The sequence below is a fragment of the Anoplophora glabripennis genome, unplaced genomic scaffold (assembly GCF_000390285.2).
Source record: "Anoplophora glabripennis isolate ALB-LARVAE unplaced genomic scaffold, Agla_2.0 scaffold813, whole genome shotgun sequence".
NCBI lineage: Eukaryota > Metazoa > Arthropoda > Insecta > Coleoptera > Cerambycidae > Anoplophora > Anoplophora glabripennis.
Window position 1 is genome coordinate 70270 of NW_019416927.1, and position 72089 is coordinate 142358.

The following is a 72089-nucleotide window of genomic DNA, read 5'->3' on the forward strand; positions in this document are numbered from 1 at the left end:
ATGGGAAGGGCATCCATCTAATTGAAAAAACGAGTCTATTCGCTGTTGAAGAGGAACATCGTCTAGCATGTTACCATGCTGGGCAGTTAAAAATTTAAGAAATAATTGACCGGTTAATCTGTTGGGCAGGATATAAGGTCCCAACAAAAAATCGCCAAACACTCCCATCCAAACGTTTACACTAAATTCTGGTTGGATCCTCATAGGTCGAATCAGACGTGGACTTTCATTATCCCAAACGTGATGATTATGGGAATTTACTACACCACGTCTTGTGAAACAGGACTCATCCGTCCAAATAATTTTATTAAGAAATTCTGGATTTTCTCTTACCTGATTAAGTACCCAATTACAAAAATGTACGCGACGTTGTGCATCTTCAGGTTGTAATGCTTGTACAGGCTGTAAATGGTACGGATATATACCATTTTGTCTTAAAGTTTTCCATAATTGTCGGTTTCTTGCAAACATATTTAAAATTCGTTGCTCTTGTCTCCCACGCCTTTACCGAATTTGTTCACCTACTACTGCCCGGAACGGTTTTAAACCTTGGCTTCTAAACTGTTGGTGTATTTTTACAAAAACGCTTGAATGGGGTTGTCTTCTGTTGGAAAACCTTATTCCGTATTCGCGAGCAGCACCAACAGAGTTTCCATCGCAAAATCCATACAAATAATGCATGTCTGCATACTCTTCATTACTAAACTGACATTTTTATGAGAAACAGAAATGTATATTATTAAAACCGAAAACCGTCAATCGAAAAAACTTAATTAAAGAACGTCCACAAACGTCAAACCATTGCTACAATACCTTGACAATTCAAAAACAGACATATTCACGGCACACTTTGTAACAAGTAAATAAATAAATTAAGCAAATCTCGAACCTATTCATGAAAATGTTTTATTTCTTACTAAACAAAGCGAGATAGAAAAAAAAGTAAATAACAAAAAAGTTGTATTTTTGATAGCTGAATCTGAGAAAAATTTACCAAAAAGCAGTAGCGTACCATATTTTTTTCTATTTTTATCAAGCTGGTATCTTGTTGTGACGCCACTGGAGAAAATAGGACAAATTAAATTATGTGAGAAAATGAGTATTATTATTACAAACAAAGTTGACAAGTTTCAACAAAGTCTAAAAAGGGGTAAACGCGGACACCCTGAAAAAAAAAACAGGGTTAAAAGGAACTATGACGTTCAAGCAATTTTATTATATGAATCATTCAAAGGGTCATTTTAGATGAAAAAACCGCGGAGTACTATTAAATTAGAGGTTGGAAATCGGAGATAGGGGTGAAAATGCACCCCTTTCAGTTTTTTAATTGTAGCTCGAAAACAAAGAAAAATTGCGCTATAGTTCATATGAAAAAATATTTAGAGAACTGAATTTCCCATCGAAATGACTTATTTATAAAATTTAAAAGGACAATTTTATGCAAAAAATCATTAATAAACAATTTGAAAAAAGCAAAAAATACGTTTTTTTTTGTTTTTTTTTTTTTTTTCGTCTCTAGTTTTTTTGAGTAAAGATAGGTATAGGAATTGCTTCATAGAAAAAAAAAATAGATAAAATTTCCTTTAAAATAAGAGTTTAAAGTATTTTTGTATGAAAATTGACTGACATATGGCCGCTCAAACTTACAATTAGCCAATTTTTCGATTTTCGTCGCGTTTTAATTATCATTTTTTGCAAAAAGGAAGGAAATAAGACGTTAAAGGATTTTCATCACATGACTTGTTCGAAGGGTCATTAAAAATTAAAAAACTGCGGGGTGCTATTAAATTAGAGGGCTGAAATTGAAGATACAGGTGAAAATGCACTTTTGCAGTTTTTTAAATATAGCACAAAAACGAAGTAAAATTTCGGTATAGTTCATAAAAAAAATTTTGTAGAGAATTGAATTTCCTATCGAAATGGCTTATTTAAAAAAAAATGTATGCAAAAAATCGTAAATGAACAATTGTAATTTTTTTTACTTTTTTGACTATTTTTTTAGTAGAAGTAGGCAAAGAAAATTACTGTACAAAAAAACTAGATGAGATTTCCTTCAAAATTATGCGTTTTCAAATGTTTTGGACTAATATTGACTGAGTTATAACCGGTCAAACTTAAATATTTTTTAGAATTTCGTCATTGTTAACATAATAATGATTATAATTTTTATTATTTTTACAACAAATTGGTTCTTTACTTAATAAGAAAAAATTTGAAAAGTTTTATTTGTTAATAATAAATAAAGATCTTCACACCAAAATAAAAAAATCTTATATTTTGCTTTTTTAAAAATTGTTTATTAACGATAAAATTTTTCTTTTAAATTTTTTAAATAAGCCATTTCCATGGGAAATTCAATTCTCTACAAAATTTTTCCTATGAACTATACCGAAATTTTGCTTCGTTTTTGTGCTATATTTAAAAAACTGCAAAAGCGCATTTTCACACCTATCTTCAATTTCAACCCTCTAATTTAATAGCACCCCGCGGTTTTTTCATTTTTAATGACCCTTCGAACAAGTCATGTGATGAAAATCCTTGAACGTCGTATTTTCTTCCTTTTTTGCAAAAAAAATAAGAATTACAACATATAAGGGGAAACGCGATGAAAATCGAGAAATTGGCTAATTGTAAGTTTGAGCGGCCATATATCAGTCAATTTTCATCCAAAAATACTTTAAACGTCTTATTTTGAAGGAAATTTTATCTACTTTTTTTTTCTATGAAGCAATGCCTACACCTATCTTTACTCAAAAAAAATGTGGGGCCAAAAAAGTAAAAAAATCGAATTTTTTGCTTTTATTCAAATTGTTTATTAACGATTTTTTGCATAAAATTTCGATGGGAAATTCAATTATGTAAATAATTTTTCCTATGAACTATAGCGAAATTTTGCTTCGGTTTCCAGCTACAATAAAAAAAATGAGAGGGGTGCATTTTCATTCACCCCTATCTCCAATTTCCACCCTCTAATTTAATAGCACTCCGTGATTTTTTCATCTAAAATGGCTATTTGAACGATTCATGTAATAAAATATCTTGAACGTCATACTTCCTTTTAAAATCCTATAATCAATAGTCTATATTCACTAATTTCAATAACGCCTTGACAGTAGATAGATCTTTATTAAATAATAATGCAAGTTTAACCAATGATTCAGTTATAGATTTTGGTGCATAACTATTTAAATAGTAATAATCCAAACTGGATTTATTCAATTAAGACATTGCCTGATGTACATCAGCTTCCAGAACAGATTGCATAAAAAATGAAGATGCAGGTTTAGGTGTATTGTTAAAAAAGGAAAAGCTATCAACATTAGCATTATCACCTAACTGGAGAACTATATCACAAATGGAGACGAAATATGAACTATATTCATCCGGTTTAAGTGTACTAAATCCATTTAACATGTTTACTTTCCTTTCCTTGTTCACAATTTGCCAAATAGTTTTACTTTTATTTACCAAAGAATTTATTTCATTTATATAGAAATTAAATTTTTCATATCTTAAAACTTTTCTATATTTTTTTTCTGAGATATTAAAAGAAATAACAAAACCGTTAAAATCATAGAAGATAACCAACATTTTTTAATATAACTGAAAGTCACTAAAATTGGCCAGTAATTTAAAACTGTTTCCATTTAATGGAATGTCAGTTTATTGAAGTTAGGGAAAATATTTTTTATATTTCCCATACCAATATAAAATTGTCAAGTTTTTTATTAATTTATAAGCTGCAAAATTAGTAAATGCTACATTTAAAATCTACAATACTACTATAGAAAATTCTCAATTAAAGTATGAAAATATGGGTTCTGTTTTTCTTTGCTAAAATAATATTGAAAAACTGATTAAAAAGTTTATTACCGAAATTTCTATATTTTTTCTTGCTAATTCATGTATGCTTATAGTATCTTAAAAGTACATATAAGCAAAAATATGCTGTGGAAACATTTCGGATGGGTCACATAAGAATAATTTAAAAGACAGCATTCTCTTTCATTTAATAATTTTTAATTTCCAAAGATTATTTATTACAAATAATTAAAGCACCATTTGACAGAACCATTTTTTAAAATAAAAATGTAAATTTATTTGATAAATATTATCGGTGGAGCCAACACTATTAAAATATTTAATTTTACTTTTTATATAGAAAGTGGACGACTGTGTTTTTTTATTGTAATACTTATTCTTTAAGACAAAAATGTTAATACTTTCTTACAAGTAAAAGTATAGAAAATTTTCATATTAACATTAGCAATATTATCTTTAGAAGTTCATATTTTGAATAACTGAAGAACTTTAATAAGCATATAAGTATCTTAGGTATATAACATCTCGAAAAAATATATAAAATGGTTAACAAACATCTTTCTTAGTCTTAGCTACTAATTTAACTCCACAAAAGTTACTTTTCAGACACCAATGCCGTAGTCTTATATAATAATGTTTTATTATAATAAAATGATCACTACTAATCGAACATTTCTTCTTATACAAATAACATTTGACAGGAAAAAATCCTCCCTTGGATAATACAAGTATCTAGGTTTATAATTCAACCTATTTTATTTAAATTTTCACTAATAACTAATCTCAAGTTATAATATGACACTATTAGAATATTTGTTCTGTACTATTCAACGGGATACCATACAAATTCAAAACTTTTCAGTCCAAATTGTTTTTCACTTTCTTCTTTAGGCGTATCAGAAGAATCTAGTCCGAGATTTATAAATTTGAATTTTGGTCTGTATCCATTTTCATCCGCAACATACGTAACTACTCTGCTAATTCCATCTCGGCCATTAACAAAGTATCCTCCTATCTTTGCTCCGTTCTTTAAACCTTTCTCATAATGACCATGGAATCCAACAGTGTAGTGGAATTTGTATAAAATGTCCTTGATATCTTTTTCTTCGATTCCATTTGGTAAGCCATCAATCATACCAGGATATTTGTCTTTAATTGGGATATCTACTGGTTTGTTTCCGCCTACGTGAATGGTGTTGTCCGATATGGATATTGGAGGTAATTTAGAAGTTTGACGAGAAGGCTGCAATAAGGGGTTAGGTCCAAGTCCAGAGCCAGTGTTTGATGCAATATTTCCATCTAAATAAATCAGAGAAGTTATCGAAAGGCTTCTAAAATATTGTCGTTTTATAATTTGAAAGTATGTCAAACAGTTCCAAAATAAATTAGTATTCTGTACTACTTTCCATTAATTTTAAAAGTATTATTTTTGTATTACAAACTACTATTTTTAATTCGGTGCTGACAACTTACATTATTTAAAAAATAATTACGGTTTCATTAATGAATATGTATCTTAGACAACTGAAGATGTGATTTTTTAGAAAATATTTGCAAAATTTTTATCGAACTATTGTGTTATCTCAAATACTGCCCATTCCTGAAACATCAGCTTTTCATCAGCATTTTCATCATCAGCATTTGCGGTTTTTATCAAAAATAACACAGCCCCACAAAAAAAGTGGAATATCCGTAAAACAAGACCCTGGTGTCTATGTTTTTGGGGTCGCTGAATCCGAATCCGGTGTCCGTTTGACTCGACTAGCTCTGGTTGAAGGTCACTTGAAGGTCAAATGTAGAGAATCAATTGCCAACAAAGTAATCATACATACCCGTTTGATCCGATCAAGTCTGCGTTAAGGTCAGTTCAAGGTTAAATTTAGAGAATCGATTGCCACAAAGTAAACTAACATATATATACATTTTTGCGGTCGATGAATCCAAATCCGGTGTCCGTTTGATCCGATCAAGTCTGCGTTAAGGTCAATTCAAGGTCAAATGTAGAGAATCAATTGCTAACAAAGTAAACCAATGTATCTATACGTTTTTGGGGTAGCTTAATCCGAATCCAGGGTCTGTTTGAGCTGATTAGATTTGCTAAGTTCTAAACTCAAAACACTCAAGTATTAATTTATGCGTATTAAAATTTGAGTAACAAATAATATTAAAGAAATAAAGCTTTAACTCTGAGCCCGTGATTTTCGGGTTTATTATTTTCACATGACAAAATTCTAGTATCAGTAAGCCTAATTAAGTAAGCTTTAAACAATATGTCCGTTAATGCTTCAATACTTCATGCACATTAATTTACACAGTGAGTCCTTGTTCGTTGAGATTCTTGAGAAAAGTTTTTCAAGATATGATATAGAGACTACTGCTCACTTTTATGGCATATGTGAAAAAATCTGAGAAGTGTACTCAAAGAAGTACTCAAATTTTAATACGTAAAAATGCTTGAGCGTTTTGAATTTACACGTGAAGGTATTTAGCACACATGATCAGGTCAAACGGTCCACGGATTCGGCTTCGGCGACCCCAAAATGTATAGACATATTAGTTTACATTATCGGCAATTGATTTTGACCTTGAACTGACCATACACCAGATCTGATTTTGTCAAACGAACACCGGATTCGGAGTCAGCAACTCCAAAAATATACAGATATATGGGTTTACTTTGTTGGCAATTGACCTTTTACTGACCTTCAACTACAGCTAATCGGGTCAAACGGACCCCGAATTCGGATTTTATTAAATAATTCAAGTGTTTATACCATTTCATATTGCAGTCTTTTACAGTAATTCTTAAATACTTTACAGATCTCTGAATTTTATTTTAAATCATTTTTTCATAAATAAATAAACCCAATTATACTAATTTGAACTATTTACATAGCGAACTGTACAGTGGCCTAACCTAAGCGAGATCTGTGCATTCGATTATTTTTATCATATTTCTCAACTTTTAAATTAACAATGATATTCATTTTAACAAGAAAAACAGTTAGGGACTTTATTTTCACAGTTCAGTATTAATAGTACCACAACCTGCTACAGTGCTTTTATAATCTTACGGACCCTAATAAGAACATATTTATTCACATAATTTCCTTTAAAATGGTTGAATAACTTGTGTGAGTGACACATTTAAATTGTATTATTTCTAGATTAATAAATAATAAGATACTGTAAGATGCATCCTACCTTTATGTCAGGGAATTTGTATTAAAGTTAGTTAGTGCACCGCACTGTGGAAGTAGGCCGGCGAAAAAATGGAATATTGTTGCAAAAAAAAAAGAAAGGAAGTCAAACGCTGGGGGTAACCAGTGCGGGTTTACAGAAGAAGGGAAGCTTGGAGGTCGGCATTTTAGTCATTAGAAAGCACGTACTTTCGACGTGCATTTCAGGTTTCTAGGCAGAAAAGTGTCAGACGAGATTTAACATATCAAACTCGTCCATAAGTTTATTTTGAGAAACAAGGGTGTGAATGTTTCCAGTGTGGTGTATTAAAGGGAAGGCCTGATTCAAGACAATTGTCTCCTAAGAAGCACGTGGTTCTGGAGAGTATCCCCATTTCTGAGCAGCAGAACGAAAAATCGAACTACCACAACTCATATTATTGCCACTTAATAAAGTAGGTTTAACGATATGATTTAGAGCTATTTACTTTATCCAACTACACAATAATCCTTCCCAAATATCTGAGATTTCACAATTAATTTAAATTCATTATCACGTTAACACAAGTTAAAGGATTTTTTAAAGAGCGAAACATAATTGTTAGCTTTGCTTAATAATTTTTAACAATAATTGTAATAAGATTTCTTCGATTTCGTAAAGAATGAGAAATAACATTGTAATTGCAGAATTAAAAAAGTGTGTTATCAGATTTCATGGTTAATTCAAAAGTTGAGAAGCACGTGATTTTTGTTACTACTTTATGCACTTTCAATATGCCGATTAAAATAGCAAATAGGAAACATATACAGGGTGTCGCGCTTAAATGTGGTACAAGCCTGTAACTTCCTTATATTTTGGCCGATTTCAAACATTTTTTTTAGAATGTAGGGCAAAAAAATTCTATCTAACTAGGCTATTGACTATGTACTTTAGGTACAACGTAACAGAAATTTTATTGTTTGATATGTTCAATTGACCCTAAAAAATTATAAAACCGCGGAGTGCCACCTTTTAAAGGGGAGCGTTTTTGAGAACGAAGCAAAAAGGTGGTATTTTCAGTTTTTTGAGTTTTACTCGAAAACTATGCATTTTTTCACTATACCTACTTGTCAGCAGAAAAGATGTAGCAAATTGAATTTCCCATGGAAATGAGACCTTCTGAAGTTAAAAAAAAAATTTATTTTTAACAAAAATATGCCCAAAAAACGAGTAAAAAACCGAAAAAATGCGTTTTTTCTTCTTTTTTGGTTTTTGGCCAACAACTTTTTTCTGAGAGCAGTTAGGTATAGGCATTGCTTCACAGAAAAAAAGGTAATGTTTTTTCCTTTAAAATAAGCGTTCATAAAAGTACCTACGACTAATAGAAACCGAGATACATTGGATCAAAGTTGGTTACTTTTTGGATTTTTGACCAATTTTTGCCCTTTTTTGATGATTTTCGTCTTATAACTTTTGTCTGAGTTAATTTAGGTAATGCCATATTCAAATGAAAGCTGGTTTCAAGACCTTTAAAATGGTGCCTGGTAGAAGTTTGTACAATTAAAATCAACCGAGATATGTCAATTTAACCTCTTTTTATAAAATTTTTATTACTTTCGGTATTATTTTGTCTAGTAAATTTATGTTTGTAAATATGAAAGTTAAAATAAGTTTCTAGGTGATTGGATATTATTATTTATTTATTTAATTATTTAACTCTTTCAGTCTCAGTGGTGCATAAAATGTACCGCCGTTTTTTATTCCTCCAGGTCTTGGTGGTACACATTTTGTACCAGTTATTCAAAAACATTCCCCAACCGTCACAGCCGACTTAGAATTGTACCCCCTTTTTAAATGTGTTATATTGGTTGCCTACTAAATATTGTTCTGAATATATTTGATTTTGTGACCGTTGGCTTTGTAGAGAAGCAGTTTTAAGATTAGATTTTATAATCTCTTCATGTGTTTCAATATTCCCCTGATTTTAAAGTAATATAAGGTGTTTTAGTTTAAAATTTTTATATTAAGCTTGAAATTGAAGTGTATTAGTGCAGATCAGAACACTGGTAAGTACAAAGTAATATTCGCTAACATAATTTTTGATAAAATTGGGGCGGTACAAATTATGTACCACCATGAATATTGACCAAAATTATTACTTTCGTTTTATTGTGTTTTTATATATTGTAATGGACAATATAAATTTGAAAGGCTGGACTAGAGCCAAATTTTTGAAAGAAAACCTTCCTTCAGATGAAGATTCAATAGTTAATGGCGAACTAGATAATCAATAGGATGAGGAAGAATTTAATTGTACTGCGGAAGTAGAAGATAATATGCAACAAGAAGATGATATTGTTTATGCTTCTGTAGAAGATTCAGAATCTGATGATTCTGAATGGAATGTACCTCTGAATAAAATTAGGGATATACAGAAACAGTTGCAGTATGATGCGGATCCTATTTGGGGCCAGACCAAAAATATAATGGAACCACCTGGTTTTGATCAATATTCAGGAGTAACGCGAGTTGTTCAGGAAATTCAGATTCCATCTCCATATAAGTTATTCAGGCTACTATTTGATGCTGATATAATTAACAATATAGTGTTCCAAACAAATCTTTATCAAGATTATCATATTAGAGTAAGAATTTTTTAAGTACTTACATTTAAAAATTATTTAACAATCATTTCCCTTCAGCCATAGTGGTACAGACCCTGTACCACCCCCTCAGGAGTCTGTGAGCTAACACACGGTCACAAAATCACCTGTAATGTATTTAGTTTTAAGTATTCTTTACAATAAAATCATTATAATTCACAAAAGCTATAGTTTAATTTTTTGTGACGCTTGGGTAAAAAAATTAATATAATTTCTGTGCCTGAAAGAGTTCAACAGATAATCATATACATATATCTTATACATTTTCAGTTTCATTTAGTATATTTTCAATATTAATATCAATTTCGTCGTCGTTCTCACAATTTATTCCCATACATTCTTTGCAGAACATTGAACATTTTATTCCCAACTTTCGGCAGCCACAGTTTCCTTGGCATCATTAAATCCATTTACAGGCTATTTTTTCAAGTAAATTTTCAGGTGCAGGATATTTATTATTAAAAATGGGAACTAGCACATTTATGGAATTTTTCTAACCCCAATCAAGGGGATTTAAAGTACAACCATTTCACTGTTGTATCTGAAAATATACTCTTAACCCATGATGTTCGAGACCATCAGTTGTTGGAGGCAATCGAGATAAGGTAAATTTTGCACTTGTTGAATATTTTTGAAATAATTTATATCGACAAGTTTTTAGGCTGTCAATTTTTGAATTATACATTATAGTTACAATGCATTCAGATGCAGCAGTGATATCCTCAACACTAGCATTTTCAAGTAAAAATACATCGAGATAATTTGTTAATTTTGAAACATTCTTATTTACAAAATTGAAAATTTTTTTTTTCCAAAACCAAAAAATGATCACGTTGTGTCGCATCCACTAAACGCGTGAATAAAGCCTAAGTATTTGTAAAGATGTTTGAAAAGAAAGCTATTATAGTTGTACAATTTAGCAGTTACATTTCCAATACTCGGTTTCAAAAATATACAAGGTCCCGAGGTAATGGGCCAAAATTCATGGGTAGATTCCCCAAGCAAAAATATTGCGATTTAGTGGAACTTACCTTAGTCCAAAAGTTGATAGTTAAAGAGATACAGGGTGTTAAATGTAAAATATTATTTCAATTATTAGCCAAAGCCAAATATCTCGGAAACGGTGCAAGACAGCTACTTTCATAAAGTATACTTTTTTGTGTAAAAAAAGTTGGAAAATAAGAATTTGATACCAAATATGAGATACCGTAAAGTGCAAAAAAGTTATGTCGTTTTCAACTCATTCAATCTACGGCAGCTGGCACCCTCTATGAACCAAAATGTGAACAAATTTCAATTCCTCTACCCAAAGAACCCCAAACTCCAAGATTTGTGTAGATATTTGCATTTATTAAGAAATAAATCGAAATAAATTAAAATAAAATTTTACATTTAAGACCCTTTATCTCTTTAACTATCAACTTTTGGACTAAGGTAAGTTCGGCTAAATCGCAATAATTTTGCTTCGGGAATCTACCCATGAACTTTGGCCCATTACCTCGGGACCATCCTGTATATTATTGTATTCTTGTGGTAATATTGATAAAATAATAATTACAACATTATTTCGGAGGCCATATGTTTTGCTGCATTTACCACAAGAACATCTGCGTCTTCTTCAGCTTGCTCAGATTCTATATCCACACTTCAGATTCACAAAAATAAATTTATTAGACAAAACAATATCGAAAGTAATAAAAATTTTATAAAAATAAGAAAAAGTATCGTTGGTTAAATTGACATATCTCGGTTGATTTTAATTGTACAAACTTCTAACAGGCACCTTCTTAAAGGTCTTAAGACCAGCTTTCATTTAAATATAGCATTACATATACCTAAATTAACTCAAAAAAAAGTTATAAGACGAAAATCGTCAAAAAGGGTCAAAAATCCAAAAAGTAGCCAACTTTGATCCAATGTATCTCGGTTTCTATTAGTCGTAGGTACTTTTATAAACGCTTATTTTAAAGGAAAAAAAAATAACTTTTTTTTCTGTGAAGCATTGTCTATACCTAACTCCTCTCAGAACAAAGTTGTGGGCCAAAAACCAAAAAAGAAAAAAAAACTCATTTTTTCGTTTTTTTTGGGCATATTTTTGTTAAAAATAATTTTTTTAACTTCAGAAGGTCTCATTTCCATGGGAAATTCAATTTGCTACATCTTTTCTGCTGACAAGTAGGTATAGTGAAAAAATGCATAGTTTTCGAGTAAAACTCAAAAAACTGAAAATACCACCTTTTTACTTCGTTCTCAAAAACGCACCCCTTTAAAAGGTAGCACTCCGCGGTTTTATCATTTTTTAAGGTCAATTGAACATATCAAACAATAAAACTTCTGTTACGTTGTAGTTCCTTTGTACCCTTTTTTTTGACATAGTAAATAGCCTAAACTGTGATACTGCTGTTTTATTAATGCAATACTCGGCCAACTAGGACGCATTTTTTTTTTTCGTCAAAACAGCTAATTGGTATTAATTTCATAGTTTCATCATATTCGATACATCTTCAGACGAGCACTAGTTGGCCGTGTATTGCATTAATAAAAAACCAGCAGTATCATTGTTAGGTAGAGTTTTTTTACCCTACATTCCTTAAAAAAATTCTTGAAATCGGCCAAAAAAATAAAGAAGTTAGAGGCTTGAATCACATTTCGCGACATCATGGAGTGCTCGCCTGAAGATGTATCGAATTTGATGAAACTTGGTAATAAGACGTTTTAAGGGATGCTGAGTGAGAATACGTAATCTGTTTTTTGGAAAAAAAATTGCTAATACCAATCAACTGTTTTGATGGCAAGAAATCGCGTCCTAGTTGGCCTTGAATTGCATTAGGAAAATCGGCATTATCACAGTTAGATAGAGTTTTTTTACCCTACATTCCAAAAATATTAATTTTTGAAATCAGCCAAAAAATAAGGAAGTTACAAGCTTGTACCACATTTAAGCGCGACACCCTGTACAATGTGAATTTTTCGGTGAACCTACAACAAATCTGAATTTTTTCCAATTTGGTCCTGTAGTTTTCGAATTGTGTTTTTCATTCTCTATTGGTCTTCAGTGGTACCTATATAGTGCATAGGGTAAATCAAATAATTCTCACAAATGATTCCAAAACTGCAGCTAAATTAATTATTGGTGGAAATTAAAGAGTTGCCCTGTATATCCACAAATTTTGATCCAGAACTTTTTAAGTGGTTATTCCATACAGCCGGATTAGAAATTTAATATTAATTCTTTTTCACCAGTAAGAAAATAGTAAAATCATCATAACATTACCTTAATCAAAATGATCAAAATAAATTTATTAGAAGAATTAGAAATTTTAAGAGACATGAAAAGAAATCCTATTAATTGATTTAATATTCAGAATAATTTAAATTGTAAATTTAAGACTTCGTTTCCTTGCAAAAAAAAAATTAAAAGGATATTCGAAAACTTTCAACAAACAAGACTGAATAGACAGAAAAAGTTGGTGTAAGATAACGAAGATGCGCAACTTAATATATTACTTTCTGTGCAAGAAAACCCAATTTAATGATGATCCTAATTGTTTAAGAAACATCCAGTAGACGTACGAGTCTACTTTTGCTATGAATAGCATGACAAATAAAAAAAAAACAGGTATTGGGCTACAGAAAACCCATTCTGTTACAGAGAATTTAGATTTCAAAGGCGCCAGGCCGTTAAATTTTGATGCGGACTAATGGATAACAAAATTATTGGACCCTATTTTTTTGATCAAAACTTGAATGGGGACACATATTTAAACTTTCTCGAAAATGACAGAAGATTTTCTAGATACATTATGGACATTTTATATTCCAGCAGGAGAGAGACCCACCCCATAGCAACTTAAGAGTTAAGAAACCAGTTTAATTATCCCAACAGTATTAAACCCAATTACAGGAATACCCAATTACAGGAATAAATGTAATGTAGTGTTTAAACTAAAAAATGCATAAAATTGTAACTTCCGTTAAATATAGCCTTATTTTCAAAATTAATTTATGAGCCATTATTATTTAGTCCAAGAGATATGTCAAAATATTATTATTATTATTATTTCTTTACTATTTGCAGGAATTTATGAGAAAAGTTAATTTATCAAATTGGGAAAACACATAATAAAATTTGTCTCTGAAATACCTTTGTCAACGTACATTTAAATCAATATGAAAAATACCTGTTAAATAATAACCAGTATCTAATTGATTGATATCAGTCGGTATATTCTGAGAGTGTCGCTCATTGGTAGGATTAAACTGTGGTTGACCGGAAAATCCAACTTGATTCCGATCTCTTGCTCCTGGAGGAAGTAATTCAACGCCAGGAAGACGTGTGCTTTCTGGTTTGTCTTTGAAATATTGCCCAGAATTTGGCAAATTTCGATCATTTTCATATTGTTGAAGGCTAGGTGATGGCAAATTCGTTACTCCACGTTGCTGGTCTTGAACTCCTCCAGCTTGCTTCTCGTTTCTAACAGTATTACTTGTAAATTTAGATATTTCTTGATTAACACTGCTTGCTACAGTTGTTGGGTTGAAACCATAATCCTGACCGTTACTTGCAGTAAGAGGTGCCGCTTCCTTAAAAGCTGGATTTTGAAATTGAAACGATTGCTCTGTCAAAGGTTTTTGAGTTGTGATATAACCGCAACCACCACAAGCCGGTTTTATAGTAGATTGTGTAGTGAAAACATATGATCCAGATTTTTGTGTTACGACTTGAACTGTTTGGGAACTTTGTCGAGTTGGATAAATAGGGTGTAATGGTGCCTGTGTTGTCACTATGGTTTTAGGAGGTTCTAATTGTTTCTGTTTGTTTAAATACTTCCCTGCATCTGGAGAAATTGGTCCAATCGCAGGGGACCCATCAAGTGCTGAAAGTACATTGTTATTAAATTTCTTTAACTTTATTTAATTGCTGAAATTTATAAAACGCACTTTTTCATGTTATTTAAATGTACAGAATTTATCTCTTGATTGTGTGACAGTGTAAAATGGGTAACAGTATGAGAATATTAAAAAAAGGAGCAAAAGGAATGCAAAAAAAAATTAAAAAGAGGAGGAACTCAAAAGGAATTCTTCTACATAAAGAAGACCTGAAGATGAAAGTTCGTTTGAGAAACAAGGATGTGGAACTTTCCAGTGTGGTGTTCCAAAGGGAAGGTTCGTATCAAGACAACAGCCTACTAAGAAGCACGTCTGGAGCGTATCCCCATTTTTGAGTAATAGAATGAAAGCGAATTCACAAATCATATTACTGCCACCCAATAAAGTAGTATCTACCGGGTGACCACGAGATTACTACCCAGGCTCTAGCTTGGGCACGAAAAAAGATATCGATTTCAAATTTTGGGCATGCGTATCATTAAATTTGATGCAAAATTTAATCATAAAAACAACTGAAGGTCACTTCCTGTTTGACCGGAAATGCCATAAACTTTGTTAATTCATATGGAACACCCTGTATATTATTTTTATTTTCAATTCTGTTAAAGAAGCTAACACTAAAATTTATATTATGTCCTATACCTATCTTTGACAATTTCCGAGAAAATCGCGGTTTAAAATGTCATATGTGTCATTTATATAATCCTTTTGAAAGAAAACAAACGAAGTATGGGACAAAGTCATATGATATCTTTAAGTTATTTTAGAAGTACTAAAGTCTGATATCATAAAAATGTCGCACTTCCGGCACATCCGGAAAATACCGGAAGACATCTTTAATACCAAGTAACTGCAATAATTTTAATGGAATGCCCTACAACTAATTGAGAATTCGTATTCTACAAACAATTTCGAATCATTTTTATGTACACTTCCCTATACCTAAAGTTCGGAGTTTTTGAGATATTAAATGTTTAATGTAAAAATGTCATCTGAACGATGCATAAATGGAAAACGATATAATCAGTTAATGCATAGATCAGAGGTGCCTAGGAATCTTAATTTTAATATGGTTGCTATGACAGGCTTTTGTTTTTAGACGCCATATCTTCATAATTACTTAAGATTCCTAGGCACTTCTGATCTATGCATTGACTGATTATATCGTTTTCCATTTATGCATCGTTCAGATGACATTTTGACATTAAACATTTAATATCTCAAAAACTCCGAACTTTGGGTATAGGGAAGTGTACATAAAAATGATTCGAAATTGCTTGTAGAATATGAATTCTCAATTAGTTGTAGGGCATCCCATTAAAATTATTGCAGTTACTTGCTATTAAAGATGACTTCCGGTATTTTCCGGATGTGCCGGAAGTGCGACACTTTTATGATATCAGACTTTAGTACTTCTAAAATAAGTTAAAGATATCATATGACTTTGTCCCTTTCTTCGTTTGTTTTCTTTCAAAAGGATTTTATAAATGACATATTTGACATTTTAAAGCGCGATTTTCTCGGAAACTGTCAAAGATAGGTATAGGACATAATACATATTTTAGTGTTAGTTTCTTCAGCAGAATTGAAAACAAAAATAATATACAGGGTGTTCCATATGAAATAACAAAGTTTAGGGCATTTCCGGTCAAACAGGAAGTGACGGTCAGTTGTTTTTATGATTAAATTTTGCATCAAATTCAATGATACGCATGCCCAAAATTTGAAATCGATATCTTTTTTCGTGCCTAAGGTAGAGCCTGGGTAGTAATCTCGTGGTCACCCGGTATACGATTTACAGTTACTGTTATTTATTTTATCCAACTAGATAATGACCTTCCTAAATGCCGGATTCAAATTCACGTGTGAATACTGATTCTAAAATAATCAGTGGCGTTGAAATGCTACGGTTTTCAGTGACAGTAGTAGGTATCGTTAATTTATTGGTTCACGCTTCGACAACTTGTATTAACTGAAGATACAAGTATTTAAGTAGATGTAATATATTTGTGAATGAATTTTGACTTAAAACGAGCTAAGGAACAACTCTCCGAAATTATAAGACGAACTGGGGAATATCCCGTGTAAGATTTTATTCTAAAGCTATAAATTAAAAGCAATAAAATGCAAAAAGATACTTACGATCACTAATCCTAATATTCCTCATACTCAAAATTTTAAAATTCCCATTTTCGTCGGTTGCGTAAACAGTAACGTGGTAGACACCGTCAGCCGTGATAAAGCCAAATTCGCCTTGCACTATTCCAACTTGATCTGAAAAATTATAGGTAATAATAATTATTATCTAATAACTTAAAAAAGATAATGTTGTTTCATATAAGAACTTACACAGTGTTATAAAAGCTCTATAACAAATTTTGATAGATGGTTGCTGGGTTAATTTCAAACATTTTTTCTTATATGAACATAGGTCCGATTCGTTTTTGTTTAGAAGTTACAAGCATTTTAAAAATATAATTTCATATTTCAATAAAAAATTATGGTTGCTATAATAATAATTATTATTCGTGTTTAAAGTTGAAACGTTAGTTACCATTTATTAACCAAATTAACAAATCTTAAGAGTATAAAAATTGTTCAAAATGTCCACCCTCGGCTCGAATGCATTTTGGTGAACTGTACAGGGTGTATCTTAAATGATGACTTTAATTTCAAGGGGTGATTCCTTGTCATATTTTAAGCAAAAAAGTGTATATGAACATCAGTCCGCAAGTGCTTCGTTACCGAGATACAGGGTGTCAAAGTTGGGAAAATAAATCGCATTTTCTTAAATATCTTTCGACTGATTCGAAATAATTTAATGAAATTTCATACACGGGGGTTTTTTGGAATGACAAATTCAAAGCTGTGGTCAATTTAGGTGTATTTTTTTGAGGGCGCCACCGGCAACGATTTCGGCCTCTTTAATCCATCGCAACTTTTTTCTGCTACCCTGTATGCCATTTTGGACTAGAATAATCGATTCTCCTACCTTATCTGCTTAAAAAAGATTTTAAAGAAATGTTTTTTTGTTGAATACAAAAATTCCTGTGATAACAAAATTCCGATGATATTTGGCATTAAAAGTGACAAGATACTGTCAGTTGACTATCTTTTAGTGTGCAGTTAACTATGAATAACGTTGAACAAGCTCAAATACATTTCATTTATGGGCTAGCAGATGGAAATGCTGCACAAGCCCGTCGAATTTACCAGGAACGATTTCCCAATAGACCACTTCCATCAGAAAGAACTTTCATAAGGCTCCATGCTAGACTGTGCGAAACTGGATCTTTAAATGCTCACGCTGAACGTATTGGTAGACCGAGAACAATAATGACACCACAACTAGAAGAAGCAATCCTACAAGAAGTGGAAGCTAATCCGTCAAGTAGTACGCGAAGATTATCTGAACAGTTTAACATAAGTCATCAAAGTGTTTGGAGGGTTTTGCACACAAATTTACTTTATCCGTACCACATTCAACGCGTGCAACCACTGTTGCCAAGAGATTTTCCTGCACGGTTAGATTATTGTCGATGGTTTCTCCAAAAAACTGCGCAGAATCCCAACTTTACGTCTAAAATTCTGTTCACAGATGAGGCAACTTTTTCACGGGATGCCATCATAAACTTCCACAATAATCATTTTTGGAACTATGAAAATCCCCATGTTATTGGAGAACGTGGATTTCAGCAGCAGTTTTCGGTGAATGTGTGGGCCGGAGTTATTGGTGATCATGTCATCGGACCGCATTTTCTTCCTCCTCGACTGAATGGTGAGACTTACAGACAGTTTCTAGCTGAAACATTGCCTGGTCTGTTAGAAGATGTACTACTAGCAACCAGAAATGACATGTGGTTTATGCACGACGGGGCACCTGCTCATTTCAGTCTTGCTGCTCGCCAACATCTTAATGACACTTTTGCTCAGCGATGGATAGGTCGGGGAGGACCTCAGCCGTGGCCAGCACGATCTCCAGACCTAAATCCTCTGGACTATTTCTTTTGGGGACATCTGAAGTCGCTTGTTTATGCAACGCCAGTTGTAGATGAAAATGATTTAAGAAACAGAATTGTAAATTCTTGTAATGTCATACGCAACACTCCAGGAATTTTGGAACGTGTGCGACAGTCGATGAGCAGAAGATTACATGCTTGTATTGACAGTGGCGGTTCTCATTTTGAGCATTTGATTTAATTCAATTTTTATGATATTTCCAGCTCAAGTAAGTTTAAATGCGTTTTTCATGGAAACGGTTGCTCCTAGCTACTTCATTATTGGCGCCCTCAAAAAAATACACCTAAATTGACCACAGCTTTGAATTTGTCATTCCAAAAAACCCCCGTGTATGAAATTTCATTAAATTATTTCGAATCAGTCGAAAGATATTTAAGAAAATGCGATTTATTTTCCCAACTTTGACACCCTGTAACGAAGCACTTGCGGACCGATGTTCATATGCACTTTTTTGCTTAAAATATGACAAGGAATCACCCCTTGAAATTAAAGTCATCACTTAAGATACACCCTGTAGATTCCGTCTCAAGTGATTTCAACATCGTAGGCAAGCTACTTCAAAGGTCCCCATAAATAAAAGTCTAAAGGATTTAGATATAGGGAACGCGGTGGCCATGCTATTTGACCTTGTTAACTTCATTCATTCGGGATATGATCATTTAACCAAGCAGTTATTTGTCTCTCTTTATGTGGTGGTACACCATGGTGCTGATATCCGATTTTTGAACAATATTATGCCCTACGTCATCAATGAAATAAAAAAGATTGTTTGAAGTTCTATACAGATCTGCATTTAAACGATCATTTAAAACAAGTACAGGCAGTAAATTATTGTTCAAAATGCTGCCACTGAAACGTTACTGAAATTTAATTGTTGATCTAATTGTATGCGGATTTTGTAACGCCCAGATATGTTCATTATGATTATTATTTATGCCGTCCCAAGTAAAACACGCTTCATCAGACCACATGACAAGCGAAAAGAATCTTATCATTCTGTGCATGTTGTTGAAATAACCAGCCAGCGACAAAATTCTAATCGCTGTGGAGCATCTCCTTCATGTAACGCTTGTACATTTTGGCGATGAAAAGGATGCAACATTCCTCTGTTCAATACATGCCATACAAAATTCGATGATAAAAAAAGATTATTTGTTATACACCGAACACTAATTGAAGAGTTGTCATTCACTTCTGTAGAACGAATGGCCTTTTCTGGAGCGGGGTTACCTGCTTATTGAAGTCTACTAGCTGTTTTACATTGACAATTTATTGATGAATAAATTGACGAAGTTCTTGTGGTTTTACACTGCTACAGACTTTGTCAAGTTTTTTGTTACCTTTTCACTCATAATTGTAGTGATACAACAGCGGTACCGTTTTGACACATATTATATAAATATTAGTGTTTGTAAGTAACAAATCAGTAAAAACAACACAAAACTAGTACGACGCCACACAATTATTTACATATCCCAATAACATAACCTCATTACTGATCTGAGGCTGGAAATCTGTTGGGTTGGTACTTCCGAACTTCACGAAGAAATTGACGAAAATTAGAACATGCTCTAATTCGTCAAGAACTTGAATGCATTCATGAAGTTATTTGACAGCAGATTTGGTGCATTACACTTGTCCAATTTCTTGATGAAGCGACTTCATGAATTAATTGATCAATAAATTGTCAATGTAAAACAGCCATACGAAATGATGCACTAAAGACTGTGTGGGCAAGTTGATGTCTATTTGGGTATCTTCGTCGGTATTTTCGGGCGTTCCCATTGGGATACCCATATACAGGGTCGGAAAGTCCCCATGGTTCATCGGCCGTTACGTGAGAGCGATAAAGTAAGTCATAGAAATCCGTGCGATAGAGAAAGATAGCTATAATGAAGGCGTCTAATAGTCAACGTCCATTGCGCCCTTCCACTAATAAGAAGTGGATTTTATTTGTGGAAGGGTGAACTTATTATTATTAAAATAGGCTAGGACAGAGGACTTACGTCCTATTATGAACAAAATTAACAAAATATGTACAGCATAATAGGTATAATAAACATAACATATTAAAGAATTAACTTAATACTAATATTTATTACAAAAGGTGAGCATGTAGTCTACTTTTAAATGAATTAAGCGTTGGTGCACCAATTATTGAAGATGGTAAATTGTTCCAAATTGTAAAAATTCTGTTGGACAGGAAGTATTACCTAGCTCTAGATTTAAAATTTTCTTTTTTTAACTTTAAGTCATGACCACGGAGGCGATCAGAATTCAACGAGTAGGTTGAAGACAAGTTGCCGAAAATAAATTTAAGAATTTTAAGTCATAATTAAATCACCTCGAAGGCGACGCTGCTGGAAGTCTGAGATGGGCCATGGAAAGTCGTTCCACATAGGAAGGTCGAACTCGTCCAAAAGAAAGCCTGGTCGCAGAGCGTTGAACACTTTCTAAGGATTGCTGGCCTCGAATGAGATCAGGGCACCACACAGAACCAGCGTACTCAAGAATTGGCCTCACATAACTGCAGTACAGTTTACACGACACATCAAATGATAAATTAGTGAACGACTTTCGCAGTAAATGGAGTTTAGAGTTAGTACGCTTACACACAAAGTTTACATAATCTGACCATGACAAATTGGAGTTTATTATGACACCTAGGTCTTTGTGAGAAGTCACTGTTGTTAGCACTTTTCCATGTAAGGAATACACACAATTGGGATTTCTACGGCCGATATGGAGAACAACACACTGTCTGCATTTAGCGGAAGTAGCCATATATCGCACCAGTTGGCAATGGACACTAAGTCTCGTTGGAGGGACACATGGTCACTATCAGGAATGGCGTATAGTTTAGTATCGTCTGCGTAGAAAGATACCTTATTCTTGACGAGATATTGAATATCACTGGCATATATAAATAAACAATAGGGACCCTAAAACTGAACCCTGAGGTATGCCGCTGACGACCGGTCTATCACCGGAGAAAGATTCACCTACTTGTTCCCATATTTAATTAGCCATACCCATAAACAGGTCTGGTCGAATTAAATGTGGAGATGATAGAAATGTATACGCTCAGGTGAAGAATGCGAGCGCGTCCAATGGAAAACGAGCACAGTTGTATTGGGCTTCTGGGCAATAAATCACAGCAGGTGACAAATAGTTCATAAATTGCCCAGCAGTGCAGTGCAGCAGTGCGGAATTTGGTGTGAATCAGGCAATTTTAATTTATTATAGGCACCTCCTATCAATCATTCATATTACAATTGCGAAAGGTAGAAATAAGAAGGATATTTTGTTTACTAATATTATCACAACATGGCATTTTGGGACCTTTTGAAACGGAACAAAACGAAATTTACCGCCAATATAATAAAATTGTTTGAGGACATAAATAATTAAAATATGTTGTTGGCCAAATGAACATATAATAGAAATTTTTTACACATTATATACAAATTATTATAATTTTTTACCTTTAGCAGAAAATTTTTTTAGGAACGCCTATGAAACTCATTAAATTTTATTACCAGACGTTTTTTTGCATATTCAACTGACTCCAGAAGGACTATACCCTTATCGTTTACTTTATATAGCATTTTTATTCATTTTTTAAAGTGTTTTTTAACTCAAATACTATTAATAATAACATTTCCATTGGCGTGGAATGTCCCATTTAAAAAACCATTTTAAAACCCTTTCCTAATTTGAGAGGTTGGCCAAATTTATTTGGAAAATAATGTTTCCCCCTCCCTTCCGGGAGTTACAATATAATAACTAAATGTGATATTTGTAACTTTCCCAATTATTCAAAGATATCTTGTTTTGATAGTTTCAAGCAGAAAGTGTTCTGTTTAATGATCTCTATAATATTTGCAATTTTTTATTTAATTTATATATCTTCAATTGTTCTGTATTAGTATACGATTATTTGAATAGGTTTATTAGTATACCTACTACGAGTTACCTACTATTTCATATCTATTTTATTAATATGTGGTGGATATAAAATTTGTTTTTATTGGTAGGTTTATAAATTCATTTCAAAATCTAATGCTTCAATATTTTAATAAAGGGCAAAATATATTTTATCGCAATCATACTCACAACGTTTGCTTGAGTCTATAAGATTTAAAAAAAAAATAATTTGGTACTGGACGCCAGTAGTGATAATAACAAAGTGTAAAATTTGGTTTAAAATCCTCTAGATAATTTTTTTATTAATTATATTTTGGCAATGTCTTTAGATAGAACAGAATACATTTTCCATTTTGTTAAAAATATAACATAATTTGTTAAAAGCACGGAAGTATACTTTTTAATTCATTATTATTCTAACCTTCAATGCCACCTACTTTAAATTACTGATGCTGAACAATGGGGGAAGCAAAAACCTCACCACGCTTCATGATTTCCATTTGAACAAAGCTTTTATAAACCTTTTATAAGTGCCATTCATCTAAGCTTATAGAGTTAATATTGATTTTTATCGCGATTGTTTGATAAAAAGGTTTTGCAGTATTATATAAAATGCAACAATGCTTTTGAAACTTTCCTGACAATGTTTCGAACAATATGATATAATTAATAATATAAATGGCGTTTTCTTGGAAATATATTGAAAGGAAATTTTAGTAAGTAATAGTCATAAAAACAAGACTAATTTTACCGAACTCATACAAGATTAAATTACTCAGAATCTAATGAAAATCTTCCACAATAAATTTCGCATTACCAAATTATAACAATCAAATGCATCAGTAAAAATATATTATGCTTTAACTTTTCTAGGTGAATGAATGGAGGAAATTAATCCAAAAATATTACCTTCAATAATAATTTAACTAGTTTTACGATAAAAATTACTACAAATAGGCAAAAATAGCTCACCAGGATAAAATTTCAGTTATTTGAAATGATACATTTACCCATAACTTTCATTTGCATTAACGAATTATGTCATTACTACAAAATTAATGTACCGGATGATACATAATTTTCTTTTTATTGCCTTTTACGTGATGTTAAGACATTTAAATAGGATAAAATGTAGACATGATTTTGTAAAAATTCTTGAGAAATATGTTCACATATTATAATATAAGGTTTTTCTCATAAAAATAGTTTTTTTTTACATCACTATTCATTGAATGTTCTGTTGATTTTTTAATTGTGTATTCCTATAATGCAAGATGATATATCTGGTCTATATATGTACTATGTCTGATAAAAGTTCTTAATTATTTATAGATATTACGGGAGCCAGAGCATATAGTCCATGAGTTAACAATTATGATAATGGTAATAGTAATGGTAATGGTAATGATAATGATAATGGTAATGGTAATGATAATGATAATGATAATGATAATGATAATGATAATGATAATGATAATGATAATGATAATGATAATGAATGAACAAAATTAATTATTTGTGTATTTTGTTACAGTACATTTTTCATAAAAGAGCATGTTTAATAAGTTTTTCAAACTGATTCAAGATATAAATGTCATCTAGGAATTTAGATAACGTGCTCGTAATTTGAATTAAATTTGCAATTACCCACAATACTATGTATAATCACTATCTACATTTGAAGATGGAAACTTTTCTATTCACATCAATGGTTAACACCATGACAAATAAAAGTTAAAACTGTTCAGTAACACATAATCTTTAAAGTTATACATTATACGTACATACATATATCTATATATCTTCTTATCTGAAAATTTTGTGACATGATACAAAGTTGGTAAGAAGTATTATTCCATATTCAAATTTAATTTTGCTAATAGAATCAAAATTTGTGGTTAAGAAATCTACTTTCTACTTTAGTACTCAAGATATAGAGACATAGAGGTAAATAATTTATTGTTAAATGAGAAATTAAATTATCTTCATTGTTTTTTTCCTATGCTTACATTAATTGAAGTAGGTATGTAACGATAACCTTATCAGTAAAAAAAAGTTAGCAATACACTTGCGAAATATGTAAATTAAAATTACCTCCTTTAATTTTTCTTTAATATGCGAGTAACTATGTTTTTGAAAACTAGTTATTATACAGGATGCCCCGGAAATAAGTAAAATGAGTTATATGGTACCACCATTGTACATCATTGTATAATTTTATGGGAGATATTTTATATAAAATGTTTTATCAAAGTTTATTATTGTTTTGCTGATAATAATATTTGGCTAATAGCTAACAATATACAGGGTGTCCCTAAAAGGTCTTTACAACGCTCCACCAGATATAGTGCGGCTCAAAGTTGCTCCGTTTGGGCGGCCCTGAATTTTGAAATAGTTTCTTTTATATTAATTTAAAACGCCTTATGCGATTTTGCTATCAAGTTGACATCGCTCTATAGGACGATAAACCCCATATCAAAATTATGAGTAATATCATTTCATTGGCGTAGAACTTGGGTTTTTTAGTAATTACACCTTCCATAAATCGTCGCCAATGGAAGAAAAGAATTTTAAGTATAAAATTTATATTAAGTAAATTATTTACTACAAAAAAGGTATTCTTGATAAGACTGTCATGGTTTATTCGAAATTTTGTAATTTGTTTTAATCATTTGTACCAATTTTGACACAAGAGTTGAAATAGGAAAAAAATATTTACAATTGTATCTGATATTATTTAAATTAAAATAAGACTTTTTAACAAATACGCTTATTCGTTTCGGCGTATTTGGTTTTTGTGTATTAGCTTTTTTCATAAATTTCCGGGTACCTACTTTTACACAAATAATTTTGTTGTCATTGTTTCAAGTAAATAAAATTTGTCACATTTAAGACACCTAAATTATTACGAAGATTCAAAAGTTTCTCATTTACTCAATAATTTGAATTAAATCATTTATAATTGCCGTTACAATTCACCAATGCAGAATAAACCGACATGTTATTAGTTTTTCGATATTATGAAGGGAATGGTCGAGAGTGTATCAGAGTGCACCCTGAAAAATTTGCAAATCTTGGTATACGAAGCTATCCAATGTTTGCTGTTGTGGAGAGACGTCTGCGGGAAACCAGTCGCTTTGCTCCTGAAACCGCGGATTATAGGAGGCAACCTTATGTAAGGGTTGCTGATGTTAAGCAAGATATCTTAGAATGTGTTGAAGAAGACTCAGAACTAAGCACGAGAAGATTGAGTGGAGGTATAGGAGTATCTAAAAATATTGTTAATCGGGTACCAGAGAATAGTTGCTAAATCTATATTATAAGCAGTCAAGACATCTTACCCCACGATACTGAAAGGCGCCTAGGTTTTTGTAGATTTTTAATAGGCAAAGAGAAATGGCTTTCCACTTTGAGAACAATACTTTGTTTACTGATGAAGCATGTTTCACAAAAAGAGATGTAACTAATTTCCACAGTTAACACGTTTATGCAGACGAAAATCGACACACAGTGAAAATTTTCAAATCGAATTTAAAATAAATGTGCGGCAAGAAGAATTAGAACTTTTATTTTGCCACAGAGATTAACGGAAGAAATTTAATTGGAATATCTACAAAATACGTTGCCAGACTTGTTAGAGGATATACATCTACAATTTCGGAGAGATATGTGGATTATGCATGATGAAGCTCCACCACATTTTTCATTACTTGTTCGTAACCACTTAAATCAACAGTGCCCAAAGAAATGGATGCGTAGAGGTAATGACGCTCCTGTAAATTGGCCACCACGTTCTGTCGACTTAAATCCATTGGATTATTTTTTATGGGGGTCATGTTAAGTCCGTGGTTTACATGATATCGGTAGAAAATGAAGACCAACTATGGTAACGTCTTCAATATACAACAAATACGCTAGAGGTGGCGAAGAAATTACTTGTATGCAAAGAGTAAATTTCAATTTCCTTCGTTGTGTAAATGTTTGTATGCGTGTAAATGGTGGCTATTTTGAACACCTACTATGACATCTTTATTTATTTGCATTTATGTTTTCCTAATGCTGCCAATGATTAAAATTACAAATTTCAAATAAATCATGAGTACCTTTTTTGTGGTAAATAATTTCCTTATCTAAATTTTATACTTAAAATTCTTTTTTTTCCATTTCCATTATGGAAGGTGTAATTACTAAAAAACCCATGTTCTACGTCAATGGATTGCTAATAATAATTTTGATATGGGGTTTATTGTCTTATTGAGCGGTGTCAACTTACCAAATTTTAGCAAAATCGCATAAGGCGTTTTAAATTTATATGTATTTACAGGGTGAGTCATTATTAATGGTACACAGCTTACTGGCCGATTGTTAACGTCAAAATATAGCGATTGAGACAAACATGCCTTAAGCAATTGTTGCTCCCTTTCGTTCTACAGGGTATTAAATTTGAAAAAATATTTTCGATTTTTTGCTATATTTTAAGTACGTAGGAACCGATTTTGTTGAAAATTTGTAGTGTAGTTATCTAGGGAGTGCTAGTTATCAATATAAAAGCATGTATAACTTTTTATATTTTACAATTTTGAATATTTTAACTAGATATTATTGAACTAAGTTTAATTGTAAATAAAATAGTTATACTTGTTACAAATCGATAAACTCAACCGTTTTCGAGATACAGACGTTTTAAGTTTTTGAGATTCGGCGGGAATTAATTTAGAAAATTAGTAGGTCATAAGATAACCAAGCCTGAATTAAGAATTAAGACAATTACAGCAACTGATTTTTTTTTATAATATCTAAAGAAATTATTAATCATAAAAGATTCTCGAAGCAACCACCAGCGACTTCAATGCACTTATTTAAATTTTGTCTGATGTTAAAAAATAAAGTTCTATGTTGTTTGATAATATGAACCGAATCTTGAATATTTGTCCACAGTTGTTCTTAACTATTGATAATGTCTTTGTAAACTAGAGAATTAAGATTGCTAAAAGAATAATCCAGCGGACTTAAATCAGGGCTACGTGCAGGTCAAGATACTTCGCTACCGCGTCCAATCCAACGGTGCGGGAAATTTCTATTAAAATATCCTCTTACTTCTCGGGTATAATGCGCTGTCAATTTATTATGTCAACGCCTACTACTTTGAAAAAAATAATTTTTTTAATTTAATTCCCGCCGAATCATACAAACTTAAAATGTATGTATCTGAAAACGGTTGAGTTATCAAGTATACCTTTTTTATTTACAACTGAACATAGTTCAATATTTTCTGGTTAAAAAATTCAAAGTTGTAAAATACAAAAAGTTAGACATATTTTTACATTGATAGGGCAGTATAACTAGCGCCCCCTAGACGTGACTCCCACACTATTGGCATACTCGTATTTGCCACTTCAAAAAACGTAAATCTACAAATTTGCATAACAATCGGTTTATACGTATTTAAAATATAGCAAGAAATCGAAAATATTTTTTCAACTTTAACACCCTGTAGAACGAAAAGAGGCAACAATTGATTAAGGCATGTTTAAGCTGTGTACCATTATTAATGACTCACCCTGTATATTAAAAAAAAGATTTCAGTTACAAATTCAGAGCCGTATACCGCCCAAACAGAGCAACCTTGAACTGGGGTAAATTTAGCTAAATCGACTTATTTTGAGCCGCACTGTATCTGGTGGAGCATTTTAAAAACCTTTTTGGGACACCCTGTTACGGACCGCAAGTTGATTAGTTTTTACAATAACACGTTCTATTAAATAAAATATGAAAAATATGGAAAATAACACATACAACTGGTAATAGCAATAATAAGAAGTGTCGGTCAGAATAACACAAACTTAATTATTAAAAAATTGCTGTGATTTAAAAACACCATTTTCTATTCAAAAACTAAAACCAGCACCTACCTACTACCTACAATAAAAGACCTCAAACATTGTTTTGTCTGTAATTAGTAATTATCCATTCGAATTTACTTTTTCACAGACGTTTGTGAGAAAATTTTTAAAAATCTTATTTCTACCGTATCGAATAGAAAAAACTACCCCATCCAACAAGAATTCCGCCTTTTAATAATCTTAATGAATTTGCATATATGTTGGTACCTCTTACAATATCTTCTCAGTATTCGTCTTATAAATATAAATATTTGAAGGTATCATATTTCGTTATTCCATTCTTTAAATCCGATTAAGACAGAAACACTGTTTAAATTTACTATTGTAGATGTTGAGTATCAATTATCATCTGTTACTATGGTAGAACATATTTAAAAAAAAGAAAGAATGTGATATCGCTCCCTCTGCCTGAGCGATGTAAGTACTTTACTTTACTGGGACATAGGTATACTTTCATTGTAAATTCTTTACAAGATGTAGTTGAAACTTCGGCCCAGAGATGGATGTTACGAATTCAACCACAGACAAAATATTCACGAACAGACTGCATCTGGCAATGGAAGTTATAAATCTTTATAGTGGCGATAGAGACCGCTACTGTTTGCATTTATATGTATATAGGCTAGTTAAATATATGTAGGCTTCAAATTCGTGAAAAATACTGATAATTCTAGTTCTAGTTCACTCGATGTGGGATGTCGTCTAGAAAAATGTGCATAAAAATCGTATTCGCACATAAAACAATTGCAGAAGTTATAAACAAATAAAGATTAAAAAAGCGATTTGGTATTTTGCAAATAAATCGAAAATATAAGCTTTAGCGTCAATATGAAATAATATCCTAAAAGAGGATATTTCCTATAAAAATGCCCCAACTCCCGAATCTCTATCGTCATTATTTACATCAAAAAATTATGGTATTATTTAGACAATTGAATAAAAAAAAAGTCCCGTCAAGAAAAAATTGTTTCATTGATTTTTCAATAAATAGGACCATCGTTAATTAACTAAAAATTTTAGAATTTACGTTAACATTCAAAGTCGGATAATAATTGTTTAAAAAATGTATTAAAATTATTTTGCTTCCTGGAGACCTTTTGACAACTATACTTAAAGTTCGCCTTATTGCGACATTTTAAATAGTTTTTAACCCATTAGTTATAAATTTTATTAGTTAACAAAAAATTAAAAATTAATGAAAAGTGGTCAAAATATTTTTTTAAGGGAAAATAATGTTGACACTGTTTTTATGATAGAAAGCGACATTAATAAATATTAGCTAAAAATTTTTCGGTACATGTTTAAATAATTTTTATAAACAAATGTAATAGTTACATATTTTTCATATTCAAATATTTATTGCTTAATAAAATCGTCTTGAAGGTTCATATATTTAACTTCAATAGTTTATTAGATATAAACAGTCAAAGACAGAATAATACAAAGAAAAGCTTAATTTTTTATAAACAAATTCATGTAACTAACGATCTACTCATTTGAAAGATCAATTAATATTCTACAAAATTGTCTTGAATGTCCATAACTGTGGTTAGTTTTGTTATTTTTTTCTCTATCTAAAAAAAATAAAAGAACTTTTAAATATTGTTTATAACAAATTGTTAAATAAACAAATAAATGTTCAACAATTTTTTTCTGTACTTAATCTTCTGGAGGATAATTATAAATTATACAGGGTGTCGGGTAGCTTCGGGGAAAAAATAAAGGGTTATATAGAGCAGGTTAAACGAGTGCTAGTATTTCATATAAACTTTTTACCTAGGTGCCATTGTTGAGGAATTATTGTCACTCAAAATAAGAAGTTGAAAAATGAATATAGCCCAAAATTTCTAAAGGGTTACTTTGATCAACTTGAATTTTGGGGAATCGAAGCAACTCATTCAAATGTATCTTTGTACATTTAAAATTGAATCAAATATTGTTTATTATACAAGGACGGTCAAAATTATGTTCTAAAATTTACGCAACTTTAACAGAACTGTCAAATTTGACATTTCACCCTCGCAAGTAGTAGTTACTTTTCTACAAAAAAAGATATACTTCATGACTTATGAAAAAATGAAGGGTTGTCAAGATAATTAAATGTTTGTATTTTGTGTAAAGGGGAATTAATTATCACATTATTATAATCAAATTAGTAGGTTGCTAAATGTGACAAGAGACGCATTAAGGCAGCTTAAAATTAATTCCCCTTTTATTGAAAAATTAAAATAAAATAATGAAATACTCTTATGAAGAATATGCAGATATGCATTTGATTTATGGAGAAGCGCATTGCAATTCTTTAGATGCTCAAAAAATTTACTCAGTACAATTTCCAGGTCGGTAAACTTTGTACCAAATCGGAAAACTTTTCAAATATGTAATCGTCGCCTAAGGGAAACAGGTATAAATGAATAGTAATGTAGTTACAAATTTATTTTAACCGTATTGCAAGCATATTGCCACGACGTGGTGGGGAAAGATCCCCTAGACGTGCTGTTTCCTAATGTTTTTTATTTCGTTTTCTAACATAAAAACAGTGTCAACATTATTTTCCCTTACAAAGAATACTTTTTATTAATTTTTAATTTTTTGTTAATTAAGAAAATTAACAACCAATGAGTTATAAGCTGTTTAAAATATCACAATAAGGCGAGCTCGTTAAGTATAGTTGTCAAAAGGTCTCCATGAAGAGAAATAATTTTACCACTTTTTTTAAACAATTTTCCGACTTTGAATGTTAACGTGATCTCTAAAATTTTTAGTTAATTAACAATGGTCCTATTTGTTGAAAAATCGATGAGAAAATGAATTTTTCTTTATTCAAGTGTCTAAATAATATGATAATTTTTTGAAATTTTTATATTAACATTTAATATGATAAAAAAAATTATATCTTAAAGTCGGTTTTGTGACTCCGCGCGCTGTGCGTGCATTGCTTTCGATGCTAAAAGTCCTATTTTCAACATTAAATTAAAATTATAAACGATGACGATAAAGATGCGGGACATTTTTATAGGAAATTTCTTCTTTTAGGATATTTTTCAAATTGACGCTAACGCTTATATATTTCGATTTATTTGAAAAAAAACAAATTACCTTATTTTAAGCTTTATTCTTATATAACTATTGCAATTGTTTATGTGCGGATACGAATTTTATGCATGTTTTTCTAGACGTCATCCCGAATCGTAGAACCCTCACCATCCCTTAACTCGAAATATCAGAATTATTCACGATTTTGAAGATGTTAGGATTCAATTTTAGCTAGCTCGTTTAAAGTTTTAGAAAATATCCCTCGATGTTCTTCATATGTTCTTCAAATGTCTTGCCCAATTGACATCGTCGGGGCATACAAGATAGATATTCCTTGTAAATCCTTGTAATACCGTCTCCATGAGTATTTCAAAATGGCCGGAGCATTGCAGAGGCCAAACCTATTCCAGTAGAGAAAGCAATCATTTCTTTGTCCTTTGAATCGACTTCTAGGTACTTGTCAATAACCACATTTGAGAACCAGCATAGAAAACCATTTTGCATTTGCCAGAGTGTCAATTCTAGGTAGAAGACAACTTACTGTCTTTCTTGGTTCTATCATTTACCCTTCTGAAGTCAACGCAAAATCTAGTAGAGCGTCGTTCTTGGTGACTAACACTACTGGTAAACCCCACGGGTTATTCAATGGTTCAAGACCTCTACCAGTATCTTCACACGATATAGACTGACATTTTCCGATAACAGCACCTGGATTCAGTTTCTGTCCTTGAGTTTTGAAATTTACAAGTCGGACATAAATCGAATCTTGCTTATTTTGCGTTAAGATTAGAGCCAACAGTAGTCCTTTTTTTCTTCAGCATCACTTAAAACCCCTTTGGCTCAAATTTCATCAGTTTTATCGACTGGACTTTTAGGGCCGGGAGCTAGCATTCTTTTGGGCATATAACGCGCGATCTGTTTGTATAGCTATTTTGTCTATGACGCAGCTAATAACTTTATCTGTATGAATTCTATTTTCTATTTAAATTGTAATTGTTGATTGAAATATTGTATACTTTAAATATATATAACAGTAAAACTCTTACCTTTCTTTTCATGGCGATGCTGTTGTCCGTCAATTGTGAATCCAAATTCGTAAGGTCTCCCTTCGTCGCTATCTTCTTGGCTTAAAGCTACTGTCAGAGTTACTAGAATGTAAATATATACCTGAAAAATATGAAAAGTAGCGATTATTGCAAAAATGAGAACATTTAAATATTATTTTCAATAATACGTTTTTCAAGATATTAAGCTAATTCAACTTAATATAATTTTTTTAATTTTCATAAAATTTAGTTATAACGTTAATACAAAACGTCGAAGTAATTATCATAACTATAAAGAATGAAGTTTTTATTTTATATTATATTATATTATATTGTATTGTATTGTATTGTATTGTATTGTATTGTATTGTATTGTATTGTATTGTATTGTATTGTATTGTATTGTATTGTATTGTATTGTATTGTATTGTATTNACGCCTACGCCTTTTTTGGGGGGCGGTATGTTTAGAATTCAAGTTAATTTTAATTTTAAATATTATGGGTTGCCTATAGAGTAGGAAGAAATGTACACATTTTATTTTTGGTAGTTGTTCCTTATCATTGCGGTTATTTGTGTGGCAAAATATCACGCTTTTTGTTGAGGATTAAAAGTGAAAAGGACGTGTGCTTCAGACACAAAAGACATTTTTCCGCTAAACTACGCTCCAAAAAACTGTATTTTCTTTTAAGTGGTGCAGAAAGATAATTCTGGTGCATTATTGTGAACTATCTAGGAAGAAGCCGGCCGGCCCATCGCTCCAAGAATCGCTTTAAGGTGAGTTTTGTCACTCGCTTAATTTTACATTCATTTTCTGCATAATTATCGTTCCTTTGGTAATATTATTTTAATACATTAATAAATCCCAAACATTTTATGGTCAAGATTCGAGCCGGATTAATTAACAAAATTCATATTATATGTGTGCATTTCTTTTTTATTCTTATTGGCAAATTTATTTTCATTAACATTAATAAGACTATTTATAATTTAACATTATCTGAATATCATGGAAAAAAATATTAAAAAATTCAAAGCTTTGCGACAGGAGGCTATTGATCAATTACATCAACTGCATAACATTGCTCAAATTGCAATTGATAATGTTACTTCTAGACGATTATTTAAACTGAGATGCGAAGATATTTCCACTATTAATGACGAATTCAAAGAAAATCATTCCAATCTAATATCGCTTCTATCAAATATTGAAGGTGCGGATTTTGCAACAGAACAAAATGTTAGAGATTCATTTTATCAGGAATATTATGCAATCAAAGCTATTTATGTGGACATCTTTGAAAGTGATGATGGAAAAACCACGGACATGTGTGAAAAATCACATGTCAATCTACCTCAATTAGATCTCTTGCACTTTAAGGGTGATTTACGTAATTTTGCAACTTTCAAAGATATGTTTGAATCTTCAGTTCATTCTAATAAAAATTTAACTAATGTAGAAAAATTTAACTATTTGTTATCGTGCTTATCTGGTCCACCTTTAACTTTAGCAAAAACCTTACCGCTTACAGGAAATAATTATTCGATAATTTATAACAAACTAATTTCTCGTTATACTAATAAACGCGTATTAGCTAACTCACACTGGCGGGAAATAGAAAATTTTAAAAAACTCTCTTGTCATGACACGTTATCTCTTCAACGTCATTTAGATGTATTTAATGAAAATTTAAACGCTTTAAAAAATATAAGTCTACCCGCGGAACATTGGGATTTCATTATCGTGAATAAAATGTTAGAAAAACTGGACAATGAAACAGCGGCGGCATTCGAGTTGTCTCAAAAAAGTAACGAAATTCCAACTTACGCTTCACTTATTGATTTCGTTGAACAACGTTGTCAAGCAATGGAAAATTTAGCTCTTATAAATGTATCCGAAAAATATAGAAAGTCTGAAAAAACCAACCGTTTTAATAGCTCAGTTTTTCTGACTAACTCGGAATCTACATCCAGTTGTTTATTGTGCAAAAAATCACATCAGCTATATAAGTGCGCTGAATTTGCCAAGCGATCTGTGGACGAAAGATAAAATTTTGTTAAAAATAAAAGATTATGCACTAATTGTTTAAGCTTTATGCACTTTTCAAGTTCTTGTAGGTCGAAATCCTGTTGTAAAATTTGCAATAAACGCCATCATTCACTGTTACATTTTGAGGATAGGCATTCAAATACGACATCCGCTGTACAGGGTGATCCTATACAGGGGACTCAACTTATAATATTTCGCAAGATGGACTCATATCAAAACGCTATTTACAGGGTGATTCATTATTAGTTGAACCTTCTACTTCTAACGCTAATCATTCTGGAGTGATACCGCCGGTTACAAATGCACATTCATTCACAGGAATTATTTCTCGCAATAATGGAGTTTTATTATCAACCGCACTTCTTGAACTCGCTGATAGGTGGGGAAACTTTCAAGTTTGCAGGGCTTTGCTTGATTCTGGATCACAAACTACATTTATCTCGCAAGAATGTAGTAATAAGTTAGGTCTGCCTCGCTCTAAATTATCTTTATCAGTTCGTGGTTTAGGATCTATGCAAACCATACTAAATTCAGGTACTGTTAATACCACGTGTCGACCAGTTGGGAAGTCTGGTCCGCTTTTAGACATACTGGCCGTAGATTTACCAAAAATTTGTGACGATATACCAACTGTGGAAATTCGGGATCCTTCTTATACTTATATTTCTAATATAAAGCTTGCCGATCCTGCTTTTCATTTACCGGATAAAATAGATATTCTATTAGGTGCTGACATTTATCCTCATATTTTATTAAATGGTTACGTAAAGGGAAACTTAGACGAACCTTTAGGTTTAAATACTATATTTGGTTACGTTTTAATAGGTAAAGTCAAAATGAATCCTTCTCAGCAAATTAATTCATTCTTTTGCACTACTGATCACGAACCGTTAGAAAATATTTTAAAACGATTTTGGGAATTAGAAAATATTCCTAACGCCCACGCAATCTCCAAAGATGACGGTGACTGTGAACAATTCTATTTAAATGCAACGACTCGCGACAAGGAAGGACGATATATTGTCAGTTTACCTTTTCGTGAAACTGAACCGCATTTTCAAAATTCTCGCTCTTTGGCACTTCAACTTTTATACTCGCTTGAAAGACGTTTATTAAAAAATCCCTCTTTATATAAAGAATACGCTTTCTTTATGCAGGAATATCTCGAATTAGGTCATATGGAGGCTATGGCACCTTCTAATATTTCAAATCACAATTTTTATTTACCGCATTCTTTTGTGCTTAAACCAAATGCACTTTCTACAAAATTACGCGTAGTATTTAACGCTTCCATAAAATTGCGATCGGGACCAACACTTAATGACACTCTTTATATTGGTCCTAAGTTACAGAAAGATATCATCAATATCTTGCTTAATTTTCGATTTCATAAATTCGTGTTTATCGCGGATATAAAACAAATGTATCGACAGATATGGGTTAACACTGCGCATAGGGACTATCAACGAATAGTGTGGAGATTTTCTCCAGAAGAACCTGTCAAAGATTATCGCTTAAATACTGTAACTTACGGTATATCATCCGCTCCTTATCTAGCTATACGAACACTTTTAAAGTTAGCCGATGACGAAGGTGACGTATTTCCTAATGCTGCAACAATATTACGCTCGGATGTATACATAGACAACATAGTAACTGGTAGTTCTTCGTTAGAAAACGCAAAACGCTTGAAAATCGAGTTGATTGGTCTCTTGGCGCGTGGAGGTTTTCAGTTGCGAAAATGGGCAAGTAATGAGCCTAAGTTACTCGATGACCTTCCCACATCTTTTTTAGCTAATGATTCTCATTTCTGGGATGAAGGAAATGATCTAAAAGTTTTAGGTTTTCGACCATTAGGTTAGGTCGTAGGCGACCTTCTTCCGATGACTTTTCTTATCGTGTAACCTCTGTAGTTGGAACCTGTTCTAAACGACAAATTCTGTCCGAATTGGCACGCATATATGATCCCATTGGATTTTTATCACCAATAACATTTTTTATTAAACGTGTTCTCCAACGTTTATGGTCCGCTGGGATCAACTGGGATGACATTCCCCCCGAAGATGTCCTCCAGTTCTGGACTCGATTTCGGGAAGAGTTACCCCTCTTATCAAATATTCGCATTCCGCGGCGCATTATGACTAATTTCGATTCTGAATTAAAATTACATGGCTTTTGTGACGCATCTCTTCATGGCTACTCAAGTGTCGTATATATACGAGAAAGTAATGCAAATGGTGTAATAAATGTTAGCTTTGTTAGCTCGAAAGCTCGCGTCGCTCCATTACGTCGTATTTCTATACCGCGGTTAGAGCTCTGTGGAGCAGTAATGTTATCAAACTTAATCGCATTAATGTCATATTTATCAATATAAAATTAACTTTCAATCAATATACGCTTGGACTGATTCAACGATTGTATTGTCTTGGATTCAGTCTTCTCCACATCGCTGGCAAACCTTTGTAAGTAACAGAGTTAGCCATATTCAAGAAAGAGTTGCTTCTTCTCAATGGAGACATGTTCAATCTTCTCAGAATCCCGCTGATATTGCAACTCGAGGTCAATTACCTTCAGAGTTCATAAATAATAGTATGTGGTGGACAGGACCTTCTTTTCTAAAAGAATCGGTTTCCTGGACCTTGCCCATCGAGACGAAGCAGTTCTCTTCTGAAGCTCTTGTAGAAAGTAGAAAAATATCTTTACATGTAATCACCGAAGAACATTTGCTAGACTCTCTTCTTCAACGTTTTTCTTCCTTTTCCAAAATCCAACGAATTTTAGCTTATATTCTTAGATTTATCAACAATTGTAGAAATACCACTTCCAGAAATCTTACTTATTTGACCCAACTTGAACTCAATAACGCATTTTTGTCATTGGTAAAGCACACGCAATACAGTAACTTTTCAGTACAAATTGATCGCTTTCACAGAGATCTTAAGCTATCTAAGCCTTTACGAAAGTTAGGAGTCTTCTGCGATGATTCCGGATTTCTTCGGGTCGGAGGTTGACTGAGACATTCTTCCCTGTCATATCAGCGCAAACATCCATTGTTGCTTCCTCGATCTAGCCGTCTTACCACCCTTCTCATAGAATGGTGCCACTTAAAATATCTTCACGCTGGTTGTCAGACAGTTCAATTTTTGTTAGTGCAAAATTTTTGGATTTTATCATCCAGAAGAGCAGTGAGGACGGTCATATCTAATTGTCGTATTTGCTGGCGACAGAATCTTCGACCTTATCAACCTATTATGGGTGACTTACCGAAATTTATAGTTTCTGAGTTAAAGGCATTTACACATGTAGGAGTGGATTACGGTGGTCCTTTCCTTATTACTATGAGAAGAGTGAGGGGAGCGAAAACATACAAATCATATTTATGTCTTTTTGTTTGCATGAGCACCAAGGCATTACATTTAGAGTTGGCATCAGACCTAACAGCAGACGCATTTTTAGCAGCATTACGTCGCTTTATTGCCCGTCGCGGTCGTCCCAGTCATATTTACAGTGATTGCGGTACGAATTTTGTTAAAGCTCAAAAACAACTTACTACGCTAATGTATTCCGCAGCCGCCACCGAGGCTTTGCAATGGCATTTTAATCCCCCAAGTGCTCCACACTTTGGTGGTATTTGGGACGCCGGAATTAAATCGGTAAAATCTCATTTAACACGCATCGTAGGGCAGCAGATTTTGACCTATGAGGAATTCAATACTGTATTAGTGCAAATTGAAGCCTTACTGAACTCTCGACCGCTTACACCATTAAGTAACGATCCGCATGATCTCTTGGCATTAACCCCCGCTCATTTCCTACATCTTAATCCGCTCTCTTGCCTACCTGAACAAAAGCTTATGAACTTACCCTTAGGTCGTTTATCACGATGGCAATTGCTTCAACGCATTTTGCAGGATTTTTGGTCGCGCTGGCAAAAAGAATACTTACATATTCTTTCTCAAAAGTCTAAATGGACTTGTTCCGATACTCGCTTCCCTAAACCAGGAGACTTAGTCTTGATGAAAAATGACCAGATGCCTCCTGCAGAGTGGCCACTAGGTCGCGTCGTTGAAGTATTTGCTGGTTCAGATGATGTTATACGAGTTGCTACCGTACGTACTAAGAATGGGATTTTCAAGAGACCTCTTGTAAAACTGTGCCCTTTACCTACGTCTAGCGCATAAAAAAAAACGCCTACGCCTTTTTTGGGGGGCGGTATGTTTAGAATTCAAGTTAATTTTAATTTTAAATATTATGGGTTGCCTATAGAGTAGGAAGAAATGTACACATTTTATTTTTGGTAGTTGTTCCTTATCATTGCGGTTATTTGTGTGGCAAAATATCACGCTTTTTGTTGAGGATTAAAAGTGAAAAGGACGTGTGCTTCAGACACAAAAGACATTTTTCCGCTAAACTACGCTCCAAAAAACTGAATTTTCTTTTAAGTGGTGCAGAAAGATAATTCTGGTGCATTATTGTGAACTATCTAGGAAGAAGCCGGCCGGCCCATCGCTCCAAGAATCGCTTTAAGGTGAGTTTTGTCACTCGCTTAATTTTACATTCATTTTCTGCATAATTATCGTTCCTTTGGGAATATTATTTTAATACATTAATAAATCCCAAACATTTTATGGTCAAGATTCGAGCCGGATTAATTAACAAAATTCATATTATATGTGTGCATTTCTTTTTTATTCTTATTGGCAAATTTATTTTCATTAACATTAATAAGACTATTTATAATTTAACATTATCTGAATATCATGGAAAAAANATTATATTATATCATATTATGAATGCTGTTTAATGATTACACATTGACAGGAAAGTTCGTGTATGTTTTTTCGATCACTATAATCACGCGGAAGCGATGGCAAACTCCGCTACCTAATTTCCCTTCCCGCGCCAGCCTAAAAGCCTTAGAAGTGCGCTTCCTAAGCCTTATAGTTGCACCACCTCACCGAAACCCACTACCCAGGTTGCGGACGCAAGAGTAGTATAGAAGTGGGGATTCTAAGCCACTTCAAGGTCACCACCGGGCAGCCGCTATCTGGAGCTGGCACCATGTCTCCAGCAGCAGCTCCAAGGTCACGCTGAAGAAGTGTCAGTGGGGTGCGGGGGTCGAAAATCTGGATTGCAGAAGAAGAAACCGGGGTCCGTCGGCAATGACCAGGAGGTCGGCATCGAGGAGCGTCACGTCAGAGGCGGCACCAGGTGCGTGCATTAGCAGCGGCGGGGGGCAGCGGGGTGCAGGCGTGAGGGGCGGCAGCGGGGTGCCGGCGTGCGGGGAGGCAGCGGAATGCCTGTGTCAAGGAGCAGGGAGCAGGGAGCGGGATGATGAAGCAGGCGGCCGGAGTCGGCTTGCGATGCTGGAAGCCGGCAGCGGGCGGCGGGGGGCGGCGGCGGCAGCGGCAGCGGCGACGGCCTCTTGGTACCAATCTTTTTGTTACAAGGTAGAAAATATAAGAAACGAGCCCGCGTAATTTTAAGATAACAACATGATGATGTAATATGTGATGTTAATATAAACAAAGCGGAGACTTCAGATAAAAATCGTCTAATATTACTCATGACAAAAATATTATTTAAAAATATAAATCCCATGTCGAATCAACACATGAGTTTTTCAGTTTTAGCGTTTACTTAGATACTCTCTTGGATGCATAAGTTTTATTTTTTAATGTAAACAAACAAATTTGACCGGCTTCATATGAGAACGTGACTATAAAGTAAACAAAATTTAATCATATCGTTATTATCGCATAATTACACCGACAATCAAATATTCGAATATTTACGTATAAATATGAGTTGTGAAAGGTTGGTTTATACTGTTATTAGAGTATGCATATACGGGGTGTCCACCGAAAGGTGTTTTAAATGGATTTCACATTTGAATTATTTAAAAAATAATAGCAGCTATTTTTTATTGTCGAGGTTGGCATGACTCACGTTCTTGGAAACAATGATGACGTCATCACCATTTCCGGCACAGGTGTTGTTTTTATTACAGTTATGTAAACAAATGTGTGATTTATTACCCTTTTCTGGGTATTTTGTCTGCCATGTAAGCAGTTATGTAAACAAACTTCAAAGGCGGTATGAGCAATCATTTTTTCTCGTAAATTGATATATAGGTGTATTTCTTGGAAAATACGTGACCAAAGCGTTGTTTATATTACCGTTATGTAAACAAATATATGATTTATTACCCTTTTCTTGGAATTTTGTCTGGTTTTTAAACCCGTTTCAACCTGTAGCTGTGGTCCTAGCGTGAGAAGCGGGTGATGAAATATTTCATAATGTTGCATAATGTTTTATAATGCTGTGCAATGGCTTTATCTGTCCAGTGTTTCAGAGGCTTTGGATGCAAAACTGGATATAACCGGTTATAACCGGAAATAGACGAACGCGTCGACTATAAAAGCGTGCGGACTCGTGAAAAGGTCTCATTTGCTTTCGAAATTTGTTCGAGTGCACGTGATTGTTTTGCCTGATTTTCAAAGTCGTGTTAAACTTTTTTTATTGAAATACAAAATGTCAGTTGCCGAGACCGTGTGTGATGTCAGCTGTAAAATTATTAAACTGACCAAAAAATCGTTGACTCTGTTGAAGACCGATGACGAGATCAACAGACACATCAAAGTTATAAATAAAAATATCGATGTAATAAACGAGGCCATCAAAATTAAAATTCACATAATTGATAAGAACGAGAATATATTCCGTTTGGAAAACAATTTGGCGGTGCTGAAATATTATCGTGAACAGCTAAAACAACTAAAAATTAAAAATAAAGTGTCCGGAGGTTCGGTAGTGCGTCCCAACAAGAAGAATTTGGTGTGGCAAGATGTGAAATCGTGCTTCAAGAGTTGTGTGAGGTCGGGAATCATCGTGAACGTTAGTCTCAAAGAACCTAAACAGTTTCTAAAAAAATAATTTCGTAGTTTTTCTATAAAAGCGAGAAATGCCTTAAAAGACTTGTTAATTAAAGTAAATTTTGTTTTTGAAGGAAATTTCGTGGAATTAAATGACGGGGAAGTAGATTTAAAATCATTCGGGACAAAAAACGAAATTATTGATCGCAGTACAAATATAAAACAGTGGTGGGAAGACAATGTTGTTCAACCTATACTACACAAACTAGAAAACTTTGAACATCGTAATAGCGGCTGGACTGTTGAAAATTATCGGGTTACGTGTAAATATAAATAATTATTCACCGATTACCGTGGGCTCGTCAACGTACGTTGAGATGCCTGAATTTATTAAAAGAAAAAAGTGTGTTGTTAACGTAAAGAATGATGACGAGTATTTTGTTTTAGGGAGCATAGTCTCTGCTCTACATCCAGCTAAAGCACATACATATAGAACTTCATCATATCCTGATTTTCGTGATATATTAAAATTTGATGGCATAGAATTTCCTATAACTTTGAAACAAATTCCAAAACTAGAGCGTTTAAATAACTTAGCAATTAATGTGTACGGCATTGATAAGAAGGAAATCCTACCCGTATGCTTGAGTAAAAACGATAGCAAACGAGTTATAAATTTACTGATGGCCTCGGCAAATTCGGTTCAAGATAACGACGGCGAAACACCTGTTTATCACTTTGCGTGGATAAAAAACATGTCACGCTTATTATCCAAACAATTGTCGAAACATAAGACTAAAATTTCATTCACATCTAAATTCAGTCTACCGGGGACCTTGTCATAATTCTTGTAAGTCATGTTATACCGGTCGTTTTTCATTGCTTGTCTTCTTACGACAGTCACTTAATCATACGTCACTTGGCTACGTCATTTGAGGGTAACATTTCACTTTTACCAATAAATAAGGAAAAATACATTTCCTTCACAAAAGACGTAAAGGATACCAGAATCAAATTGAGATTTATAGATTCTTTCCGGTTTATGGCTGACAAAATCGAAAAATTGGCCTCTTACCTCGATGACAGCCAAAAAAGAATCGCTAAATCTCATTGTGATTCGGAGGAGAATTTCCGCCTTTTGATGACTAGGAAAGGTGCTTTTCCTTGCGAATACCTAAATTCGTGGAAAAAATTATATGACACGACATTACCGACTAAAGACGATTTTTATAGTAAACTGACTGATGAAGCTATTTCAGACAGCGAGTAAGAGCATTTAACATTCAAAATTTGGGGGAATATTCGGACTTGTACCTGAAAACTGATGTTCTACTTTTGGCTGATATTTTCGAAAATTTCCGTGAAAATTGTCTAAAAACTTACGGTCTTGAGCCTTTACATACCTCCCCCGGTCTGGCCTTTGATTCCATGCTCAAAATTACTAAACGGACATTAGAATTACTGACGGACATTGACAAAGTTTTAATTATCGAGAAGGGGATCCGAGGTGGCGTAGCCCAAGTGTCGAACCGGTACTCAAAGGCTAACAACAAGTACATGGGTGATGCATATAATTCGGACGAACCTGATAAGTACATCATGTACTATGATGTAAATAACTTATATGGCGCTGCGATGTCTCTTCCCCTTCCAACTGGGGGATTTGAGTGGGTACCCGTCGATCAATTCTACAACTTGAATATAACCGATTTAGCAGATGATGCTGAAATCGGTTATATTTTAGAAGTGGACATTGAGTACCCGCCCGAACTTCATGAACTCCACAAGACTTACCCCTGTGCCCGGAACAAATGGTTCCCCCAGGAGGCAAACAATCAAAATTATTGACAACACTTTTTTCGAAAACCGATTACGTTATCCATTACAGACAATTGAAACGATGTATCGAGCGGGGATTAAAAATTACTAAAGTACACAAAATTCTTAAATTCAACCAATCGGCTTGGTTACAAAAATACATCAATTTAAATACGGATTTACGGAAACAGGCGACTAACGAATTTGAGAAAAATTTCTATAAATTAATGAATAATTCTGTCTTTGTTAAAACCATGGAAAATGTGCGAAAACATAAAGACGTTAAACTGGTCACACAATGGGAGGATCGATATGGAGCAAAAAATTTGATCGCGCAACCAAATATTCACAGTTTAACAATTTTCGATGAAGACATGATTATAGTAGAGATGAACAGATTCAAAATTAAGGTCAACAAGCCGATTTATGTTGGATTTAGTATTCTGGACCTTTCCAAAATTATACTTTACGATTTCCATTACGATTATATTAAACAAAATTTCGGCAATCAGGCTAAATTATTATACACGGACACTGACAGTTTAATATACGAATTCACTGACTTTGACATTTACGAGAGCATGAAGAGAGACATCCAGCTGTTTGATACATCAGACTACCCCGAAGATAATGCGTACGGTATGCCTCGTGTCAATAAAAAAGTGCTAGGTCTTATGAAAGACGAAAGCTGTGGGAGAATAGTTACCGAATATGCCGGGCTCAGAGCTAAAATGTACTCGTATAAAGTCGAGGGAAAACCTTCAAATATGCGTATCAAAGGACTTACTCGATCAGCCGTAAAACACATTACTTTCGAAGATTTCACGAATTGCCTATTTAATCAAAACACACTGGTTAAAGAGCAGATAGTTATACGTTCCAAACATAAGGATTTATATACAATTAAACAAAATAAATTGGCTCTCAGTCCGTACGATGACAAGCGCATAATAAATTACGTCACCACAGACACGATCCCGTGGGGATATAATTTCCAACAAGCAGTGACTTGTTCGACCACTCCCATGGAGTTCTAAGTCGAGATAAATATCTCGATATAGTAAAGGTTGACATCATTCGTCTTTCTACCGTTGTTCGCGATGGCCGACTAGACATTCAATTGCAATACGAACTTGTTAAAATTTTACAAAAACACGAAGATTTCCTTCAAAAAGCTATTTTTGACGATAATTTTCAATTAAACGTGATTCCCGACCGTGCAATATGCTAGCTTTGCGCGATAAATGTAACATCGGATTGATAAAAAAAATCTTTGCCAAAAAGTGTGAAAAAAATAAAGAGAAAATATATTCAATGAAAAAACATTAATATTGTTTAAATATGAGTATGACAAGGAAAAAAATAAAAAGAGAAAATATTCAATAAAAAACATTTATTTTGATAAAAGAATAATAATATATAATAACATAATATTAATATAGTTGTTTAGGCCAAAAATAAGTTCAAACAAATAGAAATCCTTTTATAGTTAAAACTCCCCGAAATAGATACCGCTGTATGTACTGTTTTGTAGCCACAAAGAAAACTGNGCATCCGTGCGCTTCTAAGAGCCTACGGTACAGCTCCTTGTCTGTAACAATGAGAAAACAATTTTTAGATATAATTTTTTAAATATTGAACAAACATTACGAACCTCTTAATATTTCTCGAAACGGGATAGCTTTGGAGGTCCATCTTTCTCCTCCTTCTTCTCCCCTCCTCTTTATTTGTTTTAATCTTTAGTAAGTCCCATACATATGATGGGACCGGACACAATTTGCATGTGCAAAGTTCTCCATTTAATAATTCATTCATTGTAATAACTCTGTGCTCACTCATTGCTGCTACTGCTACGAATACACTGAATTGGATTTATGCTATTAGACGCGCGTTTAGCGTCTCACTCCCCTCTCTACCTCCACCACTTCTCTCCCCACCACCCCACCCCACTCACGAGAAATGAAACAGAGTTCAGCAATATTTTTCCACTTTTTTTAAAATAAATAAATACAATCATGAAGCTTATCTCTATTAACAATATACCAATTATATATAGCGTATACATTCTGCCTAGTGCAGCGTAAATTATTAAATTTATGTCTATTACAATGAAATTTTAAGCTAGATAACATTAAATCTTTTATTCTACTACAGCCATACGGCTCCAAGTCAATAATAATATTATTAGGTAAATGAGGCTCCAGCCATCTCTTTTTCTCCATTCCTTTCACGAGGACAGGCTGATCCTCGTCTAACACACTATCGGATATGAAATCTCCGAGTCCACTGTACGGTAAATTATCCCACGATGACGACCATCTAAGACCGTGTACGTGATTCACAGTCCAGTCGATTTGGATTTTTACACTCTCCCTGAGATGTTTATAGGGAATCTTGGGCTTGACTATTCTATTCACACAGGATTTGTCGTTAATGTTAAAAATGGAAATTTCCTTGCACGTGAAAGCCAATTCTTTTTTGTATTGAAATCCCTGCAAGTCGATTATGTACATAGCTGCTGATGCTAATAAGTGCGAACTATGCTCGTCAGAGGGTTATAGTACACGATCCTATCGTGAATTATAAGACAATAGGCTGCGGTCTCCTTCGGGATATTGTCATTAGTACCGAATTCCAGTCTAATGTCCACAGTTCCCGACTTTAGAACCTCATTCTGACAGGAACAATCGACGACTACCAGAGGAGCCATATGCTTGTACGTATATGTAGTTAGAAAAGGCTCACTATCCTTCTGATAGTATGAATGTTGGAATTAGGCATACATGTCATACAGGATGGCATAACAATTCTTTGAAAAATCCACATTCAAGTTATCGTACGGGTACGAATCGGAATTTAGAAAAACCTTGAAATTGGTCATATTGCAATGATCAAACTGGCTCATGGCCTTATCAATCTTATTCTTACGGGCCACTTGGAAGCCGAAAATTATGAATCGAGGCTTCTCCAGCTGTGAAGAAGTTTTTATTCTCCAAGTATGAGTCCGGGTCTCGGTAAGCAAGTAAGCAAGGGGTACTCGTGCAGTTCCCAGCTACGGAAAGGCACAGCCAATTCTACGTTTCTGTCGATATATTTCAACAATTTCAAACGTTCCGCATCAGCCACCGATACATGTGGCACCTTCCACGAAACACTCTATAGTTGTACACGGAGACCCTCATCGTTGCCAGCAACGCCCACAATGGCGTTCGTATCAGTGGAGCCGCGGATAAGTACCAGCTCCTGTCTCAAATTGACGATATCCTCAGAGGGATGCATACGTCGAAATTCCCCTCGGCATCGGTGAAATGATCGCCTACAATCCAGCCGGCATTTTCCAACTTTAGGCTTTCATTTTGACTGATTGACGCGTCGTTCTTCATGATGGTCGTGAGGCCGGGGTTTCGCGATCTATCCACAGGTATACCATTCAACTCGTATCGGATTTCGTCGAATAGCAGCAAAATGCCCATCCTGTCGAACTTTTCAGTCGCCGAAACCGAGCCATCAGCTTTTCACAGTCTACCTCTGATTAATAAATAAAAAAATACAGGAGACTATAATATGAAGCCGTATACGTATCCTGCTGTTGAATCGGGATGCAGATTTCATCGCTTCTCGAAATTTATTATGGCGTTATCGAAGAGCGGCTTCTCTAACACATTTAGAATATTAGAATTCGTTGCGACGTGGCAGTAGCACTTTGTAGCCCAGAGAGTACAAAATGTTTTTGTTTTGCGATGTGAACCCTTTAAACGTCACAGGTAGACTAATTGATTTCGCTTCAGGTGAGGTTTTTAAAGGTTTTCGGCTGTGACTGACGACAGCGAGCCCAAAGCCACTCCGAATTCCAAGCCCCATTCCTCTTCAGGTGCAGTCTTATCGTGATGACTTCTCCACGGAAATTGATCAAATTCGATGAGACGTTTGTTGACCGGCAGGTAGATTACGTTGGCCGGAGAATCTATTATTTTATAGCCAGGACCGACTCTCGGGAAAAATTCGTGTAAGATGTGACCCGGTTGACCGTTAATGAAACTGTTCGAAACGAGATTGCATTCCACACAAATGGCGTTGACTTTTTGAATTTTAATAGGATTATTGGATTCGTGAAACTTGTTCGCCTTTAATTTACGGTTTTTATATCCCAATAATCTTCCTATACTGTTGGGTTTGTTGAAATTAATTGTCGTGTTTGCTTTAATTTCACACTTTAACGTATTTTTATTGGATTTTATGGAAACAAACACTAATTTATCGGGGAGATTAGTATCGGTAGCGGTGAGCTTGGCTAAATTACTATTTATGTACGTATTTATATCTTCTATCTCATAGGATCCCTCCGGTATTTTTTAACTTTATCAGCATCACCGTAATAGAAACGATTATTCGTAGAATCAACATTAGGTATGGAGTGGTAGGCTAGAAAGTCCGTAAGCCCGATTACATATTCAGCATCGTCCTCGAGCTCAATAGGCGGGTAAAACTGCGAACTCAGAATCGATGAATCACCCGACAACGTAAGCGTATATGACATATCAACACATACACGTGCACTGTTCTGCTTGGATGACTCACTGACCGTGACTTTATCAGCGTGACTCATTATATAGGAATTTCAGACACAGATGTCCACAATTCACCGTATCATACGTCTGCTATTATTTATGATTATATTTGACGCGTCATGACTTTCGATATTTTAATAATTCCACAGGCGGTCTCAAATTACCGAAACTATCGAAATATACGGCTTCAGGTCCTCTCTTGCAATATGCCGTCCTGTGAGTACCTGCACCGCTGTCACTGTCCAAATTCAAGATCCCACACTCGTTTTTATGTACATTTTTAGGTAATCGGTCCCTCATATAGACGCCTCTGAAGTGTGGAATTTCCAATAATTTTGCGTATTTAAGTAAATCTTGATCGGTGAGGGCTCGATTCGGTAGTTTTTCTAGTCATTTGCCGGCTTTCTTGGTCTTGTTACAGCACTTCTTCTTTGTCTTATTCATATACAGTCCAAGACCTTGTCGATAGGGGCGTAGGTAGAGACCTTTGCCGAGATCTATTGCCTCCATTTTTTCGTTGTGACGTTGAGATTCCTTAAGCTGGGTGGCTGCATTCCGAGCATCGTTTACAGCCTTGGCGATGCCCGCAGCTCCACCAGACAGAGCACTGAGAGCGCTAAGTCTCGCGAATATGGGAATCAGAGGCAAGAGACCGCCGGTCTTTGGAATTGGAATTACGCGGGCCTTTGGATGTGATATGCCTCCGGTGGAGGCCTTCTTCATGCGTTCGGCTACTCGAACAGCCTTCTTCACGGCATCCTCAACGGTGCTGGCCCGACGTACAGCTTTGCGAATTTTATCGGAAACTTTGCGGAATGTTAGAGCCCCGCCAGATTTTTTTGCAGGCTTCTTCCTCTTGGGCTTCGCGATCCCCCAGCCCAATTTAACTTTAGCAATATAGCTACTCCCGCAACGGCTGCCCTCTCAGCCAGTGAGGAATCTTTTGCGAACACCCTCTTCAGAGCTTGATGGGCTAATTTTCTGTCTGCTACGTTTCTGCCCGCCACGTCGGACACTTTAGTGTACTCGATGTCGTGGTCCTTGCATGCGTTATCAAGGTTGTTTATGCCTTGGTCACCGCGAGCAAGTCTCTTGGCCAACTTGGTGCCGGGGCCACAGAAACGATACCCGGGAATATGCGCTTCGAAAGGTAACTTGTTGATCAAAGAATTGAAAAGTGCCATGTTACCTGTACCACGCACGCGAACAAACTAAGGTGCGCCAGGTGAAAGCTACCTATTTATAGTCGATGCATACCTGTATTTCTGTCAGTATTGACCATGCGCTTCAAGAAAGAAGTTGCGGCAGGTGGCAGCCTCGAAATCGAAAACATCGATTTCGTGGACAACGGCGATAAGCAATTCAAAAAACATGGGCCCCTGCTACCACATAGTTTTAGATGTGGACCTTCGAACTGTGGTAAAACGAACGTGATGATCAGTCTGCTGACTCATCCGAATGGATTGTACTTTAAAAATGTTTACGTCTACTCGAAATCGTTGTATCAGCCTAAATACAAGTATCTGGAGAAGGTGCTCGATTCACTTGTTGAATACAATCAGTACAAGGCCAGCGACGACATATATACGCCAGCCCAAGCTAAATTTGACTCGGTGTTTATCTTCGATGACGTAGCATGCGATAACCAGAGCCCGATACGTGACTATTTCAGCAGCATGGACAGATAGATATGGGTTCTTAGTGATAGACAAGGATAGCGACATTGCCAGCGGTCGGCGCTACCGTAAAGGCTTTGATGAGTATATATACCTGTAAAGGTGTGCATTATCATTAGTCATTCGTTAGCCGTGTATCATTATGGACGCGACCGCTACCACTAATAACATTATCAAAGCTGGAAAGTCCATCAAACGAAAATTGGAGGCTCTCAAGCGTCATGATCAGCTGGTTGAAAAATCTTTTGCACCCATCACAGCCCCACTTCGAACGATTGCTACGAATTCAAACAAGTATCAACACCTCAGTCGCAGCTGTCGACCTTGCCCGTCGTAAAACAGGAGATAAAGAAGTCCGAACCAAAGAGTGAGATAGAAGAAACAACGAGTAATGCCGATAGCGATAACTATATGGATCCCGATCCCACCGAGGGGGACGGCGGCATCGAAGAATCCAATTTTGACGAGGAATATCTAGAGAAATTCCATGATCTACCCAAATTCTACATATCCGGACTAGTGCATGATACTAAACATAGCTTTGACGTAAAGTATGGCATCAGATACAATCTCGACGAAGATGACTTCTATATCGGAGATTCTAAAGTCCAATTCGTTGACGATAATGTGCTAATAAAGGACAGCGAATATGAGGGAACGAGGGGCCTCTTTGAATTGTTGTTTAAGAAGCGTCCACTTAAAATTTACACGAGCGACGATGAAAAGAAATATACTAACATCGTTAGAAATATCAGTGTCAACAGACTGTCTTATGACTCATCGAAGCCGATATCGGACGGAAATAGCTGGAAATATAAATATGTCATAAAGCCGATTCTTCAAAGACACCGACATCGTGGTGGCGGTGGCAGTAAGCTAATGATGAATGTCACAGATAACGCTATCGACTACGTGTACTGGAACGATCCCAACGAATTGGTGGATCGACTTAGGCTTTTAATGGCCTCCCAAGAAGCGGGAAATTCCAATCACGTAAATGAAATGAACAGCATCATCGAGGAGCTTCTGGAAGCCAAATTAATTGCACCACGTGATTAATTATTGATTAGTTTGTGTGGGGTAGCCGTTCAGTAAACATGTCAGCTGTAAAGAGGGATATTGTTAACGAATTACATAAGCCTGCAAGAGTTAATTTTAATAGGCGAAAGGTAGTAATTCACGGGCTAGATGATCTCTTTCAAGCCGATCTCGTGGAGATGATACCATATGCTAAATTCAATAAAAATTATCGTTATATACTGGTTGTAATAGATGCCTTCTCAAAGTACGTGTGGACGGCTCCACTTAAAACAAAATCCGGCGAAGAAGTTGCTAGTGCTATGAAAAAGATTCTCGGTACTGATAGTCGAATACCTCGTAATTTACAGACGGATTTGGGCAAGGAATTTTATAATAAACACTTTCAAGCATTAATGAGGAAATTTAATATTAATCATTACTCCTCGTATAGTAGCAAGAAAAGTTCGATTGTGGAACGTGTTAATCGGACACTAAAATCCATAATGTATAAAGAATTCAGCTTTAACGGTACCTTTCGCTGGTACGATGTGTTAGATAAAATTGTGAAAAAATATAACAATACCAAGCATAGGACCATTGGAATGAAGCCCGCGTCCGTGAACAAGAGCAATGAAAAGATACTTCAGAGTTCGGTTTATAATTATCCAACGGTTACATATTCACTCTGTCAAAGTTCAAAGTAGGAGACCGGGTGAGAATAAGCAAATACAGAGGGGTGTTCGATAAGGGTTACACCCCTAACTGGTCCAATGAAATTTTCACTGTATCCAGTATTAAGAGGACTGATCCTGTTACATACTTACTGTCTGATGCTCAAAGTCAGCCAATAAAGGGATGTTTCTATACGGAAGAGCTGCAGAAGGTCAAGCATCCTGATGTCTACCTTATGGAGAGGATAGTGAGGAAGAAGGGTGATCGAGTTCTAGTGAAATGGCTAGGATTTGATAGCACTCACAATAGCTGGATTGATAAAAATAGCATTGTTTAATTTTTTTTGTTATCTTGATATTGTAAAAAAAATCATTATTATTAAATATTTGTTAATGTATTATATATTTAATTTTTTATTATTAAGTATATATCACTGTATTTATTTAATTTAATAAATGAATTTAAAAATATATCAGATTTTTATTTATTTTTTAATTTTAAGGGGAAATAGGGAAAATAAAAGAAAATAATTTTAATTAATTATTTTATTAAATATTTATATCATATATACATATATTATACAGAACATATGGAAGAGGTTAAATTTGATTGATTTTGTTTACAAGTACAGGTTCAATAATATAAGATAATTTTTTTATTCTTTCTTGAAATCGGACACGGTCGATTGCGTCATGCATCCAACGCTCGCCACATCTAGCTGTCCTGTGGGCGTAAGCCCAGTGGATTATGTACCGGGTGTTGGTATGATCGTTGAACTGGACCCTCTTTTTGATCGGTGATGTGGACATTACGTATCTTCCTCACAATCTCAATGTACTTGATGTCTTCCTTTAAACATTGGATATTTGCCAGGAATTCATTTAACCTCTTCATATATTCGGCTTCCATATTTTTGTTACTCCACAAATTCCAAATTTGTGGTATTGGCAACCATGCCCTTGCTCACTAGGTATACAGGCTTCTCCTGGACTATTTTCTTCAATTCGATAATGTCAGAAGCCGAAATTATTTTTATGTAGCGTTCGGGTAAACTGACTTTGCCCTCTGCCAATGTCACTACTTCTTGAGGTCCAAACTGGCCCAAGACAATGTCGATGTATTCTATTTTGTATTTTATATCAACTTCTAGTTGACTGGTTCTAATGAATGGCATCACTAATGCTCGTTTGTTAATGGCAGCAAACATTTTTTTCTTTTGATAATTGTTTTCGATGTATACTTTCAATGTTCAACGTCTCAAACTCGAATGAGCTGGAGACGTTCCAGACCGCTATTTTATTCAATTTGTAAATGCTTGCTCAGCAAAAAAATAGATGACCTCATGACTATGACATCATCATCATCATTCACACATTCCGCTCTTTGTGTCTAACCGACATCCGTTATAGAACCATATTCTTATCAAAAAACAACAACATAATAACTTATCATATTATTTATTACTCACATTCTTTAATGTTTATACTGCGCTCCAGTCCCCAGACTCTAGACAAACTTGTGGTGACATGTTTAAAGCAGCCTACAAACAGCTGCACCTGCTTTCATACACTCTAACTGATTATCATCATTCTCACACGCATTCCGCTGTTTATGTTTAGCCGTCATCCGCTATGAGCCCATGTTCTTACCAAGTATTTCTTAAAATATACTAATAAATCATTACAATATTTATATTAGTGTCACAGTTAACTCGCTAACATGCAGAATTATAACCTTGGGGGCTCGAGACTGTTTACTTAGCTCGATAAATATTGCAGACCGCTTACGTTACCATGTTGCCATTTTTAATTATCACGTTTCTTATATTTTCTAATTTATAACAAAAAGATTGGTACCAAGAGGCCGTCGCCGCTGCCGCCGTCGCCGCTGCCGCCGCCGCCCCCCGCCGCCAGCTGCCGGCTTCCAGCATCGCAGGCCGACTCTGGCCGCCTGCTTCCTCATCCCGCTCCCTGCTCCCTGCTCCTTGACGCAGGCATTCCGCTGCCTCCCCGCACGCCGGCACCCCGCTGCCGCCCCTCACGCCTGCACCCCGCTACCCCTCGCCGCTGCTCATGCACGCACCTGGTTCCGCCTCTGACGTCACGCTCCTCGATGCCGACCTCCTGGTCATTGCCGATGGACCCCGGCTTCTTCTTCTACAATACAGATTCCCCACCCCCGCACTCCACTGACACTTCTTCAGCGTGACCTTGGAGCTGCTGCTAGAGACCTGGTGCCAGCTCCGGATGGCGGCAGCCCGGAGCCCGGTGGTGACCTTGAAGTGGCTTAGAATCCCCACTGATATATTACTCGCGAGTCGTCCACGACCAACAGACGGCACTCCCTGGGATTTTCTCAGATAAGCCGACTTAAAAAAAGATCCCCAGAAGAAGTAGCTCCAGCCAGCGGGATCAAGCCAGGACAGAAGGAGGCCCCACGAACCGTTCGAACGGGATGACGAACGGCGACGGAGAAAGGGCCTGCCTCTGCGAGGCGTCCGGGTCTATAGATTTGGCGTGGATAAAGAACGATAGTCCCGGTCGACCCCACCCCATCCGAGTTGATTTTCCCTGCCAAGGGTACTGGCATGAAATTTTATTTTGACACGACTTTCGAAAAAACTTATTTAAAAAAAAGGCTATAGAAAGTTTGGTTTGTTTTATTTCTTCTTGATTTAACTCGCAAAAAAATAAGAAATTACGTGAATTAGTGTTGCGGTCTACCGCTCTGTTTTCGTTTGTCTTTAAGAGTATACGACTATTTAGAGTCACTCCGAAACTAAAATTCAAAACTCGTACGAATATTTATTTTTCAAAAATACTTTTTAAAATTCATCCAAACTTAAATTCTACTAAAGTCTTTCAAATATAACAGACTTAATCTTCGCCATTCCGAAATTACTTTATTATATCAAATCTAACCTAGTTTTAGAAACTGAATCCAAATTTCTAAAATATTTCTTTTTTGGAAATCTACGACACAAAATCTTTTCCACCTTAAATAAAAAAGGCCCAAGAGGATGTTCCAACTCTAAATGAAAAGAATTCATATCTATCATATCTAGAAGACTGTAACTTACCTCTGCCGCCTCACGTATCAAAATCTGAGTGTTTAGCTATTACGTATTCTAGTTTTGGGCAGTTCACTGAATATTTAAAGTATTCACTTTTGTTTGAAAAACTTATAATACACTTTAACGTAGATAATTAAACAAGAAATCAGGTTCATTCTAAGCAAAAACAGACACTAAAAGTTTTTCTAGTGATCATTAATCTAAAAGAGTTAAAATTGAAAAACTATAAACTGCAAAGAAAATGACTTAAACTTCAGGTCGATCCACAAAGAGGACGCCACGAGCTAAATCAAGGTAAGAGATTATGCGGGAGATAGTTGGAACTCTGCTGAATTTGGAAAAACTATAACTAACCATTACTTTCTGGATTTAAATATTTTGGGTTCACAATTTCTTCTGACGCTCTTCTTTCCTCGCCAACTAGTAATAGGTAAACCCCTGGAAGCGTCGTGTGTTGGTCGCGGACGACTCCCGCCATTCATGACATAAGGTGATCCTTAGTCTGGCGCGGGAGGGTATATGGCAGTAGAGTTTATGACCGCTTTCGCGGTCGCTAGCTGCGAAGTAAATTGGGGTGGAGTGTGTTGGAATTAATCTGCGGATGTGGAATGTGGTTATAATATTATAACTCATAGCATTGAAAATGATAAATATCTATATCTTATTATTTAATCATATTTAACAATTACAGTAAATGTTCAAATTGTCTGCCGCCTTCCCTGATGCAGGCTCTGCACCTTCTTATGAATGCCCTTCCGAGCTTTCGTTTGTATCTTCGGTGACTAACGTAAAATTTAAGTTTAAGATTTTTTTAAACAAGAACTACTATTGCTAGTTAAAAATTCTGATTAGCATCTGATAATAACACAATTCAAGAATATTACGCAAAATAACTGAAAAATAATACGTTCTCTTGTGGCCGTAGTGACTAATAAAGTAACCTATGGCGGAAATTTTGAAAAAAACCGAAATAACTGAAAAGGGACTACTAAGACAAAAGTCGATTTTCTGAACGACCTTAGAGTCCCCCATCCACGATTAAAAGGTTATTATTATATTAAAAGTGGCCATGAAAATTTCACTAAAAATATTTTCATTTTCAAATCTCAAGAGGGCGCAACTGATCAAGAAATTTTTAAAATTGACTTTAAATGAAAAAATGCCTTATTAACGTGGATATATTTTTTATCAGTTTTAATCGATAGTCCATTTCCTAAAACTTATTCCAGTGACATTTTATATTTCCTCGATATATAAAGGGGTGGGTTTTTGTTATTAATTTGAAAAAATGCTATATTTTCGGATTGCTTTAATGAATTTTCTTGCAATTAGGTTTGTAAAATTACAATACCATACAGATTTAATGAATGTTTTAGTGATGGCAAGAAGTTGGTTAATAAAGGTTCAAAATGGCGATATGTTGAAACCTAACCTATTTCTCAATTTTTCTTGGAAATTTTAAATGGAACTTTTTTCTAAGTCATTATAATCAACATTTAATTAAATAATCATCTCGATATCTCAAACCGTTTAGGAAATATTTAGATTTTCGTATTGTACCTAAAGAAGGACAATAAATTTTCATTTACCCCCGTATCATTTCGAAACAAAACGATATTTGCTGTTGTGGTAATTACATATTATTTCACAAAAACCGGCCTCTCTTCACACTTTATCCAGGTTTAGTACTGGTCCAAATAGTACTTGAAACAATAATTGGAGCGTGTTTAAAGGCCAACAAGCCAAACAGAAATAACACAATGTTAAACGAAAAGCAATAAGGAATAACAATAACTACAATAACTCGCCAGTCTATGAGAGTAAAAAAACAAAAATTAAATATGTTCAAAACGTTTGCCATCATTGTCGATGCACAAATTAAGTCTTTCTTCCGTATATTGTACCGAGACTTCAATTTTGGCAGATGATAAATTCCTTATAGCCACACGAATTCTTTGTTTCATATCTTGTCGTGGGGCGATTTTTGAAGAGCAAGTCTTTTATTTTGCCCCACAAAAATCTAAACAAGTAAGGTTTGGGGATCTTGGAGGCCATGGAAAAAGACTTCCCCTGCCAATCCATTTATCTGGAAACGTATTGTCAAGATAATTTCGGACGTTCTGGGTAAAACGAGCTGGACATCCATCTTATTGGTATCACATGTTCATCCTCTCAGCAATTGATACCTCTTCTAATAAAAGCGGCAAATAGGTGTTCAGGAACTCTAAGTATCTTTCACCGTTAAGATGTCCATAAAAAAGTGGCCCAATAATTTGTCTATTTAAAATACCGCACCAAACATTTACACTCCACCTGTTCTAGTGATCCACCTCTCTTAACCAATGAGGGTTAGTTGCCGACCAATAATGCATGTTGTGCGAATTTACTTTCCCGTCCTAGTAAAAGTTGCTTCGTCTGTCCATAAGATTTTTGACAAAAACGTAGCATCTTGGGTAAGGAAACCTTTAATAGTCCAATTAACTAAGCCTTTAAATCGAAATTTTGCCAACTTGGCTGAATTTTTGATATGAGTTAGTTTAAGGTATATTATAACAATAAGTGAGAGTAATTTTTTGTTCAACCCCCGGCCAAGGGTGGAAAAAGATAAAACAAAGGGCTTTTTCAAGATAACTCAAAAAGGGTAAGAGCTAGAAAAAAAAGTTTTTCATGAAAGTTGTAAAGCAGACAATTCTACATAAAAATGGTCTCTTAGCTTTTTCTTGTACTATTAAAATTAACAGAGTTAGGGAGGCTAGAAGTTAAGGGAAGATTTCAGAAATTTAATTTTGTTAAATCATTAAAATTAACGATTAAAAATTTGATTTTTTGTTATAACTTTCTTATTAAAAATTAAAAAATATATCTATTTCTCTGAAAAGAAAAGTTACATATTTTAGAGCAGATTGAAAAAAAAAATTACAAAATTCAATCATTTTTCTGTTTGTTATGATTTTTTTTAAATTTCTGAAATCTTCCCTTAACTTCTAGCCTCCCTAACTCTGTTAATTGTAATAGTACAAGAAAAAGTTAAGAGGCCATTTTTATGTAGAATTGTCTGCTTTACAACTTTCATGAAAACTTTTTTTTCTAGCTCTTACTCTTTTTGAGTTATCTTGAAAAAGCCCTTTGTTTTATCTTTTTCCACCCTTGGCCGGGGGTTGAACAAAAAATTACTCTTTTTTTTTGTTATAATATACCTTAAACTAACTCATATCAAAAATTCAGCCAAGTTGACAAAATTTCGATTTAAAGGCTTAGTTAATTGGACTATAAGCCAATGGCAATTGTCCGTTTAATGCTTGATGTCACGCAATATGGTAAGAGTGCATTTTATGTTTTTAAAATATTTTATAGACACAATAAAGTGTTAGTCCTAAATTCCTTGAAATGTCTCTAATACTTAAATATGGATCTGCATGGATGTAAGCCAAAATATTTATAATGCTTACTTCAGATTCAGTGGTAGGTCGTAGTCTATTTGGTGGCTCTAGATGCTGAACTTGATCTGTTTTTCGTAAACTATCTGAATTTGTACATATTTTTAATATAATATACATATTTGTAATCATTTGATTGGCATTGCACTGTTTACTGTTAATTTGATAAAAACATATTTTGTACTAAACATGTTTCGCTTTGAATGAATATTATTTTGGCACGTCAGAGAAATATTTCGCTAAATTAAGAAATAATCTATGTTAAACAGATTAAATTTGTGTTGAATAAACTGTACATATCGTCCCTCTTATCACGTAGAGGCGTATAATCCAAGAAAAGGATATACACATACGCCTCTACGTGATAATAGGGACGATATGTTTAAATGACAAAATATATTTACAATAATTTTCTTTCCGTGATGTATTATTAGAATGTCTAATACTATTTTTTATATAGGTATTGCACATTATATTATTAGTGTTATTATCATGGGCGCCTGCAAAAAATATGCAAAGGTATATAATTAAAATTTTTTTTTTTTTTGATTTCATGACACTTTTGTGCATTTTGTGTGGATGTCAATGGTTACTCTGCTATTTGTTGAGATCAGAAATTAATATTTTAATTCATTGTTTGTCATACCCTGCGCAGATTTTCTGATTGAAGTCTTTAGTGTAGGGATAAAAAACATAATTAATCTGATGAGAGTAATTGCATTTTTGCAAATTCTAGGGATGATTTCGTATCAATTTGATAATAATCGTCTTATCTAAAAATGCTTCCTAGGGGAAGGCTCTTTGAAGATGGCCCTTTGACATTGTTTTTTTATAATTATTCAGATCGCTCTTTATCTAGAAGGAACAAACTTAGATTAAAAAGGTACTCTTGTCTTGAGTGGCTAGTGTGTACCGTATGCGAGAAAAGTTATTTAAAATGATTAGTAGTTGGCTTTGGAAACAGGTAACGGATGCATTTAGTGTATAGCGAAATGCAATGTAACTCTCGAGCGTCGATACGCCGAAAATTTTCTGAACAGAAGGGCCATCTTCAAAGAATTCTTCCTCCCTTAGGAAGCATTTTTGTATAAGACGATTTATGACATATCGATATGAAATCATCTCTAGAATACGCTATCTTCGTCTGTCGGTTTAGTTTCCGGACACCCTGTCATATTTTACTCACTTCGAAAGAACTTCCAGTAATTTTATAATTTGATGAATATCGTCTCTAATAATAAGAAAGATATAATAAAAAAGTATGATATCGGGATAATGTGTTAGACGAAATCTCGACTCTTGACAATTCATAATAATTATTTTCACATATTGTACTAATATACTTAAACTCTTTTACCAATAAATACTTTTTTTCCAATCATCACAAAACTATCACATTTTTTGACTGTCAGAAGACTGACATTTTCCTTACTAAGGAAAAAAATGTATCTCACCAACAAAAGTATTCACTTTTAATCCTAGAAGCTAAAGTCGACACTTTTATCATATTGATATTAAATACACAGTTTGAATAAGTATTACAATTAAATAAACCACTGAAACTGCCACTACCCCATTCTTGGAGCAATTCGCAAATCAGTCCAACACGTTTTCAAATAGTTATATTATTTTGGTGTTGTGAAATCAGAAATGACAACGGTGCTTGGTTTATCATTACCAGTATCAACTTTCAGTATTCTTTTCGTAATATTTTCTTTATTCAAAAGTGAGTCTTCATTGTTGAATTCCGTTACAGTGCTCGATCTCCATCCTTCGTGTCTTTTAAGACAATTAAGGTCACCACCGCCGTCAACTAAAAGGGTAGTAGACGTTCGTCGTAATGCGTGTTGACTGTATTCTTTTCAGTTGTCACAAATTTTGCCACTTCTTACGAGACGGCACTGATTTTATGGATACCGACCACCATTCGATGACACTTTTCATTAACTTATCTGAGAAATAATCGACGTTCTACCAATCTGGGTGGACATAAAGTAACATACTTTCTATAAAAACAAATAATTGTTTCCCAGCACAGTAAAAGAACGTGGTCTCTTGGTATTGATATTGGGAATTTTTATAATTAAGGCGGATTTATTATCTTCAACATTATAAATTGTTAAATTGACGCCTGCAACCCCCAATATTAGGATGACCTATAAAGAAGCTTTTTAAAAATTATGTTCGTTTATTTTTAAAGCGTTTACCTTCATGATCAATTATACAGGGCTGGAAAATCCACCTGGTCCATCTGCCTTTACATGAAAGCGACAGTAAAGTAAAGAAATCCGTGCGATAGACAAGAATGGCTATAGTGAAGAAGTTTCATAATCTGAATAGTCACCACCAGTTTCGGGTTAGAAGTGGGAGTGACTATTCAGATTATGAAACGTCTTCAATGTAACCATCCTTGTCTATCGCACGGATTTCTATGACTTACTTTATCGCTCTCACGTAACGGCCATGGGGATTTTCTGAACCTGTATATTATCAAGTGGACTATTCAAAACGCAATCAATTTGCTCCTTTGTAAATAGTCGCGATTTTGTCGGTATATATCCTTCATTTTTTCTCTTGAGAAAAGCACGCAACTTATTGAATTGAATATTTGCTTATATCAATCCCCTTCTTTTTACGCAACGTTGACCGCAACATTGAATATTGTTACCAAAGCGTTGGCGGCTTCATTTTATTTGCTAAGTTTGAGAAATACATCTTCTGAATTCAACTTAATGTTTTTTTCTTTGCACTAATCCATAAAACGTTGGTAGACACACTCATAAATTTTTTTTAATTTCTTTGGGAGAAGATTCAAAGATACCTCTTTCGCACACTCTAGTATCTCATCAGGTACACCTAAATCTTCATTAGATTCCATTATTACAGAGTTTACAGTAGTTTGAACAAAAAAAATCACAAATGAGCAAATTTAGCAAGATTCCGACTAATGTTTGACAAATAAATGTTTACATCGATATGTCTTACTTACCTACTTTGGTTTATTATCCAAATTTGGTTTGAATAATTTCAAAACACAAATTAATAATAATTACGTAAATGGGGGATTTCGGTTGCTTTATTCGCATTAAATGTGTTTTTTTTTTGTTTCGCAATTTTGCATACAAAATTTGTTCGCCACTAAAGTAACACTTTTAATCCTAATATAACAATATACTATTTCATAATAAATAAGGTGCTTCGTTTAAAAAAGTAAATTTTTTACTAAAAGTGATTGTTGCCACCTAACAATTAAATGCTTTCATCAAATCAGTCAGATCAACCATATCCTTTTACCCCAGTAGAAGAGTTATAAGGGGTTGCTTTAAGATTCTAGATAAAATTATATTGGTTGTTTATGCAAATCAGTTTTATGTGAAAAAAAAGTAAATATGGATCTTTTAAGTGCAAAAGAAATAATGAGTTACCGAAGTAAATTGTCATCATCATAAGAAATACCGCTCTACGCAATTAAATAGACTAACCTTGTCTTTTGGATATTCAGAGTTGAGTTTTTCATTGTTTAACAATAAATAATAACATTAATCTATTCAACATAACAAAGTTGGAATAAAAATTCTTGCATTTTTAAGTGTTCATTATTTAATTAAGCATATAAAATTTACAAATACTACAAAATATATGTAATCATGACATCACCTCATATAGTAAATGACTTATGGGTAAGGAAACATTTTAAAATTTATGCCCCTTGTGTGGCAATACTGGAGGTTATCTATTAACATAGTTGTATTGTTTCACTCGAATTGCTTACCCAGTAATATTTACTTTGTTATGCATGGTATTAAAATCAAAATAGGTTATTGTAATTAAAAATTCATTGAATATACTAAACAGCTGTAAAACAACTTTATTATCCAAATGACAATAAGACTACCTACATAGAGTTATTAAAAAATGTTGACATTACATTTCGGAAAAATAAATGCTTGAATTTTGCATATACAAGGCGTATTCCAAAACTAAGGTGTGTTTGGTCATGAAAAAATAAGATCATGACAAAAAAGATTTTTATTGACAGCAATATTTTGCTATATATCTACTTTACTCTTCCACATAATCGCCGTTGACATCTATACACTTATGTAACATTGCACCAGCTTCTTTAACCCCTCTGCACAGAAGCCTGATGGGAATTGAACTAGTTAACGCCAGTAACGCCAGTCTTGAGTACATCGTTGTTTGGAAATCGTAGTCTACCCAGCCACTGTTTCAAATGTAAGAAGAGGAAATAGTCGCTTGATGCAAGGTCGCGACTGTACGGAGGGTGATAAAAAATTTCCCAACAAAAATCTTAAACCTTCTTCTTGGTTTTGGCAGCGGTAAGAGGGCGTGTGTTGTCGTGAAGGAGGGTTATGCCAGACGACAGTTTCCCGCGGCGTCGATTGTGAATCGCACGTCTCAGTTTGGTTAGCGCTTTACAGTATACGTCACCTGTAATTGTTGACCCACGATCCATGAAATCAATCAAAATGACGCCCTTTTCGTCCCAAAAAAAACGGTAGCCATCATTTTTCGATTCGAGAACGGAGATTGCTTAAACTTTCTTGGTTTGGGTGAACTTGAATGGCGCCACTGCATTGACCGTTGTTACGATTCTGCGTTGATGTACAACATTAACGTCTAGTCACCCGCAACAATGTGGGAAAACCAGTCATTTCCATCTTATCTATAGCGCTCCAAAAACTGTCGTGCACTACGCATTTTTTACTCTAAGCTGATCAGTGAGCATTTTTGGCACCCACCTCGCTCACAGTTTCCGATATCCAAGTTGTTCAGTGACAATTCTGTAAATTGAGGTTCGAGCAACATTTGGGAATTCATCAGCCAGACCAGTAATCGCTAATCGCCGATCACTTCGAAGTTTTTGGTTCACTTGATCAACGATGTCGTCGGTCCGATGACTGGGCCTGCCTGCCACTCCGCTGTGCATTGTGCGGCCATTACGAAAATCTCGACACTATTTTCGAACTTGTTTGTCACTCATTCGTTTATCCATACACTAGGCATAACTCACGATGAATTTCAGCAGCTGAAGATCCTTTTGCCAGAAAAAAATCTAATCACACCGGGCACTTCACAACTAGAGGGATCTACGATTGTCTCGGCCATTGCGATCTGCTCTCACCGACTGGCAAACGACTACTGAATCAAACTGCAGTAGTTTCCTAAAGAGTCGGTAGACAGCGCTGCATGCGTTAAACTTCATTCAGCCCTACCATCACTTAAATATCCAGATCTGCTTTCATTACAAGACTGATCATTTCACATATCAAATAAAAGACTGTCCTGAATTTCAGCGCAGAAAGATATTAAAAAGTGTGTAGCACAGTCTACTATTTCGTATAGAGAAGCAAAAAGTTCGTACCTAAAATAACTTCAACTCTGTTCTTACCAATCATAAATCAGAATTTAATCTACAATCTAACTGCATAACTGCATACAAAAAAACACCAAATCAGTTCAATGAAATCATTAACACTATAACAACGAATAAGACGTGATACACCAAATATCACTGAAATTAAAACACCTGTCACGCCTTCTCTTACCCTAGGAGGTATGTTCAATAATCCCGTGTACTATACAGGGTGTTTCTCTACCGACACAGAGCAGGCACGTACTTATAGAGGATGGTAAAATATGCCGATTTGTTATGTAACACTTTTGTTCTGGGATGTACCCTAGAAGAGGTATTGGCCTCCGAAGATGAGTGTTAAATTTTGAAAAACAATAATATTTCAGCAATGCTTTAACATACATCAACCAAATTTGGTACATGGTTTTGTTGTACATTTGCGCTTATTGTCATCTTTAATTGGTAAAAATATGAACTTATTGGAAGCCCAATAAGGGCCGGACTAGGGGTAGGGCGCCCTTAAAATGATACCGATTTTTTTAAAAGTATGCCAATTATTAAATGGTTTTACCAGTATCACAGGAAATTTAACTTTATAAATTCAACTTACAAATTTTTCGAAAAAGTAACGGTTTTTGAGAAAAATCTGGATTTTGTAAAACAGCGTCATAATGAAGTTTTACGACTAGTAATGTAGTAAAGATGTCGGTGAATGAATAAATATTAATAATAGAAAATTATATATAAAAAACACGGAACAACAATGTCAAAAGTGTTGAATATTACCTACTACATTATTGTGAATTTTTTTACTTAATCACTCTTTATTAAATTTCTTATTAAAATCATATACTCTCGTTTAATTCTAAAAAATCTTATCTTTTGCATACTTGATTTCTGGTATCGGGAAGTATTACATATTTAACTTAAGTTAGATTTACAATTAATGTAACGGATTCCCATGCGAAGGTCAAGTTGGATACACTATTCGGAGATTGTGATGATGTTTATTCAACAAGGCCAGCGCAGCAATCAGGCCCCGGGTTTCTAAACATTAACCTATATATATGAATAAGCTGATGTATCAAGTTTTAGCAATAGGATAAAACGATTGGAATATATTAATTCGATACCAACTGTGAAGTAAGCTTGGTCGTGTTCTTGTTACTTTTCAATAAAATCTAAATAAAATAGTTTCTGACTTGAATTTACTTCAAGCAGCGGTGGGATATTATCCCGTGTGCCACAGTGATTTAAAACAATTATTAGTAATTATTAAAATAATAAGAACAGTTGTTCATTATTATGGAACAACGCACGAGTCGTTTTATGAACGAACGTGAAGGGGCGTCTGCACCGGAAAACTGATCGGTCGACAACACCTGAGTTACCGGCCCCATATCGGTTGTGCACTGAAAGATTAGATCGTTTGGAACGTCTTATTGAAACCTTTGTTGACGCTAGTGTAAACAGTGCGGCACAAGGCAATACAAATAGGAACGTGCCTAGTGCTATTACTTGTATACCAGAATTTCGGCCGGGCAATCCGATGATGAGCTCTGTAAAATGGATAGCAAAGATCAACCAACTAGCTATACTGAATGGGTGGTCTGAGCATGTTATCATTTACCATATGCAAAATAAACTATGATTTGACATGGAGTGAATGGAAGGATCTTATCATAAAAACGTTCCCAGAACATCATGATTTTGCTTCTGTATTACGTAGGCAAATGAATCGAATGAAGCTTCCTTGGGAAACTTGGGAACAATATTACTGTACAATTACGCAGTTGTTCTAAGCAATCGTTTAAATGAGGGAAAGGATAACTATTCTTAATTGTTTTTGCGTTGAGAGCACGGTAATCGACGCATAAACGCATATCTCCTGTTTTCTTTTTCACCAGTAGTATTGGAGAAGCATATGGACTATCAGATTTGCGAACGATATTGTACTTTATCAAATCATCGACTATTTGTTGTACTTCTTTTCTTTCGGCATATGCCAACCGGTAAGGACGATATACTACTTGTTTTGTCATCTGTTAACCTAATTTTCATTTTGCTAATGTTACAAGTCAAGTTCTGCAGTATTTTCGTCAAAACACTCACGATAATTGTTTAACAAATTTAATAATTTAATCTTGTCAACTGCCGATATATCATTGTTTATTTGATTTTCAATTTGATTCATTTGGAAAGGTTGGAACAAATTTGTTTGATATACATTTGCAACATCGAGCTCATCTACACAAAAATTCTCTTCTTCGCAAGGTACCCCCCGAGCTACTATCTGGTTTCTACTGATTTTTATAGGTGATGATGACATATTCAACAAAGAAATGAAACCGTTATTACTGGTCGTTATACATCTAATAAGAATATTCTCTTTACCTGGTTCAGGCCTGACCTGCGCTTCTACATATACGTCACCTAAATATCCTTCCACTGTACCCTCTACTTGAATATGGCCTATATTACTGGGCGGTAGGACGAAAGCATGTTTCGCCCTTAAGCTAAGTTTCTTAGGAGGGAGTTCTTCCACCTCTCGTAATGGGAGAACATTGTTGTCAACCAAACGGATCGTACTCCCCTTGATCACTGTAGTTACGCCACTGGTGTTGATGAAAGGCTGTCCTATCAAGACATCCACATTCTGAACGTTATCTTCTACAACTAGTGCTTCTACATTGCATTTCGCAAGATCAACTGTCATCTCCAAATTGCATTTTCCAATCGCTCTGGTGACGGCGTTACCGTATCCTCGAATAACAGTTGAACACGGTTGTAGTGGAACACCAAGTTTATTAGCTGCCGATTGCCTTATAATTACTGCTGAACAACCCGGATCAACATACCCAGTCATATTTTGCCCATTTACCGAGCACTCCACATAGTAACACTTTTGGTCCGACGAAGTGGTTGTACAATTTGATTTTGCAGTCACAGATTTGAAACATTTATCCGCGGTATGGCCTAACTTGTTACAATTAGTGCATTCTAATCTTGGTTTCTTACATTGGGCCTGGTAATGGCCTTGGCCATTGCAGTTGTAACATCTCATTCCTCTTTTTCGGTCATCCTGTCTAAAAGTCCAGTGATCACGAGTGGAATTCCCATATGGCTTGATACTTTTAGGCACTACTTTTTCTCTTCTTTTCAACTGATCATGCACATCGTCATTTGGTAAAGTTGACAAATATTCAGAATATAAAGCTGCTGGTGTAGTGTAGCGCCCCGCCTTTGCACCCGTTTGAACAGTTTTATTATTAATACCATCGATAATACATGAGACAGCATTCTTGTCGGAGATTTCGCATGCTCTGGTCAACTCAGTTTTTTCGAAGTAATATTGTTCCCAAGTTTCCCAAGGAAGCTTCATTCGATTCATTTGCCTACGTAATACAGAAGCAAAATCATGATGTTCTGGGAACGTTTTTATGATAAGATCCTTCCATTCACTCCATGTTAAATCATAGTTAGTCAAACTATTAAACCAGGAACGGGCTAAACCAGTCAGTTTATTTTGCATATGGTAAATGATAACATGCTCAGACCACCCATTCAGTATAGCTAGTTGGTTGATCTTTGCTATCCATTTTACAGAGCTCATCATCGGATTGCCCGGCCGAAATTCTGGTATACAAGTAGTAGCACTAGGCACGTTCCTATTTGTATTGTCTTGTGCCGCACTGTTTACACTAGCGTCAACAAAAGTTTCAATAAGACGTTCCAAACGATCTAATCTTTCAGTGCACAACCGATATGGGGCCGGTAACTCAGGTGTTGTCGACCGATCACTGTTTTCCGGTGCAGACGCCCCTTCACGTTCGTTCATAAAACGACTCGTGCGTTGTTCCATAATAATAACAACTGTTCTTATTATTTTAATAATTACTAATAATTGTTTTAAATCACTGTGGCACACGGGATAATATCCCACCGCTGCTTGAAGTAAATTCAAGTCAGAAACTATTTTATTTAGATTTTATTGAAAAGTAACAAGAACACGACCAAGCTTACTTCACAGTTGGTATCGAATTAATATATTCCAATCGTTTTATCCTATTGCTAAAACTTGATACATCAGCTTNTTGCAGCTTTAAGGCATTTTCGAATTTATTTAATAGGGCTCAAATTCCAAATTATTACAGATTGTAACGCACTACGTGCGACATTTGCAAAAAGAGATTTAATTCCGCGTATCGGACGGTGGTGGATGCTTACGCTTGAATATGATTTTACTATACAATATCGTTCCGGTACTAACATGCAACATGTAGACGCACTTTCGCGGAACCCAGTAGAAACGGGTGAAGACAGTCTTACTTACGAAGCCTATACTATTAATATCACAGAAGAAGACTGGATTCTAACAGCCCAACTGCAAGACGAAAGGTCAAAATATATAAATGACATATTATCGCGAACACCCTCAGATAACGACGAACGCGAAATCCACAAAAATTTCGTGTTGAAAAACGGTAAAATATATCGAAAAACGGTGTCAGGGTTACGTTGGTTAGTACCCAAGTGTGCACGACGACAAGTTACCGTGTATTGTCACGACCTAATAGGACACTACGGTTTCAATAAAACTTTTGATACAATAGCAAAACAATATTGGTTCCCTAAAATGCGCAAATACGTAAAAAATTATATAACAGGTTGTTTACCATGCCTTTATAATAAAGAAACGGGTACAAAAAAACCGGGTTATTTACATCCTATACCGAAGGTCAGTGAACCCATGGATACCCTTCATATTGACCATTTAGGGCCATTTGTTCCAAGTAAACACAAGAACACGTATATCATAGCTGCTGTTGATAGTTTTACAAAATTTGTCTTTATAAAAGCTGTACAGAGTACAAAATCACAGCCGGTTATCAAATTTTTAGACGATATATTTGATACTTTTGGAACAGTGAGACGAATAATTTGTGATAGAGGCTCTTGTTTTACGAGTAAGGCCTTTGTAGAGTTTTGCAGTAGCTATAATATTAAATTAATACATAACGCAACTGCCACTCCAAGGGCAAATGGACAAGTCGAAAAGTATAATAAAACCATTTTAACAGCATTAACCACCATGGTAAATGACGAAACACGATGGGACGAATTAATTCACCGTGTGCGGTGGGGCCTTAACTGTACGATAAATCAAACGACAGGTAAGAGTCCATTTGAGGTATTTTTTGGGTTTCAGCCAAGGGGAAAACATGATTCTGCTCTGCGTAATGCGGTTGACGTAGAACAGGACCATGTTGATATAACTGAATTACGTCAGCAAGTTCAAGAGAAAATAAACTCTGCTCAATTAAAGCAAAAAGAATATTTTGACAAGAAAAGGTTGAGACCCACAGAGTACCGAGTTGGGGATACGGTAATGATTAAAACGCAAATAAATAATAACGATGGTAAAAGTAGAAAGTTAATGCCGAAATATTCTGGCCCATTTGTAATTAAAGCCATCTTACCTAACGATAGATATGTAATCGAGGATATGCCTGGAGCAACGCGCTCACAAAAACATTATAATGGAGTATGTTCCATAGATAAAATGAAATTGTATAAAATACAGTCAATAGACGAAACTAGTAGCGATTCAAATGATGATGATGATGATGAAGTAAATAAAGAAATGTAATTGATTTAAAAAAATATATATACGACATGTAAAGACAGTAATTTACTTTGTTTAATAATCGAAAACACGTAAACATATATACTAGACATATATATGTGTATATATTAGACATATAAGACGTATTTAATGAAAGAAGTGAGACATGTCCGAATGTTTACAGTGCACTGCGTGATGTGATATATGTATATTTATGTGAACGATAAAGTATGAGAGTAAGCTTACTGTGTGATTACGATAACAATTTTCAGAGAACTTTAAGGCGTATATTAGGCATGCCATCAACGAACGAGACCTACGGGGTCTACACGAAATAAATTGACCTACGGGGTCTACATGAAATAAATTGACCTACGGGGTCTACACGAAATAAATTGACCTACGGGGTCTATACGAAATAAATTGACCGACGTGGTCTATACAAAATAAATTGACCGACGGGGTCCTATATGTCGCATGTTTGAATTACAAAAGATTTGCTTTTACAGGGAAAACATCTACGAGGACGTAGATACATGGTAGCCTGGCCGAAACTGTTTCTAAACATTAACCTATATATATGAATAAGCTGATGTATCAAGTTTTAGCAATAGGATAAAACGATTGGAATATATTAATACGATACCAACTGTGAAGTAAGCTTGGTCGTGTTTTTGTTACTTTTCAATAAAATCTAATAAAAATAGTTTTTGACTTGAATTTACTTCATTAAGTCTATTGTTAGGCAAAAGTAATTCCGTTGAAATAATCGTTGATCTATATTGTGTTGCAATCATTTGTTTAATTAAATTCTAAATTAAAATAAACAGAGAAAGAATATACCCAATATTCTTTCATTTAAAATATATGCCAGTTCTTGTAGTCCTTATCTCCGTACAATGACTTTAAATATTTGAACATCTAAAATTAATAAATTTGCGATAATTTTTATTATTATATTTTTCTTCATATTGTATTCTATACACAGAAGGTTGCGATCAAAATATCTAAAAATAAATCAACAATGCATAAAGTTTACACAAATATAACTCATTCATTCATAAATAAACTATTTACAAAAAGTTGTATAAGTACTACATAACAGTTATCAATGATTATATAAATAAACACACCGATTAATAGTAGATTTAAAACTGGTTATTCTAAAAATATGCAGAGTGGTCTGGCAAGTAAATTGATAAATGTAGCTCGTCTGAAGTTACAGCTACTTAGGTTCAATGGCGGCTCGTAACATTGAGAATAAGTGAAGCATATTCATTGATTGTCTAAAAAGAAAAAAAAAAAGCTCCGCTGGCGAAAATTTTCAAATTTTCAAGGTCAAGCGGTTTTAAATGAATCTGGAAATTTATAGTTGCATTTGCAATATTACCGAAAAATTTTCAGAAACCTGTTTAGGTGGGTATGTGTAGGTTGATTACAGATACTTTAAAAATATTTTGAAATATACAGGGTATCCAGGAAAAGCGTACCATATCAAAGTTATGTATTTTTAAATGGAACACCCTGTATTTTAATGCATTTTTGAAAGCACCGTTAAAAATAGGTGAACTTTATTAAAGGTTCTGTATACCTAGGGCTTACAGTTTGTGAGATATTTCAATTTTAGTGAAAATGCAGGCATAGCGTAGAAACTTAATATTAGCAATAAAAAACTAATTTTAAGGAAGCAGCTTTGGAGGGTCTATTTTAGATCCTTCAAGTTATAAATTGTTATATTTGTCGTCACTTAGTATTATACAGGGTTTTCAAAAAACTGCTGAATACTTCTCTCAACTTTAAACAGCAATAACTTGGTTATTTTAAATGGAAACTGTATTTAAAAAAATATGGTGTTCAAAATAAATAATGGGATATCTCAAAAAATACTAATGTTGACGAAAAAGTGTATATGACAAAAAACGTTGAAAAAAGACTTTACTTTTAGATAGTTATATTTTTAAAGTTCCTGCAATGAAAAAATATTTTCTCGGCGTCCCGANTATATTGGTTCCTAGAATTGCAAGCCGATAGGTAAGTTTTTGAGTTATAAACTAATAAAATATTTAAAAAGAAAACAGTTCTTCTAGTATACAAATATTTTGTTCTATTTCAATATTCTGAGCTATACCTACAGCTTTTTTTTAACCAACGATAAATGAATATCAAATAATACGAATCTTATTAGAAAAATAAATCATTAGCAGATAATTCTTATGAATCATACATTAAATTAGCTTGCTCTATAACGTAGGGATACAGGATGAACAAAAAAAATTTTAATTGTCAAAAAATTGAAAAATTAAATTTCAGTAACGGAAAGAAGTTTTTCTAGCTATTTCTAAAATTAAATCTATGAAAAAAGCAAAAATCTTTNTAGCTTGCTCTATAACGTAGGGATACAGGATGAACAAAAAAAATTTTAATTGTCAAAAAATTGAAAAATTAAATTTCAGTAACGGAAAGAAGTTTTTCTAGCTATTTCTAAAATTAAATCTATGAAAAAAGCAAAAATCTTTTTTTTGTCGGTCTATTATTTGGCGTATGTGATGTCGCTACTAAAAAGGTCATTTACCCGAGTAAACTCTCGTAACAACGTGAGGCTAATGTTTTTGAAAAAAGTAAGATCACTTTATTAATCACTGTTTTTAATAGCAATATTTTATAAAATATCAATATTTCATAAAATTTTAATAATGAGTAAAACGTATAAGAGTGAGTGCTTTCTTCCATTGCAGGGCAAGCAAATTATTGATCTAGAAAAAAGAAAATTGAATTGTTAATTAAACCCACTCTTATTTTTCCAATTTCATAATATGTATCTAATCAAAAAGTGAATCATTAAAAATTTAAAATAAAGACAGGTTAAAATCTTACTATGTATACAAGCACCGTTTTCTTATATTAGAATGTAATATAACTTTTAATATCATATACGAGGTTCATACTAAACAACAGAGTTTGCCTATTTGTCTTCTTTAATTTTACTGCTCTGTAATTGAGAAATTTTTATCGCCTTTTCATTGATATGCATAATTTATCGATATTCTTAGAATGCCTAAAAATTATGATTCAACTCTAATTTTAATAGCTTTGAAAATATCAATTGTAAACTTTAATTACATCAATAGAGAACAAAAAATATGAAAGGTTTTAAGAAAAATATCTAACAAGACAGCCATCTGAACGTTTTCGATAGCCCGAAGGCCTATTCGCGACCGCGTACGGATTTAAGTTTTTCGCGTTTGGCTGAAACCTTTTTTCGTTGGCTAGGAAAAATCCAATGATTACCCTTAGGTAATCGTTTAAGATAGAACTCTACACGACGCGCGTATCAAGCCAGCATATTTAACTGTGTATTGAGTCGGTACAAACGACACGCCCTGCAATGCAGAAAAATCTAGCAACATACCCAAAAAAAATCGTAAAAGCCAT

At 34.2% G+C, this 72089-nt stretch overlaps 1 protein-coding gene across 1 annotated transcript; it reads right to left on the reverse strand.

Moving 5' to 3' along the window:
• Positions 1–4643: 4643 nt before the first annotated feature.
• Positions 4644–35104, reverse strand: LOC108911005. The gene is made up of 5 exons (XM_018715819.1): positions 34949–35104; positions 32467–32587; positions 16677–16808; positions 13826–14521; positions 4644–5121 (listed from the first exon to the last, which is right to left on the reverse strand). Exons 1-5 carry the CDS (start codon positions 35102–35104, stop codon positions 4646–4648), a joined length of 1581 nt encoding a protein of 526 aa, XP_018571335.1. The 3' UTR covers positions 4644–4645.
• Positions 35105–72089: the final 36985 nt, after the last annotated feature.

Excerpts from the sequence above, each read along its gene's own strand:
- LOC108911005 (XM_018715819.1), bottom strand. The coding sequence starts at position 35,104 with ATGTCTAAAAGCGGACCAGACTTCCCAACTGGTCGACACGTGGTATTA. Across the intron at positions 32,588-34,948 it reads TACATTCTTGCGAGATAAAT|GTATATATTTACATTCTAGT; the intron begins GTAGTTTGTGAT and ends CATATTTTTCAG. Across the intron at positions 5,122-13,825 it reads TACTGGTTATTATTTAACAG|ATGGAAATATTGCATCAAAC; the intron begins GTATTTTTCATA and ends TGATTTATTTAG.